Genomic DNA, 65,338 nt, shown 5'->3' on the forward strand with positions numbered 1-65,338 from the left:
CACAGAGAGCACGAATTGAGGAAAGTGGCAAAGAGACTATCAAAGCTCTGGCACCATCAGACTATTTTCCCTGAGGAAGCTCCAGTTCCTTCCCAAAGGCCAGGTCCATGGGAACCTGCCCATCTGAGGTGCCTGGGGTTTCTGTTAGACCCCCTTGAATCAGCTTCACCCAGGCTGCTTGGGGTTTTGTGCTTCAATTCCCTGCCGCGCTCTCTCTGTATGGGGGCAGGGAGGGCTGCAGGCCTTTCCACCTCTGTTTTTTGTTTCCTTTCAAAGCCCAAGTTTGATGTTCCAGGAGTAATGGGTTACAGGATTCCCAGCAATAATCAGCTGCAGCTGTGGAAATGCAGGAGGGCAGCAGGGCCCTGAGTGCTCTGCCTGGCTTTTGATCTTCCCGAGAGACCGAGAGACCCACGCAGAGGCCCCAGCTACACTGCCGCCGCCACCATGTCAGGCCTAGGGCTGAGGGTGGGGGCTGAACAAGGTAGGTGCAGTCCAGGCTGCAGAGCCATTTTCCCCTTACAGAAGTGTCCAAGGACAGAAGGGAAGGAGGCAAAGTGCCTGTCTGTTCTTGGGAAAGAAAGTGAGCGGGGCCAGGATAATGGCTGAGGTGCAGCCCCTTCCCCGGCTTCACAGAGAGACCGAAGCACAGTCAGCTAAATTAAAACAAGCCAAACAGCACTGGACACATTGGCAGGGTCACTCTGCAGCCAGGGACTCCCAGCAATACAGCCATGCAGCCGTATGCATGGCAGCTTGGCAGCTCTGGCTGTGTGCAGCATGCATTTGTACTGTACACCTGTGCGCTGCGACCACACACACGTGTGTCTGTAGCAGCCACGCACACGCACATGCCCGTAGCAGCCACACACACACACGTATGTGTCCATAGAAGCCACACACACATACACATGTCCAGAGCAGCCACACATACATACATGTGCCCAGAGCAGCTACTCAATGCAGCCACACACGCATGCCCATAGCAGCCACACACACACATGTGTGTGTCCATAGCAGCCACACACACATACACGTGTCCAGAACAGCCACACACGCATGCCCATAGCAGCCACACACACACATGTGTGTCCATAGCAGCCACACATACATACATGTGCCCAGAGCAATCACGCAATGCAGTCACACACACACATGTGCCCTGTCTGGGAATGCACAGCAGCTAAGCTTGATTATGTTCTGCAGTCTTTGATGTCTCTGGCCAGCGTGTGCACATCAAACCTCCCCATCTCGAGATCACCAGACCAGATGCACCGGCTGATAACGCATCTCTGTAGCTCCAGAAGAGGCACAGCCTGGGCTGCAGGAGTGCAAGTTTCCCACCCTCCTGCTATAGAAAGACTGGCAGCGTGCAGTTCAGTTTCAAGGGCTCATTTGGTATCATGGGTCTTTGCTGAGATTGCCAAATGGAGGCCAGTTAGCACCAGCTCGACAGGGTTATTGGACGCTGGCACCTGTCATCAAGGCAGAAGTGAGACCCCCCCAGCTCATTACATGGTGGCCACAAACAGCTACCAAATGGTAGTGACTCTTGGTCACTAGCACCCATGGCCCTCCTACACTTCCCTTCAGTGTCACTCTGCCTTGCAGCTCCCACACTGGCTGCTGCTCCTGACAGACAGGTACAGGGTGGGCAGATACTTTCACCCACTTCTCCCTACAGCCCCCTTCTATTGTGCTCCCATCTAGACCTGGCTGCTGCCCGTGTCTCCACTACCCGCCAGTGGCGCTGTCCATGCAGCCAGCCAGGATGCCATTCTAAATTAAGACTCCAAACCATTCCCTAATTGGTCCTGTGTCTGCCTAGAGGAATGGAGCAGCGCCCTGAGCAACACCAGCCAAGGCTCCAGCTGCTGGAGGGTTTTATGGCCTGCAGACATCCTAACATTTACTTCTGAGCCAGTACCTGGCTCTCACTTCAAACCATTAAGTTGTCCCATGGGGATTTTGGAGATGGATTGTTAAACTCTTCTTTAAGCCTTCTCCTGCCAAACAAATCACACAACCCCTTGGCAAGCACTTCACTGCTAATGGTCCTGAGTTAATCTGTGCCCAACCACGTCAAAGCATTAGATGGCACTGTTTCACAGCTGCCCTCTTAGAACGTGCCTGGGCCAGCTTTGATCATTCCTGGTCTTCCGGGGCCCATCCCTGCAGTCTCTGCAGGAGCACACTAGCCACTTCAAGCAGCAGCCATTTTGTGTTGGGGATATTTCCCCCTCACTCCCCTCCAGGCACAGCACGTTCTCTCCTGACTGCCAGCCGTGTCCTAAGAGTCCCGTATGTGTTCATTTACACACTGCCATTTCGGCACCTGCTGCCAGCTGATCCATACAGCCTGATCTCCCACTTGGCGGAGACAGGGCCAGAAGGAGCTGGAATCTCTTCCAGGCCATCAGTTCCTTCAGAGTTGGTGATAAAAGGCATCATTTTAGGGTTTGAGGGGGTTTCTTGTGGGGATTTTTGCTTGTGGGCAGAAGCCCAAGTAAATCATTTCCCAGGGCAGAAAAGATCAAGGCTACAATTCTGCTTGCCCATTTGAGGGGTGTGGGCGGCTAAGCAGTCCCCTACTCCCAAGTGTTTACAACTCTCTTTGGTGGCTAGATGTCCCCAGGTCAGGCTTCCCTCCTTGTGGAGAGCTGTGTGTGAGGCTCACCTACTCAAGCGGCTGGGCAGCGCTTTCCTGGGCAGCAGTAAATGTTTTACCTCCTGACAGGCATGGCAGGGTGATGGCTGATGGCCTAAGGGATTGGTAATAGCACAAAGAAGCTGTCACAGCTAGAGTCACTGGTTCAAAGCTAGTCCAAATGGCGATGCCTCTGTGGATAGAGGTGGGGGGCTCGGTCCTAGTCCCAATGGAGAGGAGGTGACTGCCACAGTTAGCAGCTTTGATATCATTCTCAGCAGAGAGGCCAAGGAGGGATGAGGCCATGGAGATTGAAAGCCTCTCTCACCCCAGAGGTTACCTCGCTGGCACCCTGTCAGGTCCCAGCCTTCCACTGAGACAGTCACCAAGGGTTAGGGTGACCAGACAGCAAATGTGAAAAATTGGGCTGGGGGTGGGCGGGTAATAGGAGCCTATATAAGGAAAAAGTCCTATAAAATCAGGACATCTGATCACCCTACCAAAGGTGTTAACCGTGGTCTGGGAAATGGCCTGAGACTCTCACACCCCCATAGAGCAGCTACTGAGTAGCTACCCTCCAGTGACAACTTTTGGTCACTTACCAGCGTGGACTGGATTTGAAGAGACCTCAAGGTGAAAGGCCTCACACCCCACTCCCTATCCCCTGGGCCATAGAGAAACAGGAACATTTATTTGCAAACCCCATGATTAGAGCTGCAGAGAGCAAAGTGGGCTGAAAACCTACCCCAGGCATGTTCTGAGCGTGCCCCTTCAGAGCAGTGCTGACCCTGGCATGTACATTAATCATTCCAGGCTCCACAAGTTTAAGCTAGACAGCACATGCAATTGAGGAACAAGGAAGCCAGGTTCTACCTTCTGTTGCATTTAATAATATATGGGTTGAGAAACCCCAGCGTATCTCTGAACAGTTTCTGTCTGATGTCATGTCTCAGATTAAAAGGCTGTAAATGCAGTGTGTTTGTACATTAACTTGGAGTTACTGGAGAGGGAGTTTTGTTATCAGTGTCTGTGCTCTTTGTCTGAAGTACAGCAAAGTTCAGAGCACACAAGCACCTTGTCCTACGCCTGCTTATCCTCTCCTAGAGGAGCTTGCCTGGGCGCCTTGAACAAAGGCCTGCCATCTGACTTGTGTCTGCTAAGTCACCAGCGTGTGCTGGGAGCAGAGGGCCTTCTCTTTTGTTTTACATTGTTATTGACTGTAGTGCCGGGGCAGGGTGCCGGGCTGACAACTCTGGAGACTGGAGTCCTCTGCTGAGCCACAGAAGAGGTGCGGCAAGGCCAGCTTTCCCCATCCTTCCTTGGCAGCACACCTCAGCCAGGAAGCCGTCACACTCTAGAGGTGAGCACATGGCTCGGCCCATTCAGCCCTTGGCCTCCCTGTTCTGACTGCAGCCAGAATGCTAACTGAGATGGCCGTTTGTGTGAGATGAGCACTTTTCCCACTAGAGACTGGAGCAAGACCCGCCAACCCGTTTCTCAGAGGGACACTGGATTGTTAAGGACTTCCCATCACTCCCAGGCTGGGAGGGAGATAGGCTGGTGACCTAGAGGTGAAACCCTCCCTAATGCCTGACCAATCCCCTGAGCGCTACAGTCCATTCTACTAGATCCCACTTAGCCAATCAGGGGGATCCCTGTCTGGTAGGTGGACTTGCTGTGCATGTTGGCCCATATGCGTCATTCCCAGTTGCTGGTTAGTGCAGGCAGCCTTCCTACCTGGGATAGTGGGGCTGGGGGTGTTGTAAGCTCCCTTGTAACATAACCCCATGTGCAAGAGAGTGATGTTTCCACCAGGTAGTTGGGTGCTATTGGATGTAGCATGCTGCTTTGAAGGGAGCCAGGACATATCCCATTTATACAGCAGCATAATGTGCCAAGGGCCAGAGCACAGATGTTGCAAGGCACATGCCTGAGAGCTGGGACACTGTGCTCTCAATTGATGGATGTATAAAATACAGGAGAAATGAGGGATTGTCATAGATCCACTCCTCAGATAGACCTCCATGGGTATATCTATAATCAGTTGTGTTGCCAACTTGTGGTTGGCTGAATTCCTGGAGGTTTCATCACATGATGTTATCTTTAAAGTTTATTCTTTAATTCCTGGAGACTCCAGGACAATCCTGGAGGGTTGGCAACTCATATGATCAGCCATGTCAGCCAGGCCCCGTTTCCCAGTTTAAATGGCGATGCCTCTGTGGAAAGGCGGGGGAGGGGGCTCAGTCCTATTCCTAGTGGAGAGGACTCTTCGTCCTGGAGAAGAGGGAGGAGGAAATTGTACAAGAATCTACTTTGAATCAGCTCACTGCTGGCCTTGAAGTCCAGAGCCAAAAGGGACCACCCAGGCCTTCACGGGCAGCCAGGGGGACACAGGTTATGGAGTGGAGACAGGGCAGCCAGGGATCATCTTTGTGGAGATACTGAAACTGAACCCTCTTCAAAGAAGGGTCCTTCCACAGCATCTCAGTGAAGCAGTAAAAAAACAAACCCTCTCCTTGGAAGCGTGCTTTGCCCCAAATGTTTTTCTTACCGAGTTGTAATAAGACAAGAGTTGTAAAGATAGTAACCTCCTAAACATTACCTTATTAAGGCTTCTTAGAAACCACGGGGCATGACCCCTCTGGGTCATGGAACAAGACTGGAGCATCCAGCGAACAAACAGAGGGTAACGTTACATTTTTCACTTCATTTAGGAAACCTGGTTTCTAATTATAGGGTTTGTTTAATGGCAGAGTTTATTTGTGTTTCAGTCGGAGCCAACCCGTCAGTGAAAGATGGCTGGGGGGCTGTGTGTGGGTGGGGGCTGGGTACAGGAGCCAGAGGGGAGGGAGGGGAAGGAGAACGGCCTGCAAGCTGGAGGAGCTTTCTATGTGGTGGATAGACGCAGAAAGCCACGGGTAGAAGGAATGGATCAAAGCAGTTCACCAACAGCCAGGGCTAGGAAAATGGGGGTAGAGAGCATAAAAAATCATAAAGAATTAGTACTAGAGGCATCTCTCTCCCTCTCTCTCTCTATCCCCATACACCTCCTCTACTATCCCCATATACCCTATCTATCTATCTATCTATCTATCTATCTATCATTGCCGTCGTACTTGAGTGTCTTTGGAAGAGCCCCAAACAGCTTTCAGCCGTGTTACTGACGTACTTGGGACCATTTATCTCGGATGGTGTTTCCTATCTTTTTCCTTACTGGGATCCTGTCCCATCTAGCCAGAACCTACCCGGTCCCCTGTTATTTACAAGATGGGCAGGAGAGGAACGTTAATGCAACCCCTTGCCACTTGTTCACAACCCCCTTGGAGGTCGCGACCCCAGGCTGAGAAGCCAAGCTCTAGAACAATGATGGCTAAAGCAGTGAGCTCATTTGAGGCTGATGGGCAGAGTTGGCTTTACCTGCTGCCAACCTTCTCTGCTTTGAGTCTGATGCAGTATAACTTTGACTGGAAATGGGCTGCCAATGCACTTTACCGTGTCCATCACAGTGCCTGCTGCCTGGTAGTGCAGGCAATGAGCACTTGAGGCAGGGCACGGCCTGTGACCCAGCCCAGCAGAAGCAAGGAGGCCTGCAAATCCCTTTCCAACCCAGTTTCACGTGGGCTCAGCTCTTCACACGGGGGAGGGAGGAGATGTGTCTGTGTGATGGGAGACGGGGGTTGGGGCAATGGGAACGACAGAGCAAGAGCTGGTAGGAGCTAATTGCTTCTGTGGCAGTTGCAGAGCTGATGGCTATCCTGCTGCACGGACTTAGGCCACCCATGGATGGGTAGAGCTGTGGTTCCTCAGTGGCTGACGGGAGGGAGGGGAGCATCCATTAGCTCTGCCTGTCTGCAGCAGCCTCACTAGATGGGCTTCGTATTTCAGGATTCAAATGAAATGCCTCAGTGGGTGGTGGTCTCTCCTTAAAGTCAGAAAGGGGAAGGTTCTGTTCTGGTTTGAGGAGCAAGGAAGAATCAGACGGGAGCATTGAAACTGTACAGTTTGCGATGCTGTGTGTGGATTGAATCACACCCTGTAACCAATGTCAGGACAGGCACCTCATTCCTTGAATGTCCCAGGAGAGGGGTGTAGCATTAGGATCAATTCCAGGAGTCGGTAATGATTCCAGAGAATGAGATGGTGTGATGGAGTAGGGACTGTCTGTGTGGGGGATGGGAGAGCAGGGGGTGACTTGAGGTGAGGGACAGGTGCTCAGCCTGTAACCTGAGCCAGGGATGGGGGAGGTGTCTCAGCACCTTTGCCTGGGAAGCTGGACAAAGGAAGGGGCCGGCTGGAGGGAGTTAGGTCAGTTTTGGTTTGGGGCTGGGTGGTTGGAATTCAGGGAATCCTATGCTGGGATCCAAGCACCCTGAACCCCCAGAAGGACTCGATTGAGGGGTCCTGGTTGTGCCTCCAAGTTCTGCTGTAGCCTGCGTTCCTGTTGTCCAATAAAACTTCTGTTTTACTGGCTGGCTGAGAGTCACTGTGAGTCCCAGGAAGAGGGGTGCAGGGCCGGACTCCCCCACACTCCGTGACAGGTGGCACATCAGGTTTGGTACCCTGGGATGGAGTTTGAACACTGGCACGCTAGCAGTGGGAAGCTCTGTATTTCACAGTAGGACGGGAGGGAAATCCAGCCTTGTTTCCAGGGTCTGCCTCTCCATCTGCCCCTTGCATTGCACAGGACTCCTGGGTTCTTAGGGAACTGGAGACGGTGCGAATAGTCCCCTTCGTTGTTTTCTTTGTATGTTCTCCTTCCCCATGCCAGAAGGCACTTGTTTACAGCCTGTTGCTTTACTTAGAGGAGTGTATTCCATTAAGAAAAAGTCCAAACTGCCAAGGAAAATGCCCCAGCCAGGACCCTTTCCTAATGCCTCACATTCCCTTACTAGAAATAGCCCTGGAGCAGCAGTTTGCAGTGATAGCAAAGCGGGAGAGGGCAGCAAGGGGGAACAGAGAGGGTCTCTCTAGTTGGCCTATAACCCCGGATGGATCCTAGCAGATCAAGACCATTGCACACAGAATGATGGGTTATCTCCTACTGTGTGCAGTGCATAGACGTTCCCAGGCATGTCAGTAGCTGCCTCTGCACCGTAGAACGTATGCAGCATTTGTAACTCTGCCCACACGCTGCTGGTCACTCATGGGTGGACCTTGAGTGGGAGCTGGGGCTTCTCAGAGCCCTGAAGATCAGACCTTTGCTTTTGATAGCTACTGACACCACCTGGAAAAACATGGGGCAGAAGCAGCCGTGTCTGCCAGTAGATAACTTCTGGTTCTCAGCTCCCCATTTGTTGTCATTGTCTGTTGCCAAGGACCTTTACATAAAAGTGAGATCTTTGAACCCTTAGGAAAGGCAGCATGGTCTAGTAGTTGGAGTGGGAGTCAGGCGACTTGGGCTCTGTTCCTGGCTCCAGGCCAAAGCATTTCCACAGCTTGTGTCTCAGTGTCCATGTGTATGAAATGGGCTAATGAAGCTGGCCCTGCATTGCATGAGCTCTGTTGAAAGGCCAGTTTACTATCTGGAGTCCTCCTTCTACTCCAGCTGTTTAGTCCCCATTTGGCCTTATGATCCTCCATCACAGTTAATTGCTGTGGCCATGACTGTGAAGCTGCAGGCAGGATTATAGCTTTAAGGAATTTGGGTTGGGAGGATTCTCATTAAAAGTAGACGAACCCCACCCACCCTCCCCCACACGCACAAGGGACAATGACTTGGGATTCCTGCAAATATTTCTAGCAATAGAGAACCGGAGGGACAGATATGCAGGGACCAGAGAAGTGGGGATGTCTCTAATCTGAGTGTTTCTCAGGAGTTGCCAAGCAGTTGCTAATTAAATCATTCTCTGGGAATGGTGCATGCCATACATGGGCTTGCATTCCACATCTGGGCACGGTCAGGCTCTGGGGTGCTCTTTGCAAATGTGGCCTGGGGAATTGGGGGCTACAGTGCTGGCTTCTCAAAGATCCCCTTAGGAAGACACTGTATCTGTGGGGCCAGGCAGGTAAGATTGAAAGGAAGGCCCCAAAAGCAAAAGAGAATCCCCTTTCCACCCTGCACCCTCAAGACAGCAGTCCTGTCTCCCCCACTCTGGGGCGTTGGTTACCCTCAAAATAGTTCACCTTGGACATCCAGGATTGCAAGCCCAGAGTCAGGCCTCTAGGTTCTGACCCGCAACCTTGGGTCCCTCATGAGGAACACTTGCCTTAGTGGTTGGTGGTGCAGTCAGCATTTAAACGGCAGGGTGATGTGTCCAGCCCATTGCTGCTGGCATTGCACCCTTCCTTGAGGGGTGACAGGGAGGAGGAGGGTTAACGGGGGCCTTGCTGGGCAGAAAGCCACTATTGCTCCAGAGAAGAACAACTCAGCTTCGGTCAGACTGGTAGGGCCCCCCTCAGCACGCACCCCAAACAGGTTGGGCTCTGTCATTCACATGCTCAGATGCTCACATGCCTAAATGCCCTTTTCAAGCTTGACCAGGTGGAGCTTTTCAAAGTAATGGGAATCACAAGACACCCTAAGCCAGGCCAGGCAGAATCTCCATTCCCCTCACTGCCCTGCAATCAGGGCTGCGGCCAGCCATGAGGAACGGGCAGGGGCTGCATTTGAAGTCGAGTTACTGACTTCCCCTTAGCACCCCAGTGCGTTCCTCTCCCTCCTGGAGCGGCAGGGGGTCCTGTCGCCACTGAGGTAGGAGTTATTCCTTCCGCACACAGTTCTCAGGGCTCCTCTGCTTTCCCATATGGGGCAGGAGGCCGGAGAGGAAGTCAGTTATTACAAACAACTTTCTCTGAGTGAGTTCACTTATGTTCCCAGGCATGTAGCTGGCAACGGCCACAGGGCTCTCTCCCTCGCCTCCCCCTCTTTCCCCACCTCCCCTCCTTCTCTCGCTCTCTTGCTCTCCCTCTCAGACTTAATGACTTCCACATGGGCCTCTGGCATCCTGAGCCAAGCCTCCCAGCATTGTCTGAAATCTCCAAATTTAGAAGAAATATGAAAATTGTCAAACGCTCCTTCCTTAGGGGGTAAAACCAACACTCAGCTGAACTGTCGCAGGTCAAGGCAGCAGGCCCACGTGATCGGGCCGCAGCCAATGGCTCCCCTCGACGCCCCTGACAGATGTGGCCGTCTGCAGCCTGGCCTCCTTTTTCAGCTCATATAAGGTAAAAGAAAAAGGTTTTCCAGATTCTGAGCAGTGTGGAAGGAGTTTTCGCCGAAGACCCCCATGCCAGCTGCTTAAAAATCCCAGGCTGGCAGCACCGAGTCCCAGTTGCACGTTATATTTTGAAGAGTGGAGGTGAGGCCCCCCTTCTTCCCCGGCTGGGGCCTAGTGCACAGCAGGTGTGAGTGAGTCCTTCGGATCACCGCGCAACATAGGTATGTACACGCCGAGACCGAGAGAAGCAGGACTGAGTGTGTGTGCGCGTGGGATTCATTTTGGCACAGCTGCATTTCTTTGTATGTCTATCTATCAGATCTCCGTAGCTCTGCGGAGAGAGAGGGCTAGCGATAGGAAATCCATAGCTGTAATGGTCCCCAGGCTCAAATTCTCTGCTAATGGGAATACCAGTCTGTACCAGACACCGGTTTCCCCTTGTAAATGTAGCTGATCACCCGGCTTGGCTGCTCTTGCATTATTCTGTGCTGAAATTTCAGTCTCCGTTTGTGCAACAATGTCGTTTCTCCCAGGTTGGGTAGGAAGGAGAGCGCAAAGCAGATGGACAGGAGGAAGGGGAATGGCAGGGAGGAAAAACAAGAATGGGTCTGCCAGGGTCCCCCTTCTAGCAAGTAATGGGGGCACTGCCTGTGTCTTTTCCCACTTGGATCACACCCAAAGGCTCAAGGCATGTGGGCTGGGGGTGGTGGGGATTGCTGGGTAGCATCCAGCCTTCAGGTGGTGTCTGTTTCAGTGGAACAATATCAGGGGCTGCCTGCCTGAGTGGGGCAGGACAGCCCCTCTCCCCAGCATATGGAGGTAGCGCTCTGCATCCTGCTCTCCTCTATTCTGCACCAGGGACTGTAGCTTTGCAATCAGCAGTGTCCACCCGCGGCTCTGCAGAGTGCTGCAAGGAGGTGGGGGTCTGGGATAACAGAGCTCAAGGGAGTGGTGGGGCTGATGATTACAATGGAGTTGGGGAAATTGATTGAGTTGCGTCTCTGAACATCTGAACCCTGGGGTCCGGGGAGAGGGTTTCCAGGCAGCCCCCTGTACTGTTTGAGCCTGCAGCGAATGAACCCGGTGCCCTCAGCTGCAGTTCCAAAGGCTGAGTGGCCAGCCCAAGCGGCTCCCTCTGAGAGTGGGGAGCGGGGTGCTCCTGATCCCCAGGGCTGCTGGCCAATGCCCCGCAGAGCAGCTCTCAGCGGCCAGGGCTGATAGTTTGCCCCATGGCACAGCGAGTCACACTGGGCTGCGTTTTGCTCCACATATATTTCAGGGCGGAAAAATAAAGTGAGTTGACATCCCAGCCGAGGCTGGCTCCCCGCCCTCCCCAAGCGGAAGATGCCAATATAAACCATGTGAGCTGCACTGAGTTACAGAGATGTTGCTGCCATTTTCCCCTGAGACATGCAGCGGGCAAAGCAAGTGCTCTGGAGGAAGGGAGAGGGGCTGTTCTGAAGATGTTCAGGGGGCCCCGGCATCTCTCCTTGCTCACACTTGCCCAGCGGCTGTTTGTGGATCAGTGACTGACAGGATCCCGGCTCACAGGCTGACAGAACCCCAAAGCCAGCTGGACCCGCTGCTGCTGGCTCGGCTTGCTTTTCCTCCAGCCTGCAGCGCGGGCTTCCTCCCAAGTTCAGGCATTTCCACAGCTCCCTGCTTGGTGGCCCTGGCAAAAGGTTGCTGCTCTCTCTAGCTGCTGTGCAGCATGGTGAGAGTGTGTGGGGGAAGAGGGGCCCTGTGGCTGGGCCACTTAGCACCCCCTAATTAGGCTGCAGTGAAGTCCTAGAGAACACAATGGGGAGGCAGCTGCCTGAAAGCAAATCACTGTGTGGGGCTGTGGGCTAGACAGAAAACTATTAGATCCTCCAGGGATCAGAGTCCAGCCTTCTTAGCCTGCCCCCAGCCACAGCTGCCCGAGCAGCACAGTTCCTGTGTAAATCCAGAGTAATCCCATTGACTTCAGTGGAGCTGCTGCGTATCAAGACCGGTGTGAGATCTGTGTCTTGCCACCCAGCTTTGTGCCTCGGTGCCTGTCTGTTTGCCTTTAGGAGTTGTCGGGTGAGCTCAGTGATGGGGTCTGAGGGTAACGGGGCAATTTCAGGAGGCTGCTAGGCTGGTGACATCTCCTGGCACCCCACATGTCACTTTGTTCTGCTCTAGTCAAAGATCCAGCAGGCACTTCTACACCGGCTGCTCACCGAGGCTGCTCCAGAAAGGTCACTGCCCGACTGCAGCAGCAGAGGCTCAGCACGTTGCCCTGCCAGGGCTGACATTTCCATAAGGTCACAGCTGGCACACCCCTGTTCAATCTCTGCCTTACCATCCACCTCTCCCTGCCTCCCAGCACACAAGGAACAGAGCTTCTCCCAAACCCAGAGTAACCCCAGGGCTGCTCAGATCTCTGGTCATAGCAGGATTCTTTGCTAAGAAGGTTGGTTGCATCCAAGGAATTCTTCCCTCCCAGAGATACCCAGTCACTTTCCCCTGCTGCCAGCTGTGCAACTTAGAGGATAGATTGATGGACAGTTCGGCTCCAAGCCCTTGGGAATGATAAGTACCATGCTCAGGCCGCAGGGGCAGATCAGAGCTGTCCGTAGCAGCAAAGCTCCCCTGCCTCCCCCTCCCGCCACATCCATGCACCAAAGTAAAAACACTGGTAGATATCGAGGATTGCAATATCTCAGGCCAAAGGTTGGCTCGTGTGACCAAATCAGTAACAAGAGAGAAGGGCCGGTAAGATCCCCCCGCAGTGCTTCCCACTGCAGCTGTCTGCTCCTTGGGAAATTCCAACATTTCAGGGAGGGGAAGGGGGAGGGGAGATTGTTCTGAACTGGAACACAAAGCTGATATTTTGAAACTTCCCAGAAAACGAAAATTCTGCAGAATTTCAATTCAGGATTCGCTTCAATAATGTCAAATTGTTTTGATTCAATGCAATCGTGTCATTTCAGTTAGGGAAAATGCTTCTTTTTCATCATTTCAATTCATTTTATTTCTACTTTTATATTATATAGCACTATAGAGTGTAATACTATATACATATGTTGTATTTCATATAAAAGGCAAAACAAAATACATTGAAATGATAAAGTCAGAAGGAAATATTTTTACCTTATCAAAATGAAATGCGAAAGCTGGAATTTTTTGTTTAGACTGTTGCCCATGAAAAAATTAATCAAAATTGACACATGCCCATGAACCGTTTCAATTTTGATGAAACTGCCTTTTTTTTCCTATGGAAAATTGTTCTGTCAAAAAAAAATGCAACCACAGCTCTATCTACTTCCCATTAGCTCTTCTCACACATACCCCTGCCACTTTCGTTATCCCCATTATACAGATGAGGAAACTGAGGCACAGAGTGTGACCATGATTTGTACACTATGTTAATGTTAGAGCTGGGCTTGGACTCAGAAGGTCCTAGCTCCCTGTCCTTGGACTGATGGAGGAGGAGATGGGAAAACCATCTGCTTGCACCTTAATCTGACCCCTTCTAGAGGTGGACACTAGGGGAGGGAGGGTGGCTGGCAGGAAGGGTCACGCATGGGGCATGTGGATAGGCTTGACATACAATGGCTTACACTCAGAGAACCCCGTAAAGCAGATTGTCCAAGAAAGGCTCTTGTGGGGGACCCCACGTGAACCCTGCCTCTTTTAAAGGACCAATGATCCCTTCTCTGCATGTTGCAGCACAAGCTGGAGTTGCTTGGAAAAGAAAGTAACATCTTATGGCTAAAGGGAGGAATTCAATCCCTTTGCTACTCTCCCAGCGGTAACTGGCCAGGTCTCCAGCAGGCATATGACCAGGTGTCAGTATTACAGGGCCTTAGTCCCACCCTTCCAACTCACCACACTAGTAGCGTTCAGGGGCCCGATTCTGCTCTCGCAGAGACCAGCCGTAGAGTTACGAATGAGTTACCCAGTCGTAAGCCCTAGAACTTCCTAGTTAGAGTGGAGGCTTTAATGCCTTTGTAGTTTTGTGCTGCTAGGCGAGGAGTTCATTTCCAGCACACGCTCATGCATGACGCACCTCTGCCAAAGCTTTCCCAAGGAGTTCTCAACAGGCATTCATTTCAGGGGAAGGCTGTGTCTAGACAGGCTGCAGCTCTGAGTTGCTCCTGGACAGCGTGGCATTTCCCTCTTTGCTTGTCAGTAGTGTTGTCTGGAGATGATTAAGCTTTGTATTTTTTAACCACAGATTGCAAAATAGGTTCTGGGCTCCAAAGCTGGGAAGCTTCCCCCCACCCCACCCGCCCCAGACAAAACGCACCATCTCCGTTCCCCCCCTCTTCCTTCTGTCCTGCTCAGCAGGGCCAGATATTACAAGGGTTAAAGGGGTGGGGGTATTGTGTTGCATTGTGTGATTCGTGCCAATCACAACAATTAATAGTGATGTGTGCATTTGTGTTTGATGTGTAAGATTGTGTGTACAAATGTGTTGTTTAAAACATGCATATTTGTGTGTGCTTATGTTAGTGTGGTGTGTAATGTGTCTTACAGAGTGAGTGTGTAGTTGTGTGTACATTTGTCTGTGTGCTAGACTGGGCGTGTTTAGGCATGTGTTGGTTAGAATATGTGTGAAGGTGTGTTACAGGGTGATTGTGCAGTCGTGCATGCATTTGTGTGTGCATTTGAGTGTGAGTATGTGCCAGTAGTAGTGTGCATTATGGGCTGTTAGAGGCACATACCCTCAGCTAACAGCCCAGGGTTTTAACCTGCATGCGTGAGAGGGAGAAAGCCGCCTTTGCTAGTGATTTGGAGTCAGATAGGACAGGATGAGGCAAGAGGCTGGAAATCTGAGCTCTGAGGCCATTTCGTCATTAGAAACCCTGGCCAAAAACACACACAAAGAGACTGAAAGAACAGTAGATGCGTTGAACAGAGGGGTGCCCGGGTCAATGCACAACACAAAGCAACAGCAAAGGGATGGGCTGAAGTTGTTGTTTCAGTCATAAGGACCCCAGTGACTTTCCACCCAGCCAGGTCCTTCAGCCCCCCACCAACCCCACCAACCCGCTGCCTTGGGACTGACGCAGGTTCTCCTGGGATGCTGCCTATATAAACCATTGCCCTCTCCCCGACCAATCAGCACCCAACATCGCTTGACCTTGCCTAGCAGTCCTGGGCGAAGTCAGAGGGCGATGCATGTGCTCAGCACCTCTCAGGGTTTCCTTCTTACCCTGTGTCCCAGGGTGCAGGGATCCTGAATCGCTAGCAAGTGGGTTCCTTTCCCACCTGGTGGAATATGCCATCAGAGCAGAGGGGTTAGTTGTCTGTGGGAGTGCCCACTAAAATGGAATGCCTAATCCCAAATGAACACCCCCACGATGCAGGGGGGAACGCCTTGTGATGGGCCTCCCCTCCACTCCATATGGTAGGAGCTGTGGCCACATGACGGTGAAGGGGAGTTTCTGGCTATAGGTAAATGGAAGGTGAGAGCTGTCTTGTTTCAAGAGGCTGGGTCGGAGCATATTACAAAAGCACCAGCCTGGGGCCTGGGCTCTCCCAGAATAGCAATGATGGACGCCCTCTCTATAGGAGAGAGGGCAGAGCAGAGATGGGTGACGTGCACTTGGGGTTATGCAGCAGAAACCATGCGTATGTTTGGATGTGTAGGTGTGCAGGGACACGTGCTTATGTGCATACTGTGCAGGTGAATGCATAGGCAGCACCCAACTTCGTGTGTATATGCAGGAACAAGTATGCCTGTGATTGTGTGTGTGCGCACGCATGATGCACGCAGCTGAGTAGGTGGTCGCAGACGTAGACATGTATGTTTGTGCATGTGTCTATGTATGGGTGAGTATGTTTGCGTGCATGTTGGTGTATGTATGCCAGCTGGCGTGTGTGTATGTTGGTGTTTGGGTGCACACGCAGTGTGTAGTTATAAATGTTTGTGTGCGAGCAACACAACCTTTCATATGCTCTGTTCATTTTGAAAATATTGAATGTAACCAATATTTATTAAATGAAGGATTGTATGTTAATACTGCTGACTCTCAGTATCAGGCCAGCACAAAACACACACCCATCAACCCAACCCATAGAATACTTGGAGATCCACAGCAAAGGGTTATGTAGGTGTGTTTGTTTGGTGCATTTGACAGCACTTTTGGAGAGCTAGTATCTCTGTTTCCCCTTTACAGGGGGAGCAATCAGTTTCTCCCATGCTAAAATGCTCCATCAGGAGGGGCGCAGGAAAACCCTTACAGCTTATAAAAGGGATTTTATTAAAACAGGTCAGCTTGTGTGTTTTGAAGCAAATGGCCATTTTAAAAACGTAGTCAGCGTCGGAAAATGCAAATGGCCAGTGCCCCCTTTCCAGAAGAGTTATTTGAGCTCTTTACACTTTCTGCTGTTACTGCTCGAGGGTCAGTCATCAGACGTTTAGGCCCCAACCCCGCCCACACACACGTGCGTCACTGGCGTTCAGTGGCACCACTCACACAAGTAAAGTTAAGCATGCACATAACGGGGTTTGCAGGCTCAGGGTCAAGGATGTTTATTGCAGCTAGAACATGTGCTTAAAGCTATGAGTGAGCGTATTCTCAGTTGGCTAGGCTAGTACTAAGGGTATGTCTACACTTCAAGCTGGGGGGGTGATTTCCAGCTTGAGCAGACATACCTGAGGCAGTTCTGATTGAGCTTGTGCGGTAAAAACAGAAGGGTAGCCGCAGTAGGGTGAGTAGCCTTGGCTACACTTCTATTTTCAGTGTGCTAGCTTGAGTAGACCTAGCATGGGTATATCTCCTCGTGCTGGAAATCACACCCCCACTCGGAGGTGTAGACACACTGCAAGTCTCAGCTCAAACCACAATCTGGCCTGGTGCTCAGGTACTGAAGTGAGCAGTTCCCCCTTTATATGTGGTCATTGGAACTGGAAGAAACCAATGGACACAATCAGCTGCCCAAGTTACCCTATGAAGGTGCAGCGATGTCTTTCTGTCTAATCGAGGGGTAATCCTACCTCTCACTAACGTACTGAGTTCCCAGTTCTCAGCCTTTGTGGCACAGATTCCATGAGGAGTTTTCTTCGTTCCCAGCCTGAACCTTTACACTGTCCATTTTCCTGTGTCGCTACCTGCTACCTTGTTAGTCTGGCTGCAGCTCTTTGCTTCTCCTCACACCCTCACTCATGAATTCGACTTCCCTTCTTTCAGACCCTCATTTCTTTCTGTCACTTAAACCTTTCTGTGCCTCTTTCACTTTCTTTTCTGAACTCCTCTGAGCCAAGCACAGTTGGCCACCCCTAGGTGTCAGAACACCTTCTCCCATGTGCATGCACACAATACAGACACGTCTTGTGTGGGAAGGTTTAACAAATGGCCTTGTGTAGGAGGCATAGTGTGCGCCGTGATCTGCTAAGAACAGGCTCCTTTTACTTCTTACACAGGCTCAAATTAATTCCAGTGAGCACACTTAACTCTTAGGTCACTGGTTTTATAGAGACCCTCATCAATCTGAAAATCCTAACCTGTCTGACAATGCTGCACCCGCTAGAGTTACAAGTAGCCCCTAAGTAATTGAAGGAAGTGAGACCCTTTGTCTCTGTTCATGGTTTGCATTCATCAGCCCTTTGTCATCGGCACCGTCCGACCCCTGGAGAGCTCAGACCCCAGTCCTGCAAGGAGGGCAGCGCCTGTGCAGATCCCATCCACTGCAACGGGCCCCATACAGAGCTCATGGTAGAGGTGCAGACCAGTCAGTTTCTCCCTTGCTGAAAAGATCCTTTTATAGAGATATAGCAATAGCAGAGCAGAACAAAGCCTTCTTGCAAAAAGAATGATTTTTAAAAAAATCAGGCCATGCTATTTAAAGGAGCCGCTGTCAGAAAAAGTCATTTTTAACCATGAGTTTGTTAAAAAGACTTGAATTTGACCGTGTCCCTACACATGCCCCACGTTCTGATGCGGTGCCCCCCACCCTACTGAGCAGCTGTGGGGATGAGCTCTGAGGGGAAGCCCTCCCAGATTGGAAGAAGAGTGGTCAACAGCCCAGGCCTTGAAGTTGGAGGAGGGAATAAAGCAGAAGAAAAATCAGGTGGTGGTGATGGAAGGCTCCTGGGAGGTACCTCTCTCATGGGGGGAATGACATCAATACCTGAGTCTGAGCACCCACTTCCAAGTGTATTGGATCAAGTGGCTTTTATTAAAGAGCTGCTCCAGCCTCAATAACTCGCTGGCTGCCCTGGATAGCAATGCAGAGAGGAGCCGACGCCTCCTCAGACCGAATTCCTCCTAACACATTATCCTGCCAGATAAATTAATGAGCTTCCCTAGGCAGAGGTGGCTCTATGTTTTTTGCTGCCCCAAGCACGGCAGTCAGGCAGCCTTTGGCGGCTTGCCTGCGGGAGGTCCGCTGCTAACGTGGATTCGGCGGCATTTCTGTGGGAGGTCCGCTGGTCCTGCGCCTTCGGCGTACCTGCTGCTGGATTGCCACCGAAGCCGCGGGACTGGCAGACCTCCCGCAGGCATGCCGCCGAAGGCTGCCTGACTGCCGCCCTCTCAGCGACCGGCAGGCTGCCCCCATGGCTTGCCGCCCCAGGCATGTGCTTGGAGTGCTGGTGCCTGAAGCTGCCCCTGTCCCTCAGCCCCACAGCACGCTGCTGCAGACTTCATACACTCGGAGGCTCAGCACAGGGAGATGGGAGAACTGGTGGATTCTAGGATCAAATTTTTATTTGTGAGGGAAGGGAACAGGGGAAAGGCAGGTTATTATTTAGTCTCTGGAAATGGACTTACTCCTCAAGTGTGGACTCACCTTGTGGGGGTTGAAGGTTTAGGGCTCAAATCCAGCTGTTGGCAGGACTCAAATCAGGGACATTCAGGGCCCAAGGGTCTGATAGCTGCGTGTCCCACCTCCCCCGAGGGATGGGATTAGGGCCCTACCCTTCTCTGCTTAGCAGACTCGTCAGCATAGGGAGGCGATGCTGGGAAAGCCACCAAACAGCAAAGCTCTCAGTTGCTCAAGATGCTACCCATTAAAGGAAGTGGTTTGCTAATGGGACCCATACAGTTTCCAGTACATCCTCCCCTCCCCACATTAGCTTGGGTATAGGACAATCAAAAGGGAACAGCCACTTAATAAACACAAGCTAGCATGGCAGCTTAATGAGCACCAGCCCCACCATGAGTGGGACTCTTAAAGGGGAAGTTGCATGGATCTCCATCCCTGCTCCCCACAAAAGAAACTTTAAGGATTCTATTTTGCTGTCTCCTCCATGCTGCTCACTGCCCAGTCCTGCAGTCCTTGCTCGGACGAAGGGTAAGCAGGCTGAGCCAAGTAAATATAGCCCTGTCAGTCTGACTGATCCTAGGCAAGATATTGCAGTTGCGGATACAGGACTCCATTAATAAAGAATTAAAGGAGAGTAATATAATTAATGCCAATCAACATGGGTGTATGGAAAAAATAGATCCTGTCAAACGGATGTGATGCCCTTTTTGATGAGATTACCAATTTGGTTGGTGAAAATACTAGTGTTGATGTAATATACTTAGGCTTATGCAAGGCTTTGACTTTGTACCGCACGCCATTTTGATTAAAAAAACTAGAACGATGTAAAATTAACATAGCACACGTTCAATGGAGTAAAAGCTGAAGAATGGATAGGTCTCAAGATGTAACTTTAAACAGGGAATTATCAGCGCGTGGGCATGTTTCTAGTGGAGTCTGCAGGAATTTGTTCTTGGCCTTGTGGTATTTAATGTTTTTATCAGTGAGCTGGAAGAAAACATCAAATCAGCACTGATAAAGTTTGCAGATGCCACAAAAATTGAAGAGGGTGGTAATAATAAAGAAAACAGGTCACCAATACAGAGCACTCTGGATTGCTTGGTAAGATGGGTGCAGGCATACACGATGTGTTGTAATACACGTAAATGTATACATCTAGGAACAAAAATGTAGGCCACACTTACAGGATGAGGGGGCTCTATCCAGGGGAATGGTGACTGAAAAAGTTTTGGGGTTCGGGGTGGATAATCAGATGAACATGCACTCTCAGTGAGGCTAATGAGAGCCTTGATACAAATCCATGGTACGCCCACATCTTGAATACTGTGTGCAGATGTGGTCGCCCCATCTCAAAAAAGATATATTAGAATTGGAAAAGGTTCAGAAAAGGGCAACAAAAATTATTAGGGGAATGGAATGGCTTCTGTATGAAGCGAGATTAATAAGACTGGGACTTTTCAGCTTGGAAAAGAGACGTCTAAGGAAAGCTATGATTGAGGTCTATAAAATCACGACTGGTGTAGAAAAAGTAGATAAGGAAGTGTTGCTTACTATTTCTCATAACACAAGTACTAGGGGTCACGAAATGAAATTAATAGACAGCAAGTTTAAAACAAATAAAAGCAAGTATTTCTTCACACAACGCACAGTCAACCTGTGGAACTCCTTGCCAGAAGATGTTGTGAAGGCCAAGACCATAACAGGGTTCAAAAAAGGACTAGATAAATTCATGGAGGATAGGTCCATCAGTGGCTATTAGCTGGGATGGGCAGGAATTGCGTCCCTAGCCTCTGTTTGCCAGAGTCTGGGAATGAGCGACAGGGGATGGATCACTTGATGATGACCTGTTCTGTTCATTACCTCTGGGGCACCTGGCACTGGCCACGGTCAGAAGACAGGATACTGGGCTAGATGGGCCTTTGGTCAGACCCATTAGGGCCGGTCTTATGTTCTTGGATGCATAGCAATCTTGAGTAGGAGGACAGAGGTTATTTCATTTCTGCACTTGGCAGTTGTGTGACCACTGCTGGAATACTGTGTCCAGTTCTGGTGGCTACAATACAAGAACGAGGTTGATCAGTTGGAGAGGTTTCAGAGAAGAGCCCCAAGAATGATTAAAGGATTAGAAAACATGCCTTACAGTGCTAGACTCAAGGAGCTCAATCTATTTAGCATAACTAAGAGCAGATTAAGAGGTTAAATATCTACAGGAAGGAACAAATATTTCAATCTAGCAGAAGAAAGTATTACACGATCCAGTGGCTGGAAGTTATATATATATATATGGAGGTATACCCATCACATAGAGCTGGAAGGGACCCAGAAAGGTCATCAAGTCCAGCCCCCTGCCTTCACTAGCAGGACCAAGTACTGTTTTTCCCCCAGATCCCTGAGTGGCCCCCTCAAGGATTGAAGTCACAATCCAAGGTTTAGTAGGCCAATGCTCAAACCACTGAACTATCCAGTCTGGATATAAGGTGCAATTTTTTAACAGTGAGGGTAATTAACCATTGGAACACTTGACCAAGGGTCATGGTGGATTGTCCAGCATTGGCAATTTTTAAATCAAGCTTGGGTGTTTGTCCAAAAGATTTGCTATTTTGGGCATGTTCTCTGGCCTGTGTGATACAGGAAGTCAGACTAGATGATCACAAAGGCCCCTTCCGGCCTTGGAATCTATGAATAGCTCCCAATTTAATGGGCATTTTGCCAGCATCAGGAATGGGCCCTGCATTACCAAAGTCCTGATGGGTCAGTGGAAGTCATCTCCTGTCCATGCAGCCAGAACCTCCTGCCTGGTTCATTCTGTGACATCCCAGCTGGGAGGCTTGAGGGCCTGGGACATCACCAAGGCTGAGGTGTGCTACAACTTCATGGCATGGGCCTGGGCAGGAGGAAGAGGAGGCCAGGAAGTATTTGTAGCAGGGGGAACAGCAGAATGGTCTAAGCCCGGGATAAAGAGCTAATATATTAGCCAGGTTTCTTCTGCTATAGAGCTTGGTGCTTTGTTTTTAATTCTGTGCCCTCTTGCCGGCTCCCTCTGCAGCTTGTCTCCCTTCCCACCAGCTGGAGGCACTGGTGGCTTCACACCTCGTCATGCCTCAGCCATCCACATGCATCCAGGATTCTGACAGCCAGGGATTTTTATCCAGGCTACTTCAACCTTTTGAATGTGACTCCAGAGATTTCCCTCTTCATCTCTCCTCTCCTTCCTTCCTCTCTCCCGCCCCCCAATCGCATGGATCTAGCTAAAAGAAAACTGGCTCCAGCAGGCCCATTGACGTGACTGTCTCCCCTGGGAATTCACTCTGCAAATTACTTCCTCTTTGCTAGGAATGTGATGTGCAAACAGAGCAGGAGTTGCTCCCAGAGCCCCTAGCTCACACGCCCCAGGAGCACTGGGGGAAGTGGGAAGGATGGGGGGCAGGGGAGAAGGTCATCTCAAGACTTTTGACACAGAATCAAGGCTACAGTTTTTGTTTCCAGACACAATTTCCTCTGCGTGTCCTTCCCCGCCCCTCACTGCCACCCCCACCCTGTGCCTGCTGCTGAGAAGGGTAAGGGGCGGGCCTGAGCATGAGAGGAAGGGGGGAGAGGTGGGCCAGGCCCAGAGGCTGTGCGGGTCTGGCTACTGGAGAGTAGGGGAGTGAAGGCGGCAGGGTGGGGAATGGTATGATTGTGGTCAGGCTGGTTGGGTGGGGAGGGGACTGGGAGCAAGGGGAAAGTGGATGAGGCTGGGAGAAAATGCGAAGGGCTGGGAGAGAGGCCTGGGAGAAAGCGGTGGGGTGGCTGCTGTCCCATCACATCTCAGTCACCCCTGCACTGTTCAGGGGGAGGCTCCACCTTGAGTTGGCCGAGGACCCAAGGCCCATTTGCTGCCATCCCCGCTTTTCCTCAGGAGGCCCCGAAAGCTGCACTCGGACCAGGGATGCCCCCGCCTAGTCCTGTCCGGGGCAGGTGGCAATTGGGCCCCATCCCCTCCTGGCCTGTTCCCATCTCTGGCCCTAGTTAAAGAGCCCCCAGGCTGAGCGGGTGGGCAGAGAAATCCAGTGCTGGGTTCTGACAGAATGAGGGGTGGTAGGCAGAGCTAGGAAATGTGACTGAGGTTCTCTATAGAAATAATGGATTGAACCTTCCTCCCCCACACCGCACTGTGTCCATCCCCCCAAACTGTGTGTGCGCCTCTCTGTACCCTTCCCCGCTCCCCATAGTGCGCGCCATCTCCCCCAGTGCCTTTCTTCCCCTCCCACCAGAGTGCACTCTCCCTCACTCTACCTGCAGCATGGTGAGGTGGGGAAGATCGGGCCCATGGTGGGGAGGACAAACTCCCATGGGTGGGAGGGAACTGGACACACAGTTTGGGGTCTTCCTGTGCGTGGAACTGGCCTCGGACTTTGGTTATTATCAGAACTTTTTGCTAACAGGAATCCCATGTACCACAGTGCTGGCTTCCCGTCCTAGGCTCCAGCTGGCCCCATGGCAGCCTAGCCTTAACTCACCAGCTGCAGGGTTGTGAGGGGAGTCTGTCTCCATGACAAGCCCCCTGCCGTTTCAGGGAGCCACAGCAGCCAGTTGGCAGGTGCATCTGGCCCTGTAAGACTGAGCACAGAGCAGCACTCTCCCAGCAAGAGGATGAGAATCTTTGGAGGTCAGAGGGAAGGGCAGGAAGAGCCCCCCACCCTCTTTGCAACACTCCCCAACCACAATGCTAACCCCAACTGCCCTGTTACAAAGTGGGGGCAAAGTTGTGGGTCAGGGGAGAAACTTCTGCTGTTTTTTTGTTTGTGTGTTTTACCCTAACAAATGCACCAATCCCAAACACATCACATGCAAACACATCATTAGGCATAAATATTTCTCTCTGAAGTGACTCCCAAAGGCCCATTGTTCTGGGTGTGAGACAGACCCAGAGAAGAGAGGATTCCTGGCCACAGGGCTTACCATCTGTCATATGCAGCCTGCGCGCACACACAGTATACACATCATGCACATCTTGCTCCACACCCACACCCATGATATACACACAGCCAGTATACACATTGTGCACATCGTGCACACACACGCACACACACACACACATACCACACGATATGCACACAGCCAGTAAACACATCATGCACATCACACACACAGCCAGTATACACATTGTGCACATCTCTCTCTCTCTCTCTCTCTCTTTCTCTCTCTCTCTCTCACACACACACACACACACATGAGATACACACAGCCGGTATACACATTGTGCACATCACACACACACACACACACACGATATACACACAGCCGGTATACACATTGTGCACATCACACACACACACACATACACGATATACACACAGCCGGTATACACATTGTGCACATCACACGCACACATGCTATACACACAGCCAGTGTGCACATCTCTCTCTCTCTCTCACACACACACACGATATACACACAGCTGGTATACCTGTCGTGCACATACATATACAAGCTCACATCCATGCACATCCACGGTGCCTTCCCATGGCCTCGCTCTCTTCGACAGAGCTGTGGCCTGCAGTTTGGAAGCTCTCAGAGGGCACGTGCGTTTGCCCGTCATTCTCACAGGGAGTCTAGTTCCCAAGCATGGGCACTAAAATAGGATGTCCGTCCCTGGCATTGCTTGCTCAGACCAGCAGCGGGCGTGGGTACCATGAGCCCAGAGGATGGAACGAGAGGCATTTCCCAGCCTCTGCTTCCAGATGTCTTCACATCATCTCCCCTCTGCACTCATCCCTTCCTCTAAGCCATTAAAACCTGCTCTCTGTTCCTGGCATTATAACTGATCCCAGCAAAGCCCACAGAGCAAGAGCAGCAGCATGAAAGGCCCAGGACTGAATCCCCTGGGCCCCCTTGGCTTGCCCCCAGCTCAGCCCCAGGAATCTGCCTTGTTGACCATAAAAGGACAGGCATTTCTCATCCCCTGGAGGGAGGATGGGAAAGGAAAGGCAGCGCTATTTATAGTGAGCATCAGGGCCTGGACCTGAACTCCGGGTTAATCAGCCTGCCAGTCTGGGACCAGATTGGGATCTCTCTCCCGCTCTCCTTTTTCTCATAAACCCTTGATTTAAACCTGGTGATGAGGCAGGTTTGGGGGAAAAGCTCTTCTATGCCCCCCACCCCCCCGCCGCTTCCCAACCACTCTCCAGGGCCCCAAAGGATTTCCGTGAGGAGCAGTGGGGGCTCCATGGAGCTGACAATCCTTGTCTGAAATAACACTGCAGTATGGGAGCAGTAGGTACTGGGCTATATACGGGAGGAGTGTTTATAAGGGGAGGTGCAGTGCTTGGCAAAGAGAGAGACACGTCTGCCTGAGCTGAGATAAACCTGGCTTTGAGACGTGCCAGTAAGAGCTAAGATCACATCAGGGAGGTCTCCCCCTCCAGCTGTCTTGCCTCTGTTCCATCTGTCACAGAATGACACTGGTTCTCAGGCTGATCCTTGCAGTTAGAGCAACCAAAGTGCCTGGACAGAGGGCGAGATTCTAGTCCTAGATCCCCATGTCTTCCTGGCACATTGTCCAATGAGCGTTGCACAGCCGTGGGGCACTGGGCGGCAGAGAAGAGAGGTCAGGTCCAGGTGCAAGATTGCAATATTAGCTAGTGCTTTTCAGCCTGCAAACGCCCCCACTGATGCTGGGGAAAAAACCCCGAGGAGGGATCTCACAGGGGCAAATAGGATGGCTCAGGCAGGTTCATCCAGGAATGTGCCAATGCCACAGCTAGGAATATGTAAGGGAAACTGAATACAAAGCACAATCCACCGAGAGTTCCCCAGACAGAGCTGCAGGTTAGAAGGCCAGTGAAGCTTTTCAATTGGGCTTTGGATGTATTAATGCTGGCAAAACACATGGAGTTCCCTGAAGGAAGGGTGCTAGAGAAAGCAATAATGCCTCTTTGCAAAGTCCTGCATTGTGGCCCAAGCTGGGGAGCCAGGAAGGCCTGAGGGCTAATCATTGCTCTGCCACAGACCTGCTGCTGGGCAGAGCCACCTAGGGAAAAGTTTTGTGCCTGTGAAAAACACCAGTGACAATGAGAAAGTTTTCATTTGTTTCAACATTTTCTTGGCTTTCTTTAAAAAAAAAAAAGAAATCAAAATTTGGGGGGGCTTTTGGTTGCTGAAAACTGAACAAAATTAGGATTTGGGGATTTCAATTACAACAAATTTAGGGACAACAGCCATTGCCTGTAGAAATGGCCTTTTTTTAAAAAAATCAATTTTTTAAAATTGAAAAATGGTTTTGAACAAAGAGTCCTTTAGCATCCACTGTGACCAGCTGGAGATCCCTCTGGCCCAGAGGGCTATCTTGGGAATCCAGCCAGCCTTGTGATCTGTCTGTAGCAGGGCTCAGTTCCTGGGAGGATGCACACAATCCAAAAAGACGCAGTTATCCATTGGGCCTGGAGATATCCCTAACCTGGATCCATGTCTATAACGAATGCAGGAAGAAACACATTCATTTTGTTAGGATGGATCGGCAACCTTTGGCCCACAGCCCGCCAGGGTAAGCACCCTGGCGGGCTGGGCCGGTTTGTTTCCCTGCTGCATCCGCAGGTTCGGCCGATGGTGGCTTCCACTGGCCGCAGTTCGCCACTCCAGGCCAATGGGGGATGTGGGAAGCCGCGGGGATTTGGGGGCTGTGAACGCAGCAGGTAAACAAACTGGCCCGGCCTGCCAGGGTGTTACACTGGTGGGCTGCATGCCAAAGGTTGCCAATCCCTGTGTTAGAAACATGAGAAAACAGTGGGCCAAAATCATCCCTGATATCCATTGATGTGAGGGTGGGATACCATGACTCATGGCTCCAGGGCAGAGTGTGCATCACCCTGCTGAGACTAGATTCTGAGCCCTGGGCTACACTTCAAACTTAGACCAACATAGCTGTGGCATTTAGGGGAGTGAAAAATCCACACCTTGGAGCACCATAGCTATGCCAGCCTAACCCCAGTGTAGATGCAGCTAGGTTGATGGAAGATTGCTTCTGTCACCCTCGCTACCACCGTTCATGGACGTGGTGTTCCTGCAATGACGGAAAAAACCCTTCGCTCGAGGTAGACTGTGTCTACACTGTGGGGTTTTGCCAGCATAGCTATTGCACCATAGCAATCCATAGGAAACCAACCCCCTCCACTAGAGGGCAGCTGTGTGGTCGAGGGGTCCAGGAGAACTCTGGTTTAGATGCTCTGGGGACTCTGTGGTGACCTTGGACAAGTCACTCCACTTTCCTGTGCCTGAGTCAGATCCAGCTAGGAAATGGCGTGAGAAGCAAGGACCTCCCTGCTCCCTAGACATGGAGCCTCAGCCCTGCTTCCCTGCCGAAAGGAATTAGGGAGAAAAATAAATATCCACCTTGACTGAATTGGACTTGTCAGCACTGGTTCTCCACTTGTAAAGTAACTCCCTTCTCTTCATGTGCCAATATATTTATGCCTGTATCTGTAATTTTCACTCCATGCATCTGAAGAAGAAGTGGAGTTTTTTACCCACGAAAGCTCAGGCCCAGCATTTGCTCTGCGCTCTTCTTCAGGGACTGGAAAGGTCTAAGCATGGGGGGATCTTCCCTCTGGCACTGGAGGGAGGAATAGTTCCCAGCAGATGTTTCTCTTCCAAGCTCCGTAGGACGCGCGGCCCTGAGCATTCCAAGAGTGCTTCATGGCATTTCTTCGGCTGCCGTCTCCTCCCTGGGGACAGCAGCTGAGCCCTCAGAGCCCTGCGTTCAGGATGACGAGAACTCTCTGCTTTGGTGTTTCCCACCAAGTCGTTTGGTGCAGGGCAATGGTGGGGCTGGGAGTGGGGCAGGAGCTGGGAAGCTCCTTGGAGGCTGTCCCATGAGCAGGACTTTGTGAATTCTCTGCGGGAAGCTTTGATTGCCATCCAGAAGTGGGGGACGTGCCAGCGTGGCTCTGATCTCGGAGAGCAGAACATGCCCTGGGCCTCTTGGTTTGGAAGCAGCAGGAGGAACGTACAGCTCATTACTCGCTTGACAGGAGTAAACCCACGCAAGCCTGGAGCTGAAAGGAGGCTCCCTCCCCAAATGCCAGTTCCCTCCACTGCATGCATCCTGGTTTGTTATTGTAGGGTTGTGCATGAGTGCTGTGGCCATGTACATCTTGGCTTGTTATGCAGTGGTTGATTCTGAGTGCTGGGGCTTCAGAGCCTGGTTTATGATTGTCAGGGTTCTTAACAATAGTGAGGCAGTGCACATCCTGATTTGTTATTGTAGGGCTGCTTATAAATGCTGGGGCTGAGCATATCCTGGTTTGTTATTGTAGGGTTGCTCCTGAGCACAGTGCTATTAGTCCTGTTTGAAGGGCAAGGGTGACCCAGTATTAAAGCATTTCCTTGGAAGACCAACCCCCACCTGTGAGGAGTCCCAGGCATTTTGCACTCAATGCAGAGAGTGAAGCAGGGCTCCACAGTCTGCCGAGGTCCACCGAGCACAGCAGTTCCCCTGAACTGCTCTGGGGGGAAAGCATGGGAGAAAATTAAGCAGATCATCCTCCCAGGAGCTCTGGGAGACAGCTGGGCCCTCTTCACCCCTAGAGCTCACAATCAGAGCCCGCACTCCGGGGGCAGCAGTTTAAATCCCCCATTCCCAGGGGATGGGGGAGCTGAGAGCGTGTGAGACTTATGATCTTTAGACCAAAGCACGGAAAGGAAAGAGTGGGAATGGGGCTGAGCAGCCAGGGAGCCCCAGGGATACAAATACCCCTCGGGTCAGCCAGCCACTGCCTTTCTCTTCATCTTTTCTGTTTGCTCCTCTGTCCTGGGCCAAGTCTCTTGTCTTTCCTTTTAAACTGGAGGGGTGAACCCCTGTGTGCGTGTGTGTCAGTGCATGCATTGGGCACATGTGTGCTGGTGTTTACGTCTGTGTGTGTGTGTGTGTGGTCCCTTGTTCAGAGACTTCTCTGACCTAAATGGCTGAGTCACATCTGTGCGGCTGCTGCCTTTCTAACCGTTCAGGGAGCAGTGCAGAAAGCAGCCATTGGCCCGCAAGTCAGTCTTTCGGTGCTATACCTGGAGCAGCTTCCGGCACATCGCAGTGGTGGCCATCAGTGTCTGTATTGCCCCCTGGGACATGGGGTGGGAACTAGGACCAGCCAAGGCATCTTCAGTGCAATGCCCAGGGTGACTTCCTGGGTGATGAGAACCTCATCACTGCTCTAGTGCCTTCCAGCTCAGCCTAGTCTCACTGCCGGGGCCAGCCCACAGTAGGCCTGGCATATACGCTGAAGCTTTCTGCTCAGGCACTGCTGCACGCAGTGGCTCATACAGCCTTATGCACACCTAGGAGCCATCCACCGATACTGGCTTCACTGGGCCCAGTCGCTGGGGCCCTCACTGGCCACGGACTCTCACACATATCCCATGTGCCGGCACACGTGGACATTTGCACACACACACACACATGTGCACCCAGAGTTGTGTGAGCGTGCCTGCACAGTGTGTGAGCACGGGGTCACTAAAGGCTTCACAGGATGGTGGAGCCAGGGCTGGAGTGTGTCTATTGCTCAGCTCACATTACAGACGCTGTCCTTGTTTGCACCGCAGGCTTCCCTCTGGTGTCTGCTTGCTAGGTCCTTAGAGCGGACTGGGGCACTTGACTGGTTTACAGGGCAGGGCAGTGCGAGAAGGGCTGGTGCTCCCCAGGGCACTGCAGGGGACCTGGCGTCAGTTGGGAGGCCTGACCTCCCAGTGCCTGGGCGAGGAGTGTTCTGCAGCGTTCCAGTGCAGCCCCTTTGGAGGACTCAGGCCTGACAGGTGTCGGGGGTGCAGAGCAGCGGGAAGGATACTAGTGGGGGAGATGCTGAGCAATGTAGGAGCCAGTGGATGCTTGTGCGTATCGGGCACTGTAGCTATCTGTGTGGGATTGAGGAGCCCCAGAGGAGCACTCTCAGCTTGTGCCTCACACTCTTTCTCCCACTGCGTTACACTGACCTTCTCCTGCTGCCCACAGATACTAACAATAACAATGATCATAGATGTACCAGAACCAGCCCCCTCCCAACTTCTCCAAGCCAGGCGTTGGGGGGGTTGAGAGCCAGCGCCAGCTCTGAATGTTGCAGCTCGGGCCCAGCTCTAATAATCACACTGCATGTTGCCCTTCTTCCAGCCTCTCATCCCTGTGAGCGAGGCCAGTATTAGTTAGCCTGGTTTTACACAGCTCAGCTTTGCTTGGCAATTGTCTGGGAACACGGTTGCATCTGGCCTGGCTGTGCTCCCGCTCAGGACAAGGCTGGTGCTGGGCCGGGCCATGAGAGCCCGTGATCCCAGCAGAGTTCCCGTCCCTTGAAACACCCCACTCTCGCCGTGTATCCACACCAGCTTGGCCTCTGGCCCCTCCAGGCCATACGGCTGCAATGTCCCAAAAGGCCACAGAGCTGAGAAGCAGCTAAACTCATGACACTTGTGACTCTCAGCTGCGTTTACATTGATATCCTGGCTGGCAAGCCCTGGTGATGGGGCCTTTCCTGGCTGCCTGTTGATCTCCATTCTCTCTTTGTCTCTTACAGGCATGGGATGCAGAGGACACTGGCTGAGTAAAGGAAGCAGTGCACAGCTGACAGCTTTGGAGAAGTCACGACTGAAGGCTGCCTGAAGAGGCTATCGAGTGACCCATTAAGGGGGACAGCCTCAGAAATCCAGGCAACTGGCAGCAGGTCAACATAGCCTGTTAGCATAAGCTGATGGTCACTAAGCATCAGCATCTGTCAACGCACACGCCACCACTTCCAAGAACTCTGACTTTCTTGTGACATGTATGTACTCTCTCTCTCTCTCACACTCACTCACACACACACACACACACTCAGGCAAGCACCCACAGACAGGCATATGCACAGATACGCTCGTATTTACCAGTTAATGGACACGATCTTTAGCTCGTCAAATTGCCCCAGACTAACTGGATTCTGTGGTCTTTTGTTTGCACTTCTATAACCTGTCCCTCAGTGTTGCAGAGGGGTATTTACAGGCAGATAAACAGGTATGTACGAGAGCTGGCTCTGAATCAGAATCCCTCCTCTAATCCCTGGTTCTGAGCTTGCAGCGCAAGCGGACTCAGAGCAAGCACTGAATCAGAACAGCCCAACGTCTGGGAAAGGCTTGTCCAGATCTGGGCCCTGGGCTTTTGTTCCAGTCCGGCTCTTGTCCATACGCGGTGTGAAATCCCCGTGTGGAGAGGCGTCGGGTTTTGCAGTGTGGTAGTGTTATACACAGGTAAGAACTGGGGATGTGGTGTAGGATGATTCTAGCTTATACGCACAATTAGCTGGAATGCCATTGTCCCCCAAGCCAGTTTTTGGTGCAGGATTATTAGGCACTAATAGTGCCATGGAGCTAGTTTAAATGTTGTGTATAAGGGTCGGTTAATGGGGCTGTCGTGCGGTATGTATTCTCCCACTCAGGTAAGTAGGCAAGGTTAGTTATTCACTAGATCAGGGGAAAGCTGGCCTCTTTCTATACAGAATACAGCACAGGGTAGCTTCAGCTTGAGGCCCCTATTTGTGTGTTTTCTTTGGTGCTAGGGTAGCTCATTGCCTAAAACTCCATCCTCCCCAAACTGGCCTCCGACCTGCCTACTCTGAGCTGGGATCTGCCCCCATCTATTTGCCTTATGTTGTTTGGCTGCATTGTCACTGGCGGGGTTCTCTGGTGAGCTGACACATTCCCTTGCTGCTGTTGCTCATGTTCTGAGTAAAAAAATGCCTTTCTCCGCAGATCGGGAGGGTCAGAGCTGGTTCCAGGGTTTAGACAAAAAAAAAAAAAAAAGCCGCAGTCACGATCTGCAGCTCTACCGCCGCCGCTTCAGTCTTCAGTGGCAATTCGGTGGCTGGTCCTTCACTCCGAGAGGGAGTGAGGGACCCACCGCCGAATTGCCACCAAAGACCCAGATGTGCTGCCCCTCACTGCTTGCTGGGCTGGTGCCTGGAGCCGGCCCTGGGGAGGGTGCATCCCTCACAATGGGCCAGGCCAGGTTTGTATCACAGCACAGAGCAAAGGTTTGCTGTGTGGCTCATCCCAGAAGAGGATGCTCTCTCCACCTTGGCCTGGCTGATTGCCTGGAGATAGGAGACTCCTGGGATCTCTTTGCATATTGCATCAGCATCCTCTCCATGCTAGCCAGGAGGAAAGAGATGTGGGTGAGCATTCTGAAAGTTGGCTGCCTTGTTATCATCCTCTAGGTTCTCCTGGGAGTCCGTGTCCCATTTTCCTTGTGTGCGCGGAGCCTCTCTCTCTCAGCTAGTCCTTTGGTGAGTGCCATGCTGAAATAAATTTGTTAGTCTCTAAGGTGCCACGAGTATTCCTGTTCTTTTTGCTGTCTCTCTGACTCACGGCAGATTGATTTCCAAACCTGGCTGCAGCTTGCTGCTCGCTTGCCCAGCTAATTCTAGGCCTGGAGATAACACCGCAGCTGGAAATGTTTCGACGCCCCTGATCTTTCAGGGCTGTGCTTTCAGCTGGCTTGTTCAAACCACTTCAAGGCTGAAACCTGAAAGAGCTGATGTGGTAAGCCAGTCTGCTCTGCTTTTGTCCAGCCCCGGTGACTACAGAGAAGCCAGGAGCAAAGCTTGCAGCTTGCAATAGGAGAAATGTACCCTGGCCAGGACAGGGTGAAGGTGTTGTGTTAAGAGGGTTTCTCCCATTTGTGTGATGATCTCTGTGATGTCTAGAAAGGTGTTGATTTCTGTGGTGCGGCTGGAAAGGCTGATCCGAGCCTGTGTGTCTGATACCTGGTCTATTGGCTGTTATAGGTGGGTTGCCTGAAAATAGCTGGGGGAGGCTGGGAGAGCCACTTTCCCAGCTGTTTTTCCGATTCTGCACAAGCTTGGCTTTAATTTTGCTCTTTTCTTTCCCTCAGTGAACCTGGACACATGGGATTGGTTGGGAGCATGGGGGCTGGTGCTGGAGAAGGACCAGGACTCTTGGTACCATTGGACAGCCCTAGTTCGTTGGAGTTAGCTGTAGAACTGACACCTGGTTTGCACTTTGCTCAGCTCCGTGGAGACAGCTTCTTTCCTATGGACTCCAAGCCAGGATCCACAGGTTGGATATAGGACATAGAGGAGGCGCTGCCAGCACACCGGATGGAAGGAACTCCAGCCTAGGGAGCTGCCATCTGCTTCTTGTCAGGTTGTTGTGAGCGTCTGTTCCTGGCTGCCTGCTGACGGAGGTTGCTGGATCCCAGCATGAGAACGTTGTTATGATAGATGGTGTGTTTACCGCTTTTCATCCCTGCTCAGGATTGCACAGGATGTTAGTGCTTTTCTGGGTCTGGTCTCTCGCCCTCCCCCACTGTCCTTTTGCTCTCTCCACCCACCTCTTTCCCCCTCCCTACCTCCCGCCTCCAGTGCTCTCTGTTGCTACCATCTATGGTTCTGATCTATGCACGCAGGCCTCATGGGATTCCTTCCTGAAACACCTCTGCCCGTGGGGTTGGCCTCTCCTCCATGCGAGTCAGGCCGCACAAGTCAGCTCCAGGGGGGACAGATGGGATCAGCGTTGGCTCCTAAGCAGGTGTTGGCCAGCTGTGCAGCCTCTGTCATGATCAAGATGCGCTGTTGCTTCATTCAAGGATGAGGATCAGAGAGGCTGGTTTAACTTCCATTAACTCTTTGATGCCTGAGCCTTTCCCAGCTGGCACGTGTCCAGGGATGGGGAACGTGCGGGGAAGGGGGTTGAATTTGCTGACATGGGAGACCCAATGCCCTGGCCCTACCAGTAGCCAGAGGCATTCTCCCTGCTGCTGACTTTGCAGATATCTCACTGTGAGTTCTGGCTGGAAGAGCCCAGTAGCCCAGGGATACCATACAGACATCAATAGTGCCCCAGTAACACCTCCCCTGAGCTCTTGGCAACTCTGCCCAGGGAAGAGCTCCAGCAACACCCCTCAATCCATCCCCACATCTGCTGCAAATCCCGGGGCCCAGAAATCCACCTCTGTCGGCTCTCCTGCTTGGTCCGATGGGCGCAGTCTCCTCCCAGTGGCCCCCAGCAGCAGGGACGGTCCAGCTGGCATGCTGGGCGGGCCCTCGCCTCCAACCCATGCAGCCCCCGCTGCACGCAGCACTTTGGGAAATGCAATGCAAACAGTTTATGCTGGGATCAGCTCTCCTCATAAACACACTGAGATGCTTCCAGTTGCCTGAACAGCCCCCAGGCAGGGCTCAGGGCCTGTCCTGCTCTTTGTCCACAGCAGAAGGGCTGATTAATGGGCTTCCTTCCGGAGGAAACCGCAGTCCTGCCCACTCCCACTCCCTGTCCCCACAGCAGGACTCCCAGGGCCACCCAGTCGTCTGCAGCCATGTTTAGTGCAGGAGGCATAAACTACATGCCAGCTCAGCTTCAGAGAGACAAGAGCCTCCACTGCCATATACGGGAACAAAGAGGCCTGGGAACGACAGTCAGGCCTGTTTACTTTCTCTCCTCACCTCCTGCTCCCTTTTCATGGTGGATTGTCTGTCTATGTAGCTATCTCTGGGCTTACCCTCTACCCAGCACCTCGGTATCTGGGCCTCATGGCTCTGTGGCCTTTGTCTGTTCTTTGCTTTTCAAACAGAAGCTAGTGTCCTTTCCCCAGGAGCTTCACCCGCCGGATGACAGCCCTGGAGCCAAAGGTCCCTGCTGAGCCGCAGAACGTACCCGGCTAGGCATCCCCTGCCCACCCTGACCTGGCAGAGGGCACTGCAGTCAGGCCCATTCAGCCTCTCTGCTGCGACTGCCAACAAGGGGCCAGTCAGGGTTGCTCGCGGTGGCCGTTCCATGGGGAGGTGACCTCAGAGCCTCCAGCCAGCCTGCGCTTGGAAAGGCAGCAGCTGGGGCAGTGAGCGGTAACCCCAGCGAAGTGCCTGGAGTGTGCTGGTACAAGGCCTCTGTGAACCCTGGGCTTCCCCGGAGCCCTCTCCCCCAAGGAGTGTGCCAGACTCACCCTGTGCTGGGGCAATGGCAAAGTATCTCCCCTCCCCACAGCGTCTGTACATCGGTGTGGGTCTCCCCAGGCTCTTGTGAGCTCCTTGAAACCCAGCGCTGAGCCTGGCTGTCCAACTCCACACTGCTCACGTCTCTCCTGCATGGGTACCCCCCACACTGACTCAGCTCCCCAGCACCTCTCCCAGCATAAAACCCAGGCTGGCTCTTTGCAGGCAGCCTTAGCCCATGTTTCATTAGCTGCTCCTACCCCAGTACACAAGTCAAACAGCCCTTCCCTGCCCTTGGCTGTACAGCGCCTTCCGCTGACCCACGGCCGCTGCTGCACCTTTGCCCCACTCTGCCCGAAACCCCTGTGGGAACCGCTCCATCTCACAGCTGACACACTGTGTGATCAGGGCAGGTGACAGCAGGAGGGGGCTGGAAACAGACACACACACACCTGCTGAGACACACATATATACACCTATCCTAAGCCAGCTATACCCAGCCACATACACACACACACACACAGACACACACTCACATAGACACAGTGCTCGCTCTCTCTCTCTCTCACACACACACACACACACACACACACACACACACACACGTCTGCGCGAAGAGACCGAAGCTGGATGGCTACAGCTGGAGCTCTGTCAATGTCTCCCAGCCCAAGGTGCAGTGCTGCATCTCTGGTCAGTTGTGAGTCTGAGATGAAGCACTGTAGCTCGGGAAGGGAGGAGCTGTGCAGCAGAGGGACAGGCAGCCGTTCAACGGGCCGCACGGGAGCCCAGGCCAACAGGCCTTATGGCTCCAGGCAGCAGCTTCCCTTGATGGGCAGCAAGACGGGATGACTCCCCACTTGGGTTCAGACCCATAGGGTTTGAACTGGGGAGAGAAACCCCCAGGCCAGGCACCTGGGGCTCAGTGCAGAGGTAGAGGGAAAGGTCTCTAGTACCAACCAGGACACAGGGTGCTCTTCTGGTTCCGGTCGGGCAGGGGGAAGGTTAGGAAGGATTTTCAGGAAGCCTGGTATCTAGGCGGCCCCTAGTTGCGCTGCAGTTGCCTTCATTGCTGGCTCTAGGGCTGGGTTTCCAAGAGCTCTGGGTGTGCACGTGTGCATGCACCTGTGTGGCTCTGTCGGCAGAGTGAGTGTGGGTTCCCTCCCCTACAATGGGCAGAGTGTGGCTCGCCCACCCTGGCTGCACTTTGGGAACATTCCCTAATGCTCAGCAAGGAGTTTGGAGCAGAGAGGAGCTCTGGGGAATGAACCTCACCCATTACAAGAGCTCAGATCTGTTAGGACTGGGCAGGAGATGTTGGGGGGAGATGGACTCCATGGCAACAAGCCCTCCCAGGGCTGGCCCTTCGAGGAGCCTATGGTGCAAAGTGCTGCTCTCTAGCTGTAGGGCAGAGAGACATGCAGGAGGTAAAAGGCAGTGGCACACCCCAAATAGTGGGCTGGAGCTGCGTGATTAGGACCTGTGGGCTTGTGCTGCACCCCCCCCCCCCAAGTCCCCTGGGGATGCATGGAGTGTTAAGGGGGATTCATCTTCCTCAGGGGCGGGGAGTAACTTGGCTAAAGGAATGAAGGAGAGCGAGGGGGAGGAGGGGGCTGACTGGGGTCAGTGCAGGGCGTCCCTGCAGAAGAGTCACAAGCTGGGTTTGGACACGTGTGCAGCACTCCCTCAGGGTAGCACCTGGAGCTGTGGATGGCTAAAGGACGCTCAAGTACTGGGGACGGCGGAAACCACACTTCCTCTCCCCGCCGTGTCCTCAGGGTCCAGTTTTCCCAGGAATCCCTTAGGCACTATGACGGGGATTCCTGGAAATACTGTTCTTGAGGCCATGGCTCAGCAGCTGGAGAAGACCTGCCCCCTGCCGATGCAGAGACCTCCAGAAGTCAGCGGAGCTGGAGAACAAGGTTTGGAAGCACGTCTGGGGATTCACTTCTGGCAATGCCAGGCTGGAGGATGGGAGCATGGCCGGTTTTAGGGTGATTCAGCTGATTCCCTGGAATCGGGCCCCGCGCCCCTAAGAGGGCTCCGCAACGTCCCAAAGGAGCTGCCGCCGAAGTCCCGCCACTGTCTTCGGCGGCATTTCGGTAGAGGGTCCATCCTCCGCAGCATCGATTGAGCTGCCGCCGAAGACAGCAGCGGGACTTCAGCGGCAGCTCCTTCGAACCTAAAGCCGGCCCAGGATGGGAGGGAGGAGCTCTCCAGTGCTGTCATGCCATGGCCATGCTGGGTGTGAGGGGTGGGTGTGAGCCCTGGTTTAACTCACCCCAGCTCGGCCAAACAAGGTCCAAGCCCAGCCAAGTGCACAGAAGCTATTGCACCCCCCAGACCACAACTCAGCACAGTGCAAAGAAATCTAGGGGGACCACCAACAGGCCCAGGAGCTGCCCTGTGTGCTGGGATCCTGCAGGAACGGACCCTCCTCCTTTATTAGCTCAGAGCTGGGGGTCGCCCCACTCCCTAGTGTGCTGCCATCACGGCTGTGGGGTGAGTTTGTGTGAGTAAAGGCCTCCCCGGGGTCCTGGGTGTGTTACTTGGCCGCTGCTGTGTAAATAAAGATCTGGGCTCATCATGCAACTTGTCCGTGGCTGGTTTTCTCGGGGGGGCGGGGGGGGGGTGAGGGGAAGTCATGCCCCACCATCAGCAAGTGCAAACAGGACAGCCTGGGGCAATCCACCCGCTGAAGCCTCTGCCCCTCCTCGGCAAGGAGCAGCTCAGCGAGGCAGCTCTTTGGTTCCGTACTCTAGGGCTGGTCACCACCTAGTGCCATAGGGCCCTGGCCTAGTTACGTTCCTGGTGCTACCCCAACAGACATGTTAAATGATCACACTAACTGAAGCCCGCACAGGGCTGCCTTCCATAAGGCTGTGCCGAGAGCTTGGGATAGGCCCCAGAACCCAAATCCCCAGGGCAGGGGGCCTCTCCTCATTCCCAGCGACTCCTCTCCATTTGCTTGAAATCGCCACGCCACCCCTTGGTCAGCTTCACACCTGTGGGAGACCCTGATGCCCATGGGGCCGACTCCTCAGTAATGCCACATCCCAGGGAATCACTAGTTTTGACGTGACTGGAGCTCTCTGATTGCCTGTTAATGACGGCCTCCTCCACCCACCCATGTGGCATGCCCCAGATTAGAGCGTTCCCCATAAGCCATCCTACCACCGCAGTGGGATGGCTGGTCTCTTTCCCCCTGCCTCCCCGCCCCAGGGCCTTCACTGGGAACTTGAGTCGCTCACGCTACCGCCAGCTCTTGTGACTGCCCCAAGCACGTGCCCCCTGCAGCACCGCCAGCCCTGGCGTGCACCCACTTTCCGCTCCAGCGCAAAGGTCGTGCGTGCTCTGGGCATCACGCTGCAAGCCCTCCCTGCCCTGCCAGTCTGGGCCCAGCGCTCTGGACTACTTTAGCCATCATGCCCACCCTGCCACCCGCACCCCTCGGACATGCAGCCTGCTGGCAACAGCACAGTGCAAACCTGCCGACTGCGGCGGAGCGGTGCAAAGACTGAGCCACGAGCGCCACCTTCTGGCTCCAGGTGGCTTTGTCTAGGCCATAAGGTACCCAGCAGTAACATGACGCCGCCTGCCAGTGATGGAGGCTCAGTGACCCTCAGAGCGGTGCAGGGGTCAGGTGTGGTGCAGGGACAGCGAGGATGTGGGGTGCCCAATCACACTTATGATGCGCCTCTTCTGCAGTCTGCCCACTAAGCTGCCTGCCCTGGGGCTACTCCGACAGCCCAGGACTCATCAAACACCTGCCACCTGGCAGATAAAAAAGTTTCCTGCTTTCCCAACAAAACGCCCCAGGCCTGAGGTCCAGGATGGGCAATAGTGAGTCCTGCCACAGTGATGGGCTCAAGGCCTACTAACCTTCCAGGGCTAGACACAGGTGCTGTCTCCTGATTCCAAGCAGGACACCCCATCCTAATGTCTAGCCCTGAAGGGTCTGGGATACTGCACTCAAAAGCCACATTCGGTCAGTTTTAGTGAGGGAGTGCGATCGCCACACAGGCTGTGCAATTGGGCTCCTGCTGCTGAGGGTGAGGTCAATGAGAGGGACAGGTGACATGAATTCAAACCCTGCTTTCCTCAGAAGATGATATGGCTTGAGAGGTGCCCGCATCCACACTCATCTCTGCTCTGCAGAGTGCCAGGAGTCTGGCACCCTGAGAGAGCTGTGTAAGGGCAGACACACGACCAGCAGATGGCGCTGCAGGTCAGGCTCACAGTCCAGGATAAGCCTATGGTTCAGGACTGAGGGGCAGTAGCAGAGTGGGGTGACCCAGGATGGAGCTAGCAGGGTCTGGGGTATGTGATCAGGCCTAGGAGATTAGCAGAGTTTTGTGGGGAGCTCAGGATGGGAATAGCCTTGGGGTGGGAGTGGGCTGAAGGTCCGGCTTGAAGGGCCTCATTGCATGCAAATATGCTGGTGCATGTGAAACACGTATCAACGGTGCTTTCTGAGCTCCCACTGAACAACCCCGATCCCCCCTGCACAGCCCCCTAGTCCGTGGTTACTCCTGGACCCAGCTCCCCAGCACCCATGTTCTCCCTCTAATAAGGAAAAGCCATCAAGTGCTGCCAGAATAACCCCCTGAATGACAGCACAACAACCGGCTTCGCAGCTCTGGGATGAGCAGCCATCAGCAGCATCTTCCACTCCCTCACAGGCCCTCTCTCTGGAGACCCACCCCCATCTCCAGCCAGCCAGTAAGTGTCAGATCCCAGGGGGTCCCAGGCCCTCATGTCCTTTGGGCCACTCACCTGGCTTCACCTGGCATGTCTAGGAGCCTGGGTGAAGGCAGGACCCTGTGTGAAAAGCCGCCACTGGTCTGAGCTGAACTTGGTCTGAGGGAAGGAGGGAGAGGCATGCTGGAGAGTGGGACAAGGAGGGACACTCAGCCCAGGCCCATTCCTGCCAAGGGGAGAAGGCTCATGCAGCAGCAGCTTTCAGGGATGGGTGCACGGACAGGTCAGTCCGAGCCATTTCAGTTCAGGTGAAGGAGTGACCGGGGCAGACCCACGTTCCAGTCTGCCAAGTCCATTGGGATCCCCCGTTCCTGCCAACCAACACGCCAGAGCCCCCCAAACAGCTGGCAAGGATCCTTCTCGTGTGCTGGCTGAATCCCCTAGTCCCTGGCTTCCCATCCACACCTTCAAAGCTCTGTGATGCCATCCCCGGCTGGCACCTAACTCAGCTCCCTATGCTCTTCCTGAACCCCCATCCTCATGCTCCCCTTGGCTCCTTGACCCCCACGGCCTGGTGCGGCTGTTGCCTGGCTGCTGGAGAGGCAGACTCTGCACTACATTGAAGTGAGTAACACACAGCAAATCTCTGCCACCTCACCCCTGGGCTGTGTCGCACTGTAGGGTGAGGATTGGAGTCGCTGCTGTGGAGCTGCCAGCCCAGAGCTATTGGCTGGAGCAGGCTGGGGTGAGGCTTCACACTGACGCAGAGGAGCTGCAAGCAACACGTCTATGTCACTAGCCCCCCCAGCTATGGGTGAACCAGGCAGGGAGCCCAGCCCAGCCCCGCTCCGCCTGCATGGCTCAGCACTGCAGCACCAGCAGCATGGCCAGGGGCCACAGAGGGAATTTCCTTGGGACAGTCCCAGGTGTGAAGGGTGCGGGGCACAGCGAGCTCCCCTTTCCCCCAAGTTGTACCGGAAATGGTCACAGAGGGATCCCTGTTGCCAGCTCCCTCGGAGCCGAGCCAAGCCAGACTCCCTGCCAGCATCAGGCAACAAGCACAGGCAGCTGAGCCCTGGTGTCTCCCACACGGGCATAGGCTTTGCCAGCTGGCTCTTTACACCTGGACAACGAACACTGGGAGGGGGGGGGGGACAGCAGAGAGGTTCTGGATCAGTGTATGGGAAGGGGGTCCCAGTGCTGTCTGGCCACCCACACCCACCCCAGCTGGCCATGGGTGCTGCAGAAGGCCTAGTGCCTCATGCTGCCTGCCTTCCCCCACCAGAGGGGGTCAGCAAGACTGAACGAGGCTCTCTAATCTCCTTACGCCCACCAGGCTGATCCCTGACTCACTGGGGACGGGGCGGTGCCCAGGGAGCATTTCCAGGTGATTCATGGCCAGGAAATGCTTCCTCAGCAAGGCCCTCAGAGCCAGGCATCGCCCTGCACCAGCTGCACTGATTCCCGGGGCCCATGCTCAGGCACATACCCAGGGCTAGCGCCAGCTGGCCAGCCCCTTCCCGGACACAGCCCTTGGCTGCCGGGCCTTGCCCATGGCTCGTTCGCTTCACCTAGGTGGTGGTCAGTGCCTCCCCTCCCTGCCCTCCCCCTTCCAGGCTGCTGCAGGGCGAGCAGCGCGGTGGGTTGCACTTTGGCAGGGATGGGGTGCCCCATGAGTACCGTATCAGCCATCACCGCCAAGCAGATCCCAGCCAGCCGCCAGCCCCACTCGGGGGAGGGGAACCTGCCCTCTCTATGAGCACTGCCAGCTGCTCTGGGCACCGCCTGGCAGGTTTCCTTCACCATCGGGCCCCGGGCCTAGTTGGCGCATAAAGAGTTAGCTTTGCAGGGCTCACAGCACGGGGATGGAGCGTGGGCTAGCTGGGTGACCCCTGCTGGGCTATCTCGGTGCTTCCTGCCCCAGTGGGCCCCTCCATGCTTCCACCCCCAGGAATACATGGTGCGTGCAGGCCCCTTGGTGCACCCGCCCAGCACAACCCAGTGCCCATGCGTCTCGGTGCTCACAGCACCTGCCTGCCCCGCAGCACGAAATTCCCCATTCAATGGCCCTTCCCGGCCCAGAGTGGATCTGATAGTTGTTGTGACCTGGGAAGCAGCTGAAGGGAAGCAGAATGGGAGGGGCTCCTGGTTCCTGTTACTGTCTGTCAGGGGATACAAGTGACAGGCTAAGAATAGCCCTGAATCTCAGCCACCATGCACCACTGGCTTCCCTGGGAAGCAGCAGAGCGAGGGGCTGGGGGTGAGTGGTCAGGGACTGGAGGCATAGGTGGGTGTTGGGTCTGAGTGTGTGTGTGGGGGGGTGTTTGAGAGCGACAGACACAGGTCGTGGCAGAAAGTATAGGGGCCTTTGGGGCATGGCCCTGACGGTGGCCCAGGAGCCTGCTGCTTAGGGCGCATGATGGGGAACAGCCTTGGGTAAAGGGCTCCAAGCAGGACATCGCCCCTGCTTGTCATAGGGTGTGTCTGCACTACGGGCTCTACAGCTGTTGTGTGGACACCTCCAGCATTGACAGAAAGGGATTTTTCTGTTGCTGTAATTAATCCACCTCCCGGAGCGGCAGGAGCTAGGTTGACGGAAGGACTCTTCCATCGCCCCAGCTATGTCCAGACCAGTGTTAGGTCAGTGTAACCGCTCACACCCCTGAGCAATGTGGCTGGGTCAATCTAAAGTTTAGGTGTAGACCAGGGCTTAGCTACTGCAGTGGTCCACAGAGATCGTCGGCAGCTAGACATGGGTTGGGGATACCCATGCTCTAACCAGCTCCAGGGCCTGAGATGCCTCCCTTCAGCCCCAGCATAAGGGAAGCCAGGGGCAGCTCTAGGATTTCCGCTGCCCCAAGCACGGCGGCACGCCGCGGGGGGCGCTCTGGCGGTCGCTGGTCCCGCGGCTCCGGTGGACCTCCTGCAGACGTGCCTGCGGAGTGTCCGCTGGTCCCACGGCTCCGGTGGACCTCCCGCAGGCACGTCTGCGGGAGGTCCACCAGAGCCGCGGGACCAGCGGACCCTCCGCAGGCATGCCTGCGGGAGGTCCACCGGAACCGCCTGCCGCCCCCCCGCGGGACGCCGCCCCAAGCGCGCACTTGGCGCGCTGGGGTCTAGAGCTGGCCCTGAGGGAGGCACAAAGATGGTACAAAACACAATGCCTGTGCTGGGCTCATCCCAGGCCCGGGGATGAATTGGAGCCTGAGCATGGGGTCAAGGGTGTGTCTGAGAACTGCCTTTCATTCAAACTGAGAGAGGGAATGATTAAATGCTCCATTGCATATTGACAGCTGAAGCAAAAGAACACCACCGGCCAAGGACTAGAACACATGCAAGCCTGGATGGTGGTTGGACTGTGCAGTCCAAGAGACTTCCTAGGAGTCTGATAAAAACCATAGTCCCCATGAGGATGGAGGACTGATTTAGCTGCAACTGTGGGGTGGTGGAAGGTGGGGGAGAAGCAGCAGAAACACCAGAGAACCTGATAGAAAAGCAGCTGAAAGCCAAGGAGATGGAATGAGCACTCAAGTGTGGCCCTGTGAAAATATGAGAGTGAGAGAGCTTTTGGGCAGAGTGCTGGCTGAAAGAGGCTTGAAACTGAGAGCAGAGAAACTTCTTCCTGCTGCTTGATTGCTCCTGTGTTCACAGAAACGGGACTTTGTGCGTTCTTTGAAAATAAACAGGATTGCATCACAGATACCTGACTCCACGATCAGTTTCTTCTCCTAACAGAAACAACCCTCAAAGCCCCGAATATTGGCGTGCTGAGGTCAACAGGGGCCTTTGCCTGAGTGGGGCCTGAAGCAGGAGGAAGGACCTTAGCAGGAGTTAGCTAGTGGTCTCTTGGGCTTCCCCAGGCTCTGTTCCCCACACACACCTGCCTCCGCCCAGACATATCATGCCAAGGGACAGGCCTTCTCCATGCCCCAAGTGGTTTGTTTTCTGCCCTGCTCATCTAAGCTCTGACTGCTTGGCTCTCCCTGGCTATTGCCTGTCACAGGGGGCAGCGAGGGAGTCTGGATGATCCATCTCTTGCTCCAGGACTTTCTCGCTGGCTCATAGCTGCCTGCTACAGCTGGTGAGCAATGCATTTCCTCCAGCTTCTGTGGTCAAATCCTGCAAGTCCACCCAAAACCCAACCACCTGGCACCAATCCCCAGCTCCCAGCAGTGTAAGGCTCCAGTCACGCCTCCAAGGGCTCCCACTGACAGCAGCTGCCCCTCACAGACACTCACAGCAACACAACCGTGAACTCACACACTGATACCCTCCCAATACCACACACAAGGGATCTGCGCACATCACATGCTCACACTAGTGCCTCCTCTCTCTGTCTCTCTCACCCACACACAGTACAGAACAACCCTGAGCCTCCACTTGGCAGGCGCACACGTCAGCCATCCCAAGGTTAGTGGAGATCAAAGCCTCTTGGCTGCTGACTCAGCTCTGCCCAGCACAGGCAGGACACACCCCAGGAAGGGTTTCTGCAGGGCTGGCACAGGACAGGGCAGGGGAACAAACTCCTGCAGCCTGCACCTTTTCTTGGCAGAATTCGCCAGCCCTGCCTCCCCCGCTGCTTTGCTGGCTCTCTCCCTCCCCCTGCTATCTGTGTTGCAGGTACCAGACACAGCCCGGTGCCATTCTCTGTCTCACCACACCGGGGCCTGCGTCTCACCAGAGCTGGGCTGCCCCACGGGGAGAGCAGGGCGTTAGCTTCTCTCCCACGCCGGCTGCGTCACTGTAAGCGCCATCCGTGTGCTCAGAGCTGCCCCCACATACACACACAAAGACACGGTCACAGTCCCCTGCACAGTCATACCCATCCCTGCTGCCACAGCTCCCCTGACCCCAGCGGGCTCCCAGTCCCAGAGAATAGTTTCCAATAGGGCTGGGAGGGGCAGTACACATTAGAAAAGCTGCCTTGATGAGTAGTCTGGGGCTGCCCCATTGCATCCAGAAGGAGCTGGAGTCAGCAGCGGAGCTGGAGCCCAGCCTGCCCCAGCACACCCCTCCCTCAGAGGGGGATAGGCAGCATGTGCCTCCGTGCCACCCCTAGGAACCAGGGGAGCAGCACCTGCCAGGTGAATTAGGAATCTGCTGCCGTGCGGTGATGTGGCAAAATGGCCCTGCCCCACCACGTCCTGCCCTCCAGGGGATGGACTCGTGTCCGATGGAGGTGGAAGAATGCTGCTTCCACGGGTGGGAATGGCTGTGATATGGAGTCTGGGGCACTATCAGCTTGTAAGTTGGTAGAGACCCGGGTACCTTGAGCCAGGGCAAGGGTGGGATCAGCAGAATTGTCCCGCACAGAGACCATGTATTAACAGAGGGCCCCCAAAGTCTCCTGTGTGCCGAAAGCCCCCCCCAAACTGCACCGGCCTCCCTCCCCACCACAGGAGGACCCACTGACTGCCCCCCTGCTAACCTGCCACTGCCTGAGCGGGAACCAAACCCTTGAGCTTTTGCGTTTGATCCACTTCATCCTGAAGGTGAACCCTGCTGCTGAAAGGGGCTGGGCAGGGAAATCCAGCGACCAGTATGGGCTCCCACCCCCGGAGCAACATGGCACAGGCTAGTCCTGGAGAGGCCACCCCTGAGCCATCCTCCCTGGCCCCAGCCCCAAACACAACGCTGCACTTCCCGAGATGAAATGCCCTCACTTCGGAGCGGGGCTGCTGGCAGGGAGAGGTTTTCTATCCTGGGACAATTCTTGCGATTTCAAAAAACTGTTCCCGTCTCAGAACTGGGCAAACAGTCACACGCCTGAAAATGTTGAAAGCCGAAAACCTGGGGGAAAATGTCAGTTTGGGCTCATCCAAAAGGTTGGCATCAATTTCAACCATTTAAAACCTTTCTTTTGGTATAAAGTGTTTCACTTCAAAAGGGGACGTCATCCCGAGCCAGAGAAACAAACCTCATTTAGAAAAACATCTCGATGGGATGTTTTGACAATGGCAAAACTTGTTTTTTGATTTTTTGTTTTTTTAGTTGGGACATTCCAAACGCCCCTTTCCACAAAGCTTTGTTTTCACCTTGTCAGCGTTTTCAGCAAACCCCCCCACAATATTTTGTCCAAAAACTTCCTGATCAGCTCTGCTGTAGCAGTGCAGGCCCTAGGCCAGGACTCTCTGCAGCACTAAGGCCCCATGACACCATCCTGGGCCTGCAAATTGTGGAAATGGTCACCAGGGCCTAGCCACAGCATAAGGAGAGTCCCAAGCTAGTGTCGCGTTCCCCCACCCGCCTTGCCCCCCGCCTCTGCACCCACAGGATCTGAACAATGGAGTGTTAGGGCCAGGGACCACGCAAATCTGCAGCAGGCCCCGAGCCCTGCTAGTAAACCGGCTGCCCCAGCATTTGTAGGGAAGCCTCCATCTATGCCCCTTGAATAAAATAAAGGGATGTTTCCATTTGAACAGCAGCTTTCACCCCGTGGGATGCTCCAGACAATGCAAACTGTCTACATTATTATAGCACCGTTAAAATGCAGCTGTCTCTGGGGTGGCGGATGGAAACCAGGCGTCCTGCAGGCAATACTAGATGATATTTTGTGCTTCTACTGCACCTTCCACCTCAAGCTCACAACCTGCTTTATAAACCTTAGTTAATATAGCCTCCCGGCAGCCCTTGGAGGGTGGGAAGGAGCATAGATCTTTTTGCTGATGGGGAAACTGAGGCAGAAAGGGTGCCTATGTGACCGACACAATGAAATTGTCTCTTGCCTCCCAGGCCTTGCTTTAGCCACAAAATCCTCCTTCCTTTTGAGGTGGAAGACTAAGCTTTGGCCCAGGGTGCTAGTCAAACCCCTGCCGTTACAAGACGTGCCAGGGGAGCTTTTCTGTCCATGTCAAGGAGACAGGAGCTTAGAGGCCAAGGTCAGATCTGACAGACCCGACACAGTGATCCGCAAGGGACTCCTCTCCCTCGGAAGGAAGAAGGGCTCGGAGGCCACAACTGGGGTTTGAATCTGAGATTCCAGCCAGGCTGGATGCTGCAAGCCTGACGCTCACATCCTTAAATGTTGGCCCTGAGGCTACCTCAGCCTTTGCTTTAATGGCTGCAGCTCCTTCTCAAGGTATGTGCATCTCTCTTCCAGGCTCCAGTTCCCCACTGGGTGCAGCCCAGCTGCTGCCACTGTAGCGACTTTGCAGAGTTAATGAAACCTTCCAGGGATGCTGCACTGCAGACAGATAATGGTAGTAGCTAGGTGGAGCCAACTGCCTCCTCCTAAGCCCCAGAGCAACTGCAGGTCCGCAGGGGGCTGCACCAGCAGGGCTGATTCCCTGTATTCCCAGGGGCGCATTTCAAAGGGGACGTGAAGACACTGACTTCATCACACTGGCAGCCCGGCCCCTCCAGCCTTATTCCCAATCACCCCAACCTGGGTTCTTTCCAGCTGATTGTTTTCCTGGAGTTCTGGGAGGAGTATTTGGTGTCTGAGCCCATGCAGGGCCTTCTAATCTATTCTCCATGGGTTATTATACTGTGCTTATCACCGTTGCATCTGAGCAACACAACCCCACATCTGTCACGTGTTGTTTGTTCTCTCTGCCTCTCCCTGGAGGGAGCTGCAGGTGGTGTGGAGTGTCTTGCTCTGGAAGGTTTGTTGTTGTTAAATATCCCTGTTGCTGTGTGTTTCTATTAGAGAAGGCAAAGTCAAAGAAATGCCTTCAGTACTGGTGGAAGTGTTCACCTGTGCAGAGAGCACCTGGGCTGCACAGAAGGGGCTTCGGACGCTGGGGATCGCTGTACTGCCAACCCCAAGCACTGGAAGAACAGGAGCCAGGCTCCCAGAAATCATGAGACTGGTTTAGAAAAAATACAGAGGGGGATTTTTCTTTGCCTTCTGGTTCTGAACTGCTAGACTGCACTTGGGGGTGGGACAGGGGGTGGGAGGTAATAGGTGCCTATATAAGAAAAAGCCCCCAAAATTGGGACTGTCTCTATAAAATCAGGACATCTGGTCATCCTACCACGAGGGCTAGAAACTTCCTTTTCTTTTTTAAAGCTGAGATTCCCACATAATCACATAATTCCAGGAGCTGAGGCTGCAAGAAAAACACCAAATAGCATGAGACTGTCAATAAAATCACAAGGGTCGGAGACAGTGGAACCACTCTAGTACAAACCCTGATGGAGAACGGGGACGGCTTCTGCAGCTTGTCCCTCCTTGGAGCCTTCCCCAAGGCTATTCAGTTAGATCCTGTTTCAGTGGGATGGATGTGGCAGCAAGGTGCCTCTTTAGATGCTCATTGATCCTCAGCAGGTGATGATGGATTAACAGAGTGGATTAATGCACGAGGCTTCCCATTCGGGTGTGGTCACAAGTAGAGATGGCCCCAAGCCCCTGATTCAAACACCCCCAGACTGTGGGAAAGTCCAGATCGGCTCTAAGCTCTGGTTGTGCCTCCAGTCACCCATGTGTTGAATTTGGTGGCGTCTCAACACCGTCTCTGGTGAACATTTGCCTCCATCCATTTTGAGCTGACACTGCCAGGCACACCAAGATGGAGGGGGCTTGGGAGGGAGCCAGGTGTGGGACAGTACAAGCTGCCCACATCTAGGCCTAACAGGAGTTGGTAGCTTTCACTTTCATGCATCCTACAAATCCTCAGAGAAGTGTTTCGGGACGTCCCAGCCTGGGCTGCCCATTTGTTTGCCACAGATGGGATTTTGTCAACAGCCAGAGACAGTCACCAGGGGAGATGGCAAACCCTGGCTGCAGGGTCCATCTGAGACATGATTGAAGGCCTTAGGCCTTACGACAAGGCTACTTCTAATCCTAACTGCAAAGGAAGGGCCCACGACTCCCCTGAAGGAAGCGCTAGAGTGAAATGCCCAGATCACAGCACCCCCTCTTCTGATTCCCCTGTTTGCCGGACTTCCCCCCACTCAGCACTCCGAGGGTCGCACCCCCTCCTGACCCTCAACAGGTGGGACATGACCCACCGAGACCTGGAAAAGGAGGCTGGGGCAGAGGAGCCAAGAGAACAAATCAAACAGCTGCCAGCAGCGTTTGCAGGTGTGGTGGGGCTCAGACAGACCTGTTGCAGCGGGATCCCCTACAACAAATGGTCCAAGGGTTGGGGGACTGGCCTTTGACTTAGAAACCCATGTTCCCTTCCCTTTGTTGAAATGACTTAGCTTCTCTGTGGGATAATAGCACTGCCCTACCTCCCAGAGGTGTTGGATGGATAAATACATAAAGACTGTGAGGGGCTCAGGCCCTATGGTGATGTGGGCTGTATAAGTAGCTAAGATAGGCAGCAAAGTGAAACATGATAACAGTACTGCCAGTCTCAAGCATTAAATAAATCAGGAGAGTTTTAAAAAACGAATACCGTTTGGGGTTCTTTTTATTTGGCGTTAGCCTTTAGCCTCACATTTTCACGCTTTTCTTTGCAATAATGAGGGTGAGAAACCTGCTATTTTTTTAAATGAAAGCTGAGGTCCTCATGTGGTCCCCTGATTCCAGGAGCTGGGGCTTTAAGAAAAGCACCGAATAGCATGAAACGTGTGATAAAATTACAAAAGTTAACAACATGGTGGTAAGTTCCTATGAAACTCCTGGTGGTTCTTCCATCATCATCATCATCATCCTTTGCCTCTCCACAGCAGCTTCCATAAAGCCCACTTCATACATTAACAAAGTTCCAGGAAACGAATAAGGACCATGTAGGGTGACCAGACAGCAAATGTGAAAAATCAGGACAGGGGGTGGAGAGTAACAGGAGCCTATATAAGAAAAAAATTCAAAAATCGGGACTGTCCCTATAAAATCAGGACATCTGGTCACCCTAGGACCATGTCAACCATCACCAGCTGGGTGAAAGACATCAGCTCTTCAGCACCAAACAGTAGCTAACTGGTTAGGAAAAGAACACTGTATCCAGCTGAAATTGCTGGGGGGCTTCAGAGAGGTAATTCCCTCCTGCCTAGGCCACCAGGCCTAATATCGCTGCTCTTACAGGCCGTGCCGTGGGATCTTTTCTAACTTCAGTAGGGTCTGCTTTACATCCCCTTGCCCCAAAGCTGCCCCACCAGCCCAGCACTCACTGACGCACGATACACTGGGGCGTTGCTTCCGTATTGATGCAGAAGAAAGGGAGCCACCTCCCCAGTCACCCTCACCACTTCCAGCACCACCTCCATCCTCCCTTGAAGGTCTCCCTCCCAGATGCTACCAGAGCTTAGCTCAGCCCTGCTCAGTGTGCAGGGGCGGCTCCAGGCCCCAGCACGCCAAGCGCGTGCCTGGGGCGGCAAGCCACGGGGGGCGCTCTGCCGGTCGCCGCGAGGGCGGCAGGCAAGTTGCGTTCGGAGGATCCGCTGGTCCCGCGGCTTCGACGGACCTCCCGCAGGCGTGCCACCGAATCCGCAGGCCCGGGGACCTCCCACAGGCAAGCCGCCGAAGGCAGCCTGCCTGCCATGCTTGGGGCGGCAAAATACCTAGAGCCGCCCCTGTCAGTGTGTAAGATCACAGCAGCACAAGCTGGGGTGGCCCATGAGAGCCAGGGGGGAACCTCATGAAATCTGTGCTAGAACCAGCCAGAAAGTACCCCCTCCTTTTGGCCATTTTACCAAGGCAGGTGGGCTGTGGGGGGGCAGGGGTCTCATTTATGTATCGCGCTCCCCTCACACAGCAAAGTGAAGCTTCTGCAATTTCTGGAAATCAGCTGGATTTCCCAGGGCATCCCAGATCCAGCTTGAATCCACAGATCCATATGAAAACTCCTTAGATCTGATACCTCACAGAACCTCCCCTTGTTGGTCAGATTTTGGTCTCTGCGCCCCAAGTTTCCTGAAAAGCTGCTGTCATTACAATCACTCTGCTGCTGTGAATTCTGACACGCACACACAAAAGGGAAACCATATGAGAATGCAAATTCATAGCATATCAGTTAGTGCCCCAGCTACCAGCCTTCTGCCGGCCCTTTGGAGGCTGCTATCTGAACATGCCATTCATGGGCTAGGATGGTGGTGACTCAGCAGATACCTACCAGTTCTGCAAGATGAGTCATGGCCAGGTTTCCAGAATGAGGCCATGCCTGCATTATGGGCTGGCCAGCTGGCTCTTTGCAGCTGGAGTTGAATCATAATGGGGAGAGCAGTTCCTCCTGGTTAGGAATTAAAGGCTGCATTCTGGGCAGCAGGGCAGTGGCAAGAGGGGATGCCAACTTAGCACACGAGGGTAGGTTTTTGTGGGACACTGGCTGCACGGAAGCAGGGTTTGGCATAGCATCTAGGTCTCCCCATTTGGTATTTATGCTGTTACAGAGACCCAGGATACCCGCAAAACCTGTTCCTGTGCAAAATGTGGGTGAGTCAGGAATTGCTTGCCTAAGGATGATCTCTGAAATGGAAGCTAGCCAATGTAGCAGCCAGTGTGAATGGTTACAGCTCATGCTCTTCCTTGTGGCACCTTGTTAAGATGTGATTTGGCGGGTACAGGAGACATCTGCTCCAAGAGGAGCTTGTCTGTTTCTCTTCAGGCACATTTCCAAAGAAATTCACATTGCCCAAGAGAAAGCAGACCCTGACAGTGGCTTCAGGCCCTAGACCCAGCAAGGAGACGTGGCAAGGACAAAACACATCGGGAGCAGAAAGGACCAGAGAGAGGGTGAACTCCAGGAAAGCAATGGAGGAAATGCTCCGGATGGATAATGGATCTATTATACAGTTTATAGTTGGATTTTATACATATTGTCCAATTATACAGAGATCAAAAGGGTTTTTTGGTGGGGAGAATGGGTATTGCAGAAATTCTGCCTAATTGGAAAAAAAATTGTACGCAATAAATAATGATACCTTCAAAAATACGTCTGGGCTAGAACTTGCTCCAGGGGATACATATAATGAAGGTTTATCCTCCAGGGGATACTGGCAGAGATGAAAATCCTCCCAGCAACACTTGTGATAAGCTGTGCTTACAGCAATACTCAGGGGTCCCGGAAATGGGCCGGGGGTTGAAGAGCAGATTGTAGGGTGAGAAGATCAAAGAGCAGCTGACCAGAGGGACTCCGAGCAGAGCAGGAGTCCTTTGATAATTCTTCATGGCAAGAAATCAAAACAAGTCGTCATGTTTGTCAAATGGGAGTTTTCCGCCTGTCCCCAGTGGATGATCCCAAGGCCCTTGGCACAACGCTATTTCCTCCAGCAGCCCCCAGGCAGGCGGGAGGGGTGTTCAGACACCACAGCAGTGACTGGGGAGTAAATGCAGAGAGGGCCTCCTGAGTCCCACTGAACAGCACCTGGAGCAGCACAGTGCATGTGGCCCTGATGGAGAGGGGCAGGAGGCAGGGTCCCAGGGTGCAGGAAGGAGCTTTCCGGCTGTGTCCCTGACTGCATGAGGCAAGCATGGAGACAGCTGTCAAAGAGAAGGAGTTGGAGCTGTTATTTGCACAGCCGGTGTGGACAGTCAATTTCCAATCAGACCTGAGTGCAAGTGTGGCGGAGAGATCTGATTGTGCCATTCGGGGCCATAGGGAGGCTGATGATGGCAGGAATTAATATGTTCTCTCTCATCCCCTCACATCCGGTTGGCTGATGGCAAGAGGCCAGCTGTTCCCTGTGCCACCCCGTTCAACAGCAGGAGGAAGATTGCCCCTCACCCAACTTCCCACAGCTCTGGGCTTGATGCTGGGTACCCTGTAGTGTCTTGAGGAAAGCCCATCAACTAGCAGGACAAGGCAGGGGGCTCCCACTCCAGGGTGACGAGTGGTTCAGAGTTTGGTGGGTAGCACCGCACCAGAGGGCTGAACTGGGTTCTGATGAGAAGGGGCAGCGTCTCTTTGGCCTTCACTGTGCCCTTCTCCAAAACCTGCCACCACCCTGGCCAGGCTTTTTGTAACGGGGTTGATCCATGCTGGGACGGGCCCATCAGGTCTGTCTGGGGAAGCAGAGGGACCGTGCTGGGACTCCCTTCTCCTCCCCCACTCCCTCTCTGCTCTGACACTGCCACGCTAATTCCACCCCCACCCCGGGCGCATGCTGGCACCATGTGACTTGCCAGCAGAGGGGGAGACTGCAGAATGACGTGAAGCATCTCCTCAGTGTCAGCGCTTCCCAAACAGGTGGCAGAAATCAGCTTAAAACTAATCCCCCTTGTCCTGCGTTGGCGTCCGGGGCCCAAGAGAGGCTACCTCCCACGTGCTGCGCCACTCCACGGGCGGGAGCAGAGGCCTCCGTGCTTTTATCTGGTGCCAAGGGGAAGGGGAAGGAGTCATGTCCCAGGAGAGCAACTTGTGTTGGTGAGTCCGGCCGTCATCAGCTGCTCGTGCTGCCAGAGGGGAGCAGAGCCGTGGTTCTGCCGCTGGGTCTGTGCCAGGAGAGTGTACATGGCTGAGCTCTGCCCACGCCCCTGGAGTCCAGCTCTCAGGCAGCCGCGGGGCTCAGCTCCAGCCAGGAGCACCCACTCCCCTGGTCCTCACTTTGTGGTTGGGGAAACTGAGGTACAGAGTGAGTAAGTGCTTTGTCCAAGGGTCCCCCAGGAAGTCTGCCGGGGCAGGAATAGGGCCTGAAAACAGAACCCACAGTCCCTGGGTTTAACCTCTACCCTGTGCTTCCACCACAGACTCTGCACCCTTCAGGCCCAGTCACACAGCATCTTCACCTCAGCAGCATCCACCCCTGCACAGTCCAACAGTCGCCTCCCTCAGACGCAGACAGGATCCCGTCTGAGCAGCACTCGCCTTGTGCTTATGTGTTGGCTGCCATCTTAGCTGCCATGCCGGCACTGAACCATGGACCTCCTGAGCTAAAAGCACAACGCTAAAGCATTGTAGCTGTGGGACGTCACCAACCCAGATCCTCCATGGATCGGCCCAGAGGGGGCCCTGAAACTCACACTCACCAATGAATTACCCTTACATACAGCTCAGTCTCTCCGTGCGATGGCCCAGGAAGCACCATCAGCTCCCCATTTCACCATCCAGCACCTGCTGGGCAACATGCCAATACAGAGGGGTGGCTCCAGGCCCCAGCACGCCAAGCACGTGCTTGGGACGGCAAGCCCCGGGGGGCACTCTGCCGGCGCCACGAGGGCGGCAGACAGCGCCAGACCTCCCACAGGCAGCCTGCGGGAGGGCCGCCGAAGCCGCGGGGACCAGCGGACCCTCCGCAGGCAAGCCGCGGAAGGCAGCCTGCCTGCCTGCCGTGCTTGGGGCGGCAAAATCCCTAGAGCCGCCCTTGCCAGTACAACAGCTCTAGTGTCACCTGGAGTCAGGGTCATGCGTTATTTTGAAGCGGGTGGTTCATTGTTTGGCCCGGTGGGGGTCAGGAAGGCACTGGGCCAGCCCAAGTCCTCATGGCTGCTCCAGCTCCCAGCTCCTGTGCAGCGAGATCCACTTGCCTGCTCCAAGGGCCAACCCCTGCACACCCCGCTGTGCTTTGGAGCACGGGGCCCGGGGTCTGCTCAGCTTCCAGCCCTGAGCTGGAGACAGCCACCTGCTCAGCACACATGCTTTTGCAGACCTAATTAGAACAAATAAGCACATCTGTAGCTAGAGGCAGAGCCCCCCCCCCCCCATCTCATTTGTGCTCAGTATTTGTAGACCTGGAGTTCCTGCTGGTGGGACAAGCTGGCTGAGAGTCCAGGAGCCTAAACACCTTCAGCATGAGTAATAACACTGAGCTGGAGGGACCCTTCTGGCTCAGACAGTCCTTGGCCTCTCTGCCATGACTTCCAACAAGGGAGCCAGTCCGTGTCCAGTGTTATGGGGACAGGGCGTTTGGTCCTTGGATTCTATGCCACAGCAGTGGGCTCACACTGTTCCAGGGGGATGATACAACTGCTGCCAGTGCACTGGAGCAGATACTCCTGCAGTGACCGAGCAGGGCTGGCTCAGAGAGGCCTTGATAGGTCGCATTTCCCTGTGTGACTTATGGCCGTTTCAGGAGACGCTGAACCTGGGCCGGGGCAGCCATGTGACCCTGGCTCCCCAGGGGAGAGGTAGCAGGGTTGGCTCAAGCCCCAGCTTGTCAGCTCAAAGGAGGCTTGGCCCAGCACACTCTTCAGGATGCGGCCAGTGCCCTCCTCTGTCCTCAGGCACCGCTCAGAAACAAGGAGCTTGTTCCAGCCTAGCCGCGGGGCCCACCTCACTGCTGCGTTCTAGGGGGAAGCAGAACAGCTGCTAATTACAGTTGCTAATGGGTGAAGGACACTGTGGCTGTAATTAGCCTCGGTTGCGCTCCCACTCTGGCCCAGTCACCCCCATCAGACACACATGTCAGAGCCCGCTCGCTCCCAGGCACAGGAAAGGATGGCAGAGAGGCAGATGAACCAAAGCCCCTTGCTTCCCTCGCGGGAATCCCCCTGCGTAGGCCTCTGCCAGCCAGGACCCACCCCAGTGCCTTCTCTGTAGATGATTCCCGGGGCACCCAGCTGTCGCCAGGAGCAAACCAGCCCTGCCTGAGAGAATGTACCCTGACCCCCCACCCACAAGGGACAGAGCTATGGGGGCCCAGCTTCTGCTGTGCAGGAGGCACAGACCCACCTACTGAGCTATGCTGCTTTGGCTGTATTAGATGAGACCACTGACCCAGCCAGTGCCCCACCGGCACTGCTAGCACCACCTACTTCAGAGGGAAGTGAAAACCCAGGCCATGGTGCAATGCAGTGCAACCTGGATACCTGGCATGCACAGGGACATTTCCTTCCTGACTCCTGGGGGATCAGTTTGCACCCTGAAGCATGACATTGGCAAATGTCAGGACACCCGGAGCTTCACAGCCTGAGCATTGCCTAGCTGGCATCCTGTAGCACTAAATCCCACAGGATGGTCACCATAGACTTTCCTGCTAACCATTTGACAGCTGCTTTCCTGCCAGCTTATTTAAGGCCTCCGCACCCACCCGCCTAACTTGGTAAATATTTGAAGGAGCTGGGTTCATAGTCTCCCTCCCTCCGTCTGCAGATGAAGAACCAGCTGGGTCACCCCAAAGCAGAATGAAGGACTGGACATTGCACGGGCCAGAGTCCATGCCCATAGCGCCTGGCGGGGGCTGCTGGAGGGGTGGCAATGCAGAGGCAGCGTGAGCGATTAGGGAGGACAAGGCTGAGAAGCTGGGGATGAAGAGGACACTGGGTGCCCTTCCCTGGCCAGACACACATTCCCGCTGTGTGCCCTTCACCCATCACAGCACAAACTCAACAGCAGGGGAATTACTACAGCGCAGCGCGGCTCTCCCCCTCCCCGCCTGCCTGAGTCAGCACTTCAGGAGATTCATGTAAACACCGAAGCGCCCGAGTGCATTTTCCAGGCCTGCCTCGTGCGTGTGAATAACAGCTGTGTAATGCAGCACGGGCACAGCCGAGCACAGAGAAAGCAAAATCGGCAGAGGGAGCCGCACAGGAAAGGCCCCAGGGACCAGGGTGCAGCAGAGGGGGTGCGCCTAGGGCTGGGCACACGGGGGTTGTGGAGCCCGTGGGAAGAGAGCAGAGGAGCAGAGGCCATATTCCTGCCCACCTGAAATGGGCACTGCAAGGGGAGGGGCCGCGCTGAGTGTCACTTTTCAGGAGGAGCTGCCGACCCCAGTACAAGAGATCAGCGAGACCCGAGGGGCCGGAAACGTTGGCGCTAGTGGTATGAAGTCCAGCCTGCCATTCCAGTGCCCCTGCCAACCTAGCTGTGCCAGCGCCCCCTGCACCCATGGCCCTAACACACTGCTCGTCCCTGCCCTGTCCCACTGCCCCCTAGGCCTGTGAGCCAGCAGCGTCAGCTGCACTCAGGCACCCTTGCTGGTGGCACTGGCAGTGTGGGGCCTTCTGACCCAGCTCTCTGCTCCTTTTCAATAGAGGGGATAAATGGGAGCCCGGGGCTCTCGGGCAGGATGGCACTGGAAGAAAGGAGGGCCAGGCCAAGCCCTGCCCTGGAGAGGGAGCCACGGCCCAGACATGCCCAGACTGTCAGCCAGAAGCAGGGCTTGAAAGCGCCATCGTCAGCAGCCTCCGTGGCCCAGAGCGGAGCTGGCGTCCCTGCCCTTGCTGACGAGCAGAGCAGCTCGAAACCTGCCGGGTGACGGGCCACAGCAGTGCTGCAAAGCAGAGAGGTGGGGCCGCTGCTCCCCGCCCCACCCAGGGCGCCACAGCCTGCTGTGCAAGCACCAGTGCACCAGAAAGTGAGCCGAGCGCAGACAAAACGCAAGCCCTGGCCTATGGCAACCAGAGAGGCCGCAGCAGCACAGACGTCCATCCCCTGCACCCCATTAGGTGGGGGGAAAGCCCCCCCGTTCATGGCAGGGCCAGGAATAGAGCCTAGCTCTGATCTTCCACCCCCACTTAGGCCTGCGCCTCATGGTGCTGAGTGCGGGTTGCAAGCCCAACCCTGAACCAGGCAGGAGCTCACACGCCAAGAGCGGGAGAAGGGGCACACTGGGAGGCCCTGAGAAGGACCTGGTGGGGAGAGAGGGCTGTTTTCTTCTTGCAGGTGTGGCTGCAGGGCAAGCTGGGTCACACACAGGCCCAGGAGCTAAAAGGGGCCTGGAGGTTGGCCAAACTGGCAGAGAGGAAGGGGTGGGAGGGTCACAGAGAGCCTAGGCAGGGCTAAGGCAAGCAGGCAAGTGCCAGTCACCCCCTTTCCCGCTCCTCTCTGAGATCAGCAATGGAATTCTGGCTATTGGGGCACTTTGACCGCTGGGCCCCTGGCTGCTGGCAGGGAACACCTGGGAAGGGAGGGCAGTGCCTCTAATTAGCTCCTTTCTTCTTCTTTTGAGCCATTCAAAAGCCGGTGGGGCTTTTTCACACCCATAAAACACAAGTGAAGCAGACTTCACCCCTCCCAGCGGGTGCTCCTGCACCTGCAGCCGAAGCTGCTAAGTGCCCATCCCTACCCTACAGCCTGGGCAGGAGACCCTGCAGCTGGAGCAGACGGGAGCTTGACCCTTGCCAGCCTGCAGAGCTGGACCTTACTCTGCACATTCCAGTGGCTTTGCAATTTAAAATTCCCCCCCCCCCCACCCACACGGAGCCCTTTGCTGGTCTGCAGCCTCGGACAGGCTGTGGTAGCTGCCTGGGAACACGAGGGGCTGCAAACCAAAGGGATGCAGCGAGTTCCCTGATGAGTTAAGGAGCCAGGGCTGTCAGGCTCTCTTCTACCACTCCAAACGGTGGGACTTAACCAGCATAAAAGCAGCCACATGGGAGAGGAGAGGAGGCACAGACAGAAGCACGTGTCCCCCAATGCCTTTTGAATTAGGAGTCTGCTACATGCTCCCCAGCGATCTCTTTGCTAAAGGATCACCATGGAAGAGAGAACACTCCTGCTGGAATGGGCCACAGCATTCCCCCTCCCTGCCCTGAAAGGAGATGAATGAGAGATGGCGGACTTGCTTACAGGGAAAAAGCTCTCTGGCACAGGAGCCATCTTTCTGTTCTGTGCGTGTACAGCCCCTAGCACAACGGGCTGTCTGCAGGAATGAGGAAAAATACATAATCGCCGCTGCTGGAGAGCCCTACCCAGGGAACGAGGGGCTCGCCCTAGCCGGCTGACTCTGCTCCAAAGAGAGCCCCCACCCTGTCCCAGCTCAACGCATCAGGGCAGCAGGAGTTCTGCCTCTCTAGCTTTTCCCTGCGATTCTGTTCCCAGCCCCTGCCTGTGATGGGGACCATGCTGCTTCCTGGCCAGCTGGGGGGTCACTATCCCAGCAACCTGGCCTGCTGCTGAACCAGGACCAGCCCCAGCCCTTTCCCTGGAGCCTGGCCCATCAAGGCTGGCTGTTTGCAGGGATCAACCCCAGCTCTTGTCTAAGCGATCTGCTTCAGCAGGGCTGCCCTCGTCTCGCTCACCTGCTGTTGCCAGGGGACAGAGTGAAACGCTAAGCACACACAAGCCTGCAGAGGATTTCCGCCTTAGCAGGGTAGGGCCTGTTTGTCTTCCTGCCACTCCAGCTGCTGCACCTGGATTGAGAGCAGGCCCAAGGGGCTCCCCAGTCTGTTGGCCGGCTGCACCCCACACTGCAGCCCCCATCCCCTTCTGCAGGGAAAGGGCCCAGGGCTCGTGGGGTGTGAGAGGCAACGCTCCACCCACAGGGGCTCGTTTAGCCTGCATGAATCTAAGGACGTTAGTTTTGAGCTTTCTTCTTCCACACAGCCCTGCCATGCCCCCCGCCCCTCCAGTTTCCCCCATTATTCCAGTTCTGAGCTCTCCCCGCCAATCTACCATGGCACCTCAATACTGATCCCCAGTGCCCCTCTCCTCGCTCCAGCCCTTGGCCTTTCCACTGGGGTTTGCAGGATGGGGCCCAATTATTTGGAGATTTCCAAGGTACTCCCCTCACCCCGGCGTCAGGCACCCTGGGCCCAACTGATCAGAGCCCCACCCTGTGGCTCATGCCTTATGCTGGCGCGGTGCTCCCGTGCTGATGGGGGGGGGGCAGTGCAAAGCTGATTAGCAATCAAAGGAGACAGCTCTGGCCCTCAAGGAGAGTTCAGTCCACGCCACCATGGCTGTCAAACATGGGAGTAAATAAGGTGGGTCCTTGCACCAGGCCCTGACAACAAGCCACCCAGGCTCTGTGGATCAGCAGAGCTTGCTGCAGACACCCACATCCCGTAGGAACGGGGCTGAAAGCTCTGGCACGACAATGGCAGCTGTTCTGCATCTCAGCCCGACGCTAAGGGCCTGTGGCTGTACTCAGAGCAGTGACACAGAGAGGAAGAGCTCTCCCTCCTATTGCTGGTCCTGGTGGGATCCTGTCCCCCTGACCCCTTTAACGATTTCCTCCCCAGAAGCACCGCAGCGTTTAAAGAGGGGAACACTGGCCTCTCGAGTGAAACACATAACTGCTAGTGCAAACTACAGCAGGAGGGCACGCCCAGCTGACACCAAGTCCCTAGGGATTCCCTGGCCCCCACGCCATTGATAGAGAGGTTTGAGACGTTCCTACCAGATCCACAGACAATGCAGCTTAAACCTGAATCCAGTGTACGTAGGCACCTGCACAGAGGAACGAGGGGAGGGACGGCAGTGTGGAGGCAGGAGGGCAAAGCTCAGGAGGCAGGTCTGAATGATGGACAAGGGAGACCGTGTGTGGCAGGACTCCCCTTCCTCTCCCGCACCCCCATGCCGTACACTGGATGGCTAAGAAAACAGCTAGAAACTCAATTCTGGCTCTTGAGTTCCAACAGCCGCTCTTGAGCAGACAGACGACCATCACTCCTGGGGAGTTAGCAGGAGCAGGGGAACTGGAGGCTCTTGTTACAGAGAGTGGGGGGTTCTGGGCCTACTGCATCGTCCACGGCAGGAGGTGGCCATATGAGACCATGACATCCATTCTCTTCACCATGGCATCTGAAGGCCTGGACTGGACAGTAGACCCGTGCTGCAGCTGTGAATTTGACTCAATATTTCAACATGGCCCCTTCTTTCCCTTTGTCACCCACGGAAGACAGTCACACTCCTGGGTGCAAGGACAGGGTACATGCTCAGGTAGTGCTCAGGGGCTGGAGGTCAGCACCAGAGGTGTGTGGAGTGGGGCTGGAGGAGGGAGTTGGACTGGAGGAGGGAGTGGGGTACAGAAGCCTTAATGAAAGGAATTTACAGAGCACGGCTATTTCTTTCTCTCAACAATTAGTTTGAAAAGTGTCCTGTGACGACTCTTTCTGTGCAAGCAACACATTCTCTGTCTCACCCCCTCCCTACCCCGAGACATACTGTTATTGCCATTTCTCTTCTGCTAATGACCATTTCTGAGCAATCCCTTCCTGAAACTCTGCAGAACATTGACACAATTAGTTCAGACTCTATTGTCTAACTTCCTGCAGCGTTAGCAAAGCGTCCTACGTGCTGAGACTAACCACCTCTGTTTAGAATGGCTGCAGCCAGTGTTTATATCACTATGGCTGCAAAACACAACACAGAGGCGTGGAGGTCCATACAATAAGGGGATATGAGAAATAGAGCAACTTCAGACCTGTGTGTAATTGACAACTCAACACTTGGGAAGACATATGGGCAAAATTGGTTGAAATGATTAAAAATTGTTACGGCTTGAGGAGGGGATTTTCTGAAGCACTCAGTGCTGGCTGATCAATTTGCCTTTGGCTTCACAGGGGAGCAGAGAGTTAGGCCAACTGTGAATGTTTTGGAAAATCACACTCTTACCTGTGGGAATGCCTAATCTCTACTGCCTCAGCTCCGCTGGAGTCCCTTTCCTGGGGAAATCACCCCTCCCCTCCCTTTGAATACTTATGCAAAACCATCATTGGCACTGGCGAGAGTTTTGTTTGCCTTTAATAAAAGATTAGCAACGTATACTGGGACAATTCATTGTACTTGGGCCAGAATCTACTGCTCTGGCTTCAGGTTGCACCCTAGGGCAATAGATTGATGCTGTTGCCCCTTCGTTATAAATCATACTGCATCTCAAGGAGACTGTGTTCAAATGCATCTTCAAGGCCAATAGCTTGTGGCATCAGGAGTGCACAGAGCAAGCCAGCCCACAGGGTTTTGGGTAGGGATAATACTAGCTGTAACAGAACGCCACTAGCCGTCACCTTCAGCCCCCAACTAAAACCTCTCCAGTGCATCATCAAGGATCTACAACCTATCCTGAAGGATGATCCACCACTCTCACAGATCTTGGGAGACAGGCCAGTCCTTGCTTACAGACAGCCCCCAAACCTGAAGCAAATACTCACCAGCAACCACACAACAAAACACTAACCCAGGAACCTATCCTTGTAACAAAGCCCGTTGCCAACTCTGTCCTCATATATATTCAGGCGACACTATCATAGGACCTAATCACATCAGCCACACCATCAGAGGCTCGTTCACCTGCACGTCTACCAATGTGATATGTGCCAGCAATGCCCCTCTGCCATGTACATTGGCCAAACCAGACAGTCTCTACACAAAAGAATAAATGGACACAAATCAGACGTCAAGAATTATAACATTCAAAAATCAGTTGGAGAACACTTCAATCTCCCTGGTCACTCGATTACAGACCTAAAAGTCAGAATTCTCCAACAAAAAAACTTCAAAAACAGACTCCAACGAGAGACTGCTGAATTGGAATTAATTTGCAAATTGGACACCATTAAATTAGGCTTGAATAAAGACTGGGAGTGGATGGGCCATTACACAAAGTAAAACTATTTCCCCATGCTTATCCCCCCCCCCCACAGTTCCTCACATCTCCTTGTCAATTGCTGGAAATGGGCCATTTTCATTACCACTACAAACCGTTCTCTCTTTCTCCTGCTGGTAATAGCTCACCTTGACTGATCACTCTCGTTAGTGTGTGCATGGTAACACCCATTGTTTCACGTTCTCTGTGTATATATATTTTCCTACTGTATTTCCACTACATGCATTTGATGAAGTGGGCTGTAGCCCACAAAAGCTTATGCTCAAATAAACGTGTTAGTCTCTAAGGTGCCACGAGTACGCCTGTTCTTTTTGCGGATACAGACTAACACGGCTGCTACTCTGAAACTAGCTGGTAGTGTCCTTGTTTTTATGAAGGCCCATCACAGGATCAGGACAGCATTGTTGCTGGCATGGTCCTAGTCCCAGCACTATAGCCTAGATAGAAGACCTTTAAGGAGAAGCAAGGAGAGTTCAGGACCTGTTGATCTTGACAACCTCCCCGCCCAGTCCCCTCAATGCTCATTGAGCTAGGACTCAGCACCTGGGGCAGGCAGAGTAATTAACTTGGCATAAAGCACAGAGACACTTCCCTTTGCACACATGAATTACTACTCATGGGAGATAAGGAAGTGCCTCTTGTTTATGTCACAAGTGGTTTTTTCAGACCACTTAGCAAGTCAGTGACAGAGCAGGTATTAGAGCCCAAATCACCTGACTCCCAACCCAGTGCCGTGCTGACATCACAGAACAATCCTTCCTGCCTGACCAGGCTTGGGAGTGGGAACAGCCCAACCACCCCAACATGAATGTCATGAGTCCTCCAGAAAGATACAAGTTATAGCTACTGACAGCAACCAGGATGATCCAGTCCTAGGCATGCTCCATTTGCACTACTTAAGAAGTCTATTGATTGATTTTAGTTGATTAAAGTTCTTCCACTTGAGGTATGTCTACACTGCACACTAAGCCTGGGCTCTGACTCAGGTTTGATCCCAACCCCTCTTTCCATCCCCACACAGGTCAGTCTGACCCAGGTCAGCAAACACTCAGGACCTAGGTCCTAGGATCCAGAACCTAGGATCATACTAGGGGAGTAGGTCAGAGCCCAACTCGCACTGTGATTTGGGTCTAAGCCCTGTCATTTTGCAAAGTGGACACAGCTCAAGTCAGAAGGGCTGCGTAGTGCAGTATGGACACATTAGCATGACTCAGAGACCTGGATCCAGCGATTGTAAGCCCAGGTTTACAATCCAGTGTGGACACACTGAGTCCCAGCCTGGGCTTACGGTGCACTGCACTGTAGACATACTCATGTGGCTTTGAATCCAGCACGTTCACAAAGCTCAGTACAACCAGCATTATTAAATCAGTTGCCCAGTTCACTGTTTAGTATTACACCAGGGTCAGTGTCCTCTGGCGGTATAACGACAGGATGCCCTGCTTAGGAGCGGAGCAGCAAGATGAGAGGGCGACGGAGGATTTGAGAGGAGGGAGGCTGCAGTTTGGTTTAGCAGTGCTATGGGGGCTTCTGTAACTCTGCCCTTTTTTTGCAGGAACTAGGGCACGGAAAGGCTGAACTGTAGTGCGCTGTGGGTAAGGAAAGGCGTGGGGAGTCCGGCAGCAGAAGGTTCTCTTTGTGGAAGGACAGAGAAGGGAGGATTCTAGGAGGATTCTGCCATCACTCTCTAACATGGTGTCTTATACTGGGGCTGTGCAGCTGCTCTGAACAGCTGGAGAACAGCTAATCCTTTCACCTAGCTGCCCCTGCAAGGGCTGGCCTATGGCAGACCATGGAAGGCAGAGCAGGAATAAAGCCTTCTTCACTGGTGAGCTATGGTGAGCACAGTGAAAGTGGAAGGAGAACCTGAGATGAAAGCCTTAGACCTTGTCTTCACTAGGACAGAGAGAGGAGTTTGTAATTCTAGGTGATGGCCCCAGCCAGTGTGTTAAGACCATCTTATCTACACTAGGATTTTCACTGTGTTTGTTAATGTATTAAGCAGCCTGTTTCTTCCAGCGAAGACGTTGCAGTCTCCTTTTCTCAGTCATGCTGAGGAAAAGCAATTACACCACAGGATGGCCTCCACCAGAAACAGGAGCAGAGCTCCTGCTGAATGGGGCTGTGCCTGTGCTGGGAGGCCAAAGGGCAGGCAGGGGCACAGTTCACAGCCGTTGTTGGGCAGGCAGGGGCACAGTTCACAGCCGTTGTCAGTCAGAATGCGCTGCCCGCACCGTTCTGTAATGGAGACAGCAGAGAGAGCCACTCTGGTTTGCACCTTCATTGGGCCGACAGCCAAACTCTGCACTAGGTGCTATCCCAGTGGCTGTATGCAAGCTGGGCAATAAGTAACCCACCTCCATTCTCCCTCTCCCGGCTGTAAAGCACAGGCTGAATGGTGTGTCACCTTTAGTAACAGCAGGGGGATTGCTGGTAAATGGGAATCAGAGCAGGTGGTATAGGCTGGTGGAGTGGATCTGTTTATGGGGGAAATAAAACAGCACTTTCTGCTACTTACAGCCCTGGCTGAAGCATCAGCATCTATGGCTGACAGACACCTGCCTATTGTGAACTAAACATGGGATTTTTAGAAGCACCTAGCGAGTTAATAGCACAAAGCAGTGGGACTTGTACTTTCTCCCTTTGGCCTTGTCTGCCCACAATAATATCACTTTAACTAGCGCTGTAGTTCAAAGAGCACAACCCCCTGTAATGGACACAGTTATACTAGAATAAAGGTTTCAGAGTAGCAGCCGTGTTAGTCTGTATCCGCAAAAAAAACCAGGAGTACTTGTGGCACCTTAAAGACTAACAAATTTATTTAAGCATGAGCTTTCGTGAGCTACAGCTCACTTCTTCGGATGCATAGAATGGAACACACAGACAGGGGATATTTATACATACAGAGAACATGAAAAGGTGGAAGTATGCATACCAACAGGCAGAGTCTAATCAATTGAGATGAGCTATCGTTAGCAGGAGGAAAAAAACTTTTTGAAGTGATAATTAAGACGGCCCATAGAAGGTGTGAGGAGAACTTAACATAGGGAAATAGAACCCATCCCAGTCTTCTTTTAACCCCCAGTTAGTTAAGTATCTAGTTGCATATTAATTCAAAGTCAGCAGTTTCTCTTTGGAGTCTGTTTTTGTTTTTTTTGTTGCAAAATTGCCACCTTCAAGTGGACTGAGTGGGTACCACCCCCCCCCCTCAGTATGCCAACATCTTTATGGCTGACTTAGAACAACGCGCTTCCTAAACTTCCCTACGCCCTACTCTACTTTGCGCTACATTGAGAAAAGAAGAAGCGAGATTCCACCGATTTTTTAACAATCCCCCATCACCATCTCCCTCACCCTATCCCAACAGCGGGTCCATTTCCTAGACACTACTGTGCTAATAAGCGATGGTCACATAAAATACATAAATACTACGAAACCCACTGCCGCTATACTATACTTACATGCCTCAGCTTCCATCCACACACCACCACACGATCCATTGTACAGCCAAGCTCTAAGATACAACCGTATTTTTGCCCAATCCTCAGACAGAGATAAACACCTACAATTCTACAATACCTACCTACTGACTGAAAAAAAAAAAAAACACAGCCACAGAGAGCCAGAGAGAGCCCTAGCCACCTACTACAAACAGAACAAAAAAAAAAAAAAAACAAAAAAACACCACTAGCCACCTACAGCCCCAACTAAAAACCTCTCATTTACATCAAGATTTAGAGATGATCCCTCAGAGATCCAGATCTCACAGGACAGATCTTGGAAGCGCCAGTCCTCGATAGACAGCCTCCCAACCCACTGCAAAATACACACCATAAAACACAACATACAAACAACAAACTAACCCAGGAACCTAGCAACAAAGCCAAGCCTGCCACATATCCCCTCATCCCATTCAACCATCATAGGACATCATCACATCAGATCATCACATCAGACCATCAGCCTGCTCACCACCTGCACATCTACCCACGTGATATATGCCATCATGTGCCCAGCCCCCCCCTCTGCCATGTATGGCCCAAACCGACAGTCTCTACGCAAAA

At 53.6% G+C, this 65,338-nt stretch overlaps 1 long non-coding RNA gene across 1 annotated transcript; it reads left to right on the top strand.

Moving 5' to 3' along the window:
• The first annotated feature begins 9,857 nt into the window (after window positions 1–9,857).
• Window positions 9,858–33,885, top strand: LOC120369694. Its single transcript, XR_005583343.1, has 3 exons — window positions 9,858–10,025; window positions 30,081–30,553; window positions 32,429–33,885. It is a non-coding gene; the product is annotated as an uncharacterized LOC120369694 (long non-coding RNA).
• Window positions 33,886–65,338: the final 31,453 nt, after the last annotated feature.

Source organism: Mauremys reevesii, linkage group 8 (assembly GCF_016161935.1).
Source record: "Mauremys reevesii isolate NIE-2019 linkage group 8, ASM1616193v1, whole genome shotgun sequence".
Taxonomy (NCBI): Eukaryota; Metazoa; Chordata; order Testudines; family Geoemydidae; genus Mauremys; species Mauremys reevesii.